Consider the following 72089-nt stretch of genomic DNA (forward strand, 5'->3'; position numbering starts at 1 on the left):
GTGCATACATCCAAAACATCAAATATTTTGGAACTGAGAAAGTATTATGTATGAGTTATTTCCACTCTAGAGCAGTTTTAAGTTTTTTATTACACTCTAGGGCAGTTATTGCCCCTTAGACACTTTCTTCTAACTTATTCTCTTATTTTCTAACTAAAGTATAATTTAGATATAATTAAGTGGACTCATTCAGTATTTCATCTTCTTCCTTATTTTTGTAACCATGTAAGCAATGGTGTAGCCATATAATGAAAACAACGGTGATGGGCTTCGCCAGAAGCTGTCAGAGAGCTTTCTCCTTCACGCCGTGCTCCACAACTCATCCACCTCGCGCTGTGAAAGTAATAAAAAAAAGAAGCAAGATGTTTTTTTTTTTGTAGAAATAGAATCAGTTAGAGCTTGAAATCGTGTCTTATACGATATTTCTACAGGTTTTAAGGTATAATAAGCAAGAAAAAAAAAAAACTGATGATTATTGTGAGAATAATGGTTGGTGGTCATAGAGAGAAATTGCAGAAAACCCTAATTGATTTTGGAAAAGATGAAGTTAAAATTACGAAAATGCCACTCATTAAAAAATGAAAAAAAAAATGATTCATATGTACATGATATGCTGTACGTACAATTACACTATCCACATGTACAATGATTCATATGTACATGAAATGATACATCCTTTGTTTCTGGTTCCACGATGATGATGGTTTTGAAGAGATGCTTATGGTACCCGGGAGGAGCATGACCAAATGGTTTTCCTGATGCATTTCATAAAGATATATAACATACATTTGTAAGTTATAAAATTTGCAAATTAAAATACGTTCAAATGTACACACACATCGTTGTCCACTTGTACAATGACTCACATGTACACCGGTGTATACTATTATGTTATCCATATATGTACATCGATGTGTGCATACAAAAACTGCTCATGTGTACATATATGATATCTTATGTTTACGAAAATGTCACTCATTAAAAAATGAAAAAAATAAATGATTCATATGTGCATGATATGTTGTACATACAGTTACACTATCCACATGTACAACGATTCATATGTACATAAAAGAGACATCTCTTGTTTCCGGTTCCACGATGATGATGGTTTTGAAGAGATGCTTATGGTACCCGAGAAGAGCAGGACCAAATGGTTTTCATGATGCATTCCATAAAGATATATAACATACATTTGTAAGTTATAACATTTGCAAATTTAAATAGCATTCAAATGTACACACATATCGTTGTCCACTTGTACAATGACTCACATGTACACCGGTGTATACTAGTATGTTATCCATATATGTACATCGATGTTGGGGTAAATTTGTGAAGCAATTTGATCAGAGTGGAAGTTTGAAGCATATTGTGAAAGAAAGAGGACTCTAGAGGACCAAAAGTGCAAAAAAGTGATACTTCTCCATTGATGTTGTAGATCACACTTCTTGTCCCATCTCGTTGACGACAACGGAGAGTGGGCTACGACGGAGCAGAGACACGACAAAGGCTGAGAACATGATTTGGAGATGGAGATGGCGTGGGCTTGAGACGTGGAGAAGCCGATGTTGACGAGACACGACGAAGAGCAATGACCACTGGTGGACGAGACCTCACATCGACGGCATCTCGGACGGAGGAGCTGCGCGCGGAGGAGCTGTGCACGGAGAAGAGACAAAGACACCATGGTTGAAGCTTCAATCGATCTCCGCCATTGACACCATTAGAAATATAGCTTGACATATCTCAAAAGGTAGATATAATAATATACATAATAATTGATTAAATTTTTTTTGAAAAAAAATCTGAAAAAACAGATTTAATTTTACAAAAAGTGGTTGAAAACTTAAGATGAAGAAGACGAAAAAAAAAGATGTGGATCCACTTTGTTTTGTTTGTTAGTCAAAGCTTATGTTAAATAAAATAAAAATATATATTAAATTTAGTTAAAGTAATAGACACTTAAATCTAGGCTAATTTAGTTTATTGGTAACAAGAAGATGAGATTGGTTAAACAAAACTACCATAGTAGTAACAACTGTCGTATTATGTTAGTAATAAAAACTTAAAACTGCTTTTAAACATAATATTTTCATTATGTATACCAAAAAAACCTTGGGCTACGAACATAGGGTATAATTGGTACACATCAGCGTAAATGAGAGGAAATAATATAGAGTAATTGGGTGGAAAAGTTCTAGAATAAAAACAATAACAATAACAAAATAAAAATCAAACTCAGCGTAACTGATTTCCTCTCTACAAACCTGGAGGAAGAAAAAATAGACAGAATTAAACAGTACACAAAATAAAGAATAAAAAAATAATAATTACTTTTTCACCTGATTGGTGAATTTACCAGTAGAAATGAGCGTAACTGAAATGTGGATGAAATATTATCGCCACTCGTGTCATCCAATCACACTCATAGAGTATGATTTGGATGGTATCGATAGAGTAACACAAAGTAGAGTAAAACTTTTTTATTCTGAGTTCCACCTAGTTACATCCGATCATGAGAAAAAATATTAAATAGTCTTCCTCTCAGTTACGCTAGAAAAAATGACATGTACTTTACTTTTTTAACTTTTTGTTACTCTGTGTGAATATGTGGAGTAAACTACAGTAACATAATAAATAACTTATTCTTCCCACTTAATTTTTCTTCCTATTTACTCTGTTTTACTCCATTAATGTTTCCAATCACACTCATAGAGTAACCAGGAATAGTTAGGTTTAATGACAGATCATATTCTTGGAGTGCTCTCTGTTGACCAAAATCATGTGGCAAAGAAAGCGAGTAGCTTATGAAACATACACGAGGGTGGTTGCCAAAAGAAGGATATTTCAATTTCAGTAGCCGTCAACTTCATAAACAAATTGATAATAAATAAAATAGATATTTTATGTGAAGGACAAAATTGTTTAAATATCTAGTTTAAAATAACTATTTATCCATTTAGACTTTTTCTTGTACAACTGTCTCAAACTAAAGGGAGAAAAGAACAACTTTGGTTGCACTTTTTCGCCGAGTCAGCAAAAGTGTCTTATTGGATGCTCGAAAGGTCGGCCACGTGGCAGAGTGTTTAGGGAAGAAAGAGAAGATAGGCATATGAATGGTTTGCAATTGTACGCCACTCGATTATTATTTAATTACCGAAAATCGTAGCCCACTCGTTCGGTGTTCTAAGCTTCTAGGTTTATGTTTTCCTTTTATTTTCTCATTGTTTATGAAAGTTTGCATTTAGAACATCTGGACAATCTACTTTAAAATTTGCAAAATTCATATTTAAAGTATGAAAATATTTTTCTCCGAAACTAAAACTTCAAACTTAATTTCAAAAATATTTATATGTTATATTATGGTCTTTATATTTATCATAATTAAGTTTAAATACATAAAACTTTTATAAATAATTAGCGCATATATAAAATATTGCAATAATATTAATTAATAAAATTTAAAAATAATATACAAAATTTAAATAGAAATATTAAATTGCAAACAAAATACAACATTATTACAGAAAATTATTTCCAAAATCCCACATTATTCCATAACATTTGAATCTTATTTTAAAGTTTTTATTCAATTTCATGTGTAAAATTTAAAATTTTAAAAATAAGTTTAAAATATTTATGAGCTATAAATTTTTAAAAAATTAAAATAATAAATAATAAAACATTTTAGAATTACAAATGTGATGTATAATTGTAAAGAAATGCAAATAAAAATATAAAATTTCATATTTAAAGTTTTGAAATTCTTTTTTGATGATTTTTTTTTTTCACATTTGAAGTTATATTATGTTTTTCGGATATATCCTTATAGATCTTACGAATCTACACTATTGTATATAATAATATAATATTACTACCGGCAATACTGGTGTAGTACTGATAATCTGAGATGTTATTAGGTCATGTTTTCATGTATTTTTGTGCATTTTGTGATAATTTGTTTTTCTGAATTCGGTTAAAACTTATTTTGGTCATTATATACCATTAGCTAAAAAGCTTGCTAAGACTATCTCCAATGATTCATTTTATTTTTTACTTCACCAATAAATTGATTCTATAACTAAGTTAAGTTTTATTCAAATTATGTTCTATATTAGAAAATAGAATGATGTACAAAAATAAATAAAAAAAATTACCCTATTTATAGAATAAACTCATTTCTAGTCTATTTAAAATGAAAAATAAAGTACCATTAAAATATTTTTACTCTAAACTCTTTTTAAAAATGAAAAATAAAGTGGGATTGGAGATGCTCTAGGAGCATCTTCAAAAGAAACTCTATAACTTCAAATATAGAGTTTTTTTGTTCTCCAAAATGAAACTTCAAAACTTCAAATTTAGAGTTTTAAGAAGTGAAACTTCAATATGAAGTTTCACTTCTTAAAACTCTAAATTTGAAGTTTCATCTTTTTATTTCCATCCTGGTCCTTATAATTAATTATACATCATATTTATAATTTTTAAGTATTTTCTCTTTCGCCTTTTTAGTCTCTAAAACTTTTTCCTATTTTTAATATTTCAAAATAATTTTCATAAAATTAAATTTTACGCATAAAATTAAAAAATGTTAAAATAATATTTATAATATTTTAAAAATAGAATTTGATAACAAAAATATTACAAAAGAAACTTAATTAAAAAAAAATTAAGAAGATACATGAAGACATAATTATCACACAAATTTAAATATTACAAACAACACTAATAGTCTAGTAAATTTGCTCCGGAACTTCTAAAATATTTTTCAAACAAATTTTGTGTAACCGAAAATGGAGCATTAAGAAAATAATTTTATGCAATAATATGGTATTTTGCTTGTAGTTTAATATTTAATTATGTATTTCTATTTATAATTTTATATTTTAGTGTAAGATTTTATTAATTAATATTACTATAATATTTTTTTATATATGCTAGTTATTTTATAAAATTTATATAGATTTATATTAATTATGAAAAATATAAGGACCATATTGTAAATTACAAATAATTTTGAAGTTTAATTTAAAGTTTTTATTTTGGAGAAGAACACCTTGAAACTTCAAATATAGAGTTTTGCAAACTCTATAATAGAGAATCCTTTTGGAGATGCTCTATTACTACCTTAACTACATGACAATCCGTGTTCTGCGCGGGGTGATTTTTTATAAAATATAGTGTACTTAAATATTATAAACAATATACATTTTGTTATCAATAATTTTTTTTACATTTGATTAGAGGTGGACATTCGAGCACCGTTTGATTTGATTCGGATCCTTGGGGGTTTAGTTCGGTTCAGATCTTTGTGGGTTTGGTTCGAGTTTGGGTTCAGATAACCTATTTAAATTATTTTCAAAAATTAGAGTTAATATATACTTTAAATTTTTCAAAAAAAAACAAATAAATTTGAATAATGTATGCCAAAATACTGAAATTTAACATAAAAATTGGTTAGCTTAAATATTTGGATAGGAAATCAATATATATTTTAGGTATTATAAGAATCTTTTAGTTATTTTTAAAATATACTTATAACTATTTGTATATATTTCCAAGTATTTTGGAAAACTTAAAAACATCTTATATATTTAGTATATTTTTTTAGATATTAAATTTAAAAATAATTAATATATTTAAGTATATAAATCTTGTTCGGATATATTCGGATACCTAAAATATTTCGGTTTAGATCTGGCTCGGTTTCGGTTCTCCAGATACCAAAATTTTGAACCCATTCAGATATCTTAAAAATTTTGGTTAAAGTTCAGTACTATTATTGTGACAAATTTTAAATGAAAATGATGATGGTTCATATTGATTTTGGGTATGCAATAATTTTTAAACCAAAACACATTTTAATATGTACGTGGTCCATTTAGTTAATCATTAAAAACTGTTCTAGACCATTTTTAAAAAAATAATAGGATGAACTTACAAAAATGTTAACATTTCATATTGTCAATCGATATTTCCAAATATTCTCTGTCGGTTTTGTGATGAATAGAAAGGGGGTTAGGGTTAGGAAAGCAAATTTGTTGTGCAATCCATGTTCTTGCTAGGTAATTTCAATAACTTCTAAATAAATCTTAGTTGTATCGATTTCTTGTAAGATTTTTGAACAATATTAATTAATAAAATCTTCCACTTGCTATAGTTAACAATTTTTTTCTCAATTAATATATAGGAGATTATAGTAATCACATAAATCAAAAGAATACCTCTTGTTTATTTACAATATATTTATGGTAAATAAATTAAAATAATCATTTTATTTATTTTATATGTTATATAAGTATATTTCAAAGATATTGATATAGTATATTTTAATACAAATATTTATTATTGATACTTCCTACTCATATGGTATTATTAACATTTGTATATTTGATGTAACAAAAATTTAAACCATTAATCTCAAAATTTTTGATGTGGTATTTTCGATGCAAATTCCAAAATTAAAATATTAAGGTCTCAATATTTTTTCAATGAAAATTTCAAAATTAACATATATATATATATGTATTTTTAAATGGTACATAGTTTAATTTAAACGATATTAATGGTTATATAAATATTATTTAATATGAATATCTATTAAATAAAAATTCATATTAATAGGATTGTATGATCATTTGTATCTTGTTATAACAAAAAAATAAGTCATTGATCACAAAAATTTTAGAGGAACTTTTAACATTTTTGTAATGTATATTCGTTTAAAAAAAATAAAAGTATAACATATACGAAAAACCTAATTTTTATTAGTTGGTTAATTCTTTTAATAATATAAAATTAAACAAAAATGAGAAAATATGCAAAAATTGTTATCAAATCTTTATTATTCATAATCATTAATTGTCATATATATGCTAATCATATTAGGTATCTCCGTAGCTTTTTTTTTTGTCATCAGCATAAACAGACTCATACAGACTCTGTGAACCAAACTGGGAGATGTTGATTCATGTGAACGACGAAAGACGGCTGCTTCCTGGCACTACTTGCTAGGCTATCCGCCTTTGTATTTTGCGTTCTTGGCACATGGACAATCTCTGATCGGGAAAAGCTTTCTTTCAGGACTTTAATATCTTCTAAATAACTTGCAAAAGCTGGTCATTCTTCTGGTTCCGAAACCATCTTCACCAATTGAGAAAAATCCATTGCAAACTTAACCTGAAATTGACGTAAGTTCCTCCTACATTCCATTGCCCAAAGTAATGCTTCCATCTCCGCATGGAGGGGAGATAGACTGGCCCGAACATTCTTCGCCCCCATCAGCCCATCAAAACCTTCTAAAGTACTGAACCACCCTTGTCCGGAGAAAACACCATTCTCTTTCCAGGAACCATCTGTGAAACACCATCTACCTTGGATTAACGGTAATGCCGGAACCTCTGCATGTGGCCCTGTCCTCTATTCTTTTGCTGTCTGCGCTTCAGTCCGTAGTGTGGACTCTGTTTCTGCCACTTTGAGCGTACCTCTGGGATCCATATCAAGATTACTAAAAACTTTATTATTCCTTCATTTCCAGATATACCATAGAATCTATGCGTCAATTGTAGGTCCAAACATCACTGGTGGTCGTTCTCTATCTGGGTAAACCTGCTCTACCTGATATCCTGATTTGACCGTATATTTTCCTTTGTTTGTGAAATGCCAACCATATCTATCAACCCTATGAAATCTACTCAGAGGTATACTTTCTATAATTTTCACATCGTGTGGGTCCACTAAAACCCGAATTGCCTGCATATTCCAATTTCGCGAAGTAGGATCAATGAGAGAGTCCACTGTGAGGTCAGGGTAATGATTGTGTTGGTTTTTATTTGCTGGTCTGCGTAGCTTTTGTTTAAGGAAATAATAGACGATTCTTATATTTTGGGTTAATATAATGTTTCCCATTAATTGGATTTTGGACCAACATTTTTTTCAATTGATTTTTAAGCTACCACGTAAGATTAATTGATATTTTAATAAAGTGACAACTCAGCAAAACTCTTTTGTAATTATTATAAACTACATGTTACAAATTTTTAATGTTTCTCTATTAACATATAGGGGATGTTATAGATTTGATTTTACTTGGAATTGTGGTGTAACATTAACTCACATTTGATTTAGTTATCTTTCTTGCATAAGTTAAATAGATGATAATCCGTGCTCTGCGCGGGTGAATTTTTTTAAAATATATTGTATTTAAATATTATAAACAATATGCATTTTGTTATCAACAAACTTTTTACATTTATTTAGAGGTGGGCATTCGAGTACCATTTGGTTCGGTTCGGATCTTTGCGGGTTTGGTTTGGTTCAGATATTTGTGGGTTTGGTTTGAGTTTAGGTTCAGATAAACTATTTATTTATTTTTTCAAAAATTAAAGTTCATATATACTTTACATTTTTTAAAATATAAAATAAAAATAATATATAACATATAAATTTGAATAATGTATGCCAAAAAACATAAACTTAACATAAAAATTGGTTTAGCTTAAATATTTGGTTAGGAAATCAATAGATATTTTAAGTAGTTTAGGTATTTTAAGTATCATTTAGCTATTTTAATATTTTTTATAACTATTTGTATATTTTTAGAGTATTTTGGACAACTTAAAAACATCTTATATATTTTGTATATTCTCTTAGATATTAAATTTAAAAATAATTAATAAATTTAAGTATATAAATATGGTTCAGATATATTCGGATACCCGAAATATTTCGGTTCGGATCAGGTTTGGTTTCGGTTCTCTAGATACCAATATTTTGAACCCATTCGGATATCTAACCAATTTTGGTTAAAGTTCAGTATTATTTTTTGGATCGGGTTTGGTTTGATTTTTTGGATTTGAATTTTTTGCCCAACACTATATTTTTATTGTAAGAAAATTTAAACAAAAATGATTATGGTTCATATTGATTTTGGGTATGCAACAATTTTTAAACCAAAACATATTTTACTATGTAAGTGGCTCATTTAATTAATCATTAAAAACTGTTCTAGGCCAATTTAAAGAAAACAATGAGCTGAACTTAAAACAAGTTACAATTTCAGATTGTCAATCAACAGCTCCATATAGTCTCTGTCGGTGTTGTGACAAATAGAAAGATGTTAGGGTTAGGAAAGAAAATTTGTTGTGCAATCCATGTTCTCGCTAGGTGATTTCAATAGGTTCTAAATAAATCTTCGTTGTATCGATCTCTTGTGAGATTTTCGAACAATATTAATTATTAAAATCTTACACTTGCGAGAGTAATCAATTGTTTCTTAATTAATATATAGGAGATTAGATTAATCACATAAATAAAAATAATACATCTTGTTTATTTATAATATTTTTATGGTAAATAAATCAAAATAATAAATTTATTTATTTTATATGGTATATAATTAAATTTCAATGATATTAACATAAATATATAGTATATTTTATCAACATTTGTATATTTGATGTAAGAAAAAATTTAAACCATTAATCCCAAAATTTTCGATGAGATATTTTTTCGATGCAAATATTAAAACTAATATCTTAAGGTCTCAATACTTTTTCAATGAAAATTTCAAAATTAAAATATTTATGTATTTTAAAGGGTAAATAGTTTAATTAAAGATATTAAAATAGATATATATATATATATATATATATATATATATTATTTAATATGAATATCTATTAAATAAAAATTCATATTAATATGATTTTATGATCATTTTTATCTTGTTATAATAAAAAACATTAAGCCATTAATCACAAAATTTTCAAAGTGAGATTTTTAACTTTTTTTTGTAATTTATAGTCGTTTAAACAAAAAATTCAAAATATAACATATAAGAAAAAAATGTAATTTTTTATTATATGGTTAATGTGATTGTTTAATTTCTTTTAATAATATAAAATTAAACAAAAATGAAGAATGATACAAAAATTGTTATCAAATCTTTAATATTCATAATCATTAATTGTGTCATATATATGTTAATCATATTAGGTCATACCGTAGCTTTTATTTAAGGAAAGAATACACGCTTCTTATATTTTGGGTTGATAAAATGTTCCCTAGCAATTGAATTTTGGACCTACAAATTATTCAATTGATTTTTATGTTGCCATGTAAGCCAAATTAATATCTTAATTAAATGACACATCATTAGATTTTTTTTGTAATTAGTATAAAATATATGTTACAACTTTTTTAATAATTCTCAATTAATATATAGGAGACGGTTCCGATGTCGTTTTCATGGCTAGTCAGCTTATCTAATTCATCTTATTTTTCACTTTCGTTTTAATATTATACCCAACTGACAAAATAATGATATTTAGTGAAATAAAGAAAAGGTTCAATATTGGCATCAAAAAGAAATAAAAAAAGTATAGTATTATCTTTGTGCATGGAGAAATAGAGCAGTTTAGTATATAATTCTGTATAATCTGTGACTTGGACCAATATTTCAATGGTCTAAGATTGGGCTCAAGGTTTTACAATAGGAATATTCTTTGCTAGGCATAAGAGCATGATTAACGGAAGTTCTTAGGACAAGGTTCTTAGCGGAATATAAGAACCTGTCTCTTAACTTTTAACTAAAAAAAATAAGAACCGGCTCTTAAATAAGAGATGTAAGAACCGGTTCTTAACTTTTTTAGTTAAAAGTTAAGAGACGGGTTCTTATATTCCGATAAGAACCCTAGCTTAAGAACTCCCCATTAATCATGGTCTGTTTTTTTTTTATCAAACAAACTTGCATTACTAAATAGAAGTTCACCCTCCACGAATGGAGGTGGTTACATAACTAGCAAGGGCTGATTTTGCCACCAAATCAGCCTCCACATTAAGGTTTCTCGAAATGAAATTAAAGGAGATTACATCAAAAAAAGATAAAGTGATAGATATCAAACATGATACCGAACAATTCAGTTTGGGTCCCCCCCTTCTTCAGGAGATTGATCAGGGAGAGGGAATCAGAACGAACTATCAGGGATCGAACGTTTGAATAAACAGCAAGGGCGACCGCCCGATGAATAGCGATGGCTTCCGCCATTAACGCTGAAGAGACATGGCTGCGAGCTTCCGAAACCTCGGGAAGGTTTCGAGCGTTATAGCCTGAAAAGACTCCTCCAATGCCACAAGCTCCCGACACTGGATTCCAAGCTGCATCAACATTGCAGACCAGACTGTCCGTCGGGATTGCTGGAGGAGGATCAGTAGCGCGAGGTGGGAGGCGGTGAGAAGAGGAGCTCGAGGATGATGCTTGCGCGTCACTCCATTCTTTTGCATCCTGTATACTCTCTATCTCCTTAGCTGGGAAGGTTCTGTTGTCAAAGATGCTCTTGTTTCGTGCTTTCCATAAATTCCAAACAATCCATGGCCATAACGGATCGCTTAGCCCAGTTGGTGGAAGGGGAGTGTACGACTTCACGAGTTTAATAAACTCAGCCATTGAAGGTGTAGAAGCTATAGGTCTGCAGACAATCGGACTGAGGCTCCGCACTTCCTCTGCTAGTGGGCATGTGAGAAATACGTGTAAGTCATCTTCGGGAGCTCCACACTTGCAATTAAAGCTCGGGAATCCTCTTCTCTCCAGATTAGAGCTCACGGGTATGACTTTCCTAACAACTCTCCATAAGAAGTCCTTCAGCTTGGGACTCGTTTTAATATTCCAAATGTCACTTAGCCAATTGACGGGATAAGTGATCTCTTCCTGTGGCCTGCATGATGTCATACCGACTCCATACCCAGTCTTTGTGGAATATTCTCCTGATTTTTCTTTCAGCCAGATCATAGTATCCGGAGATTGAGTAGAACTGGTTTTTATGTGCAAAATAAGATCCTCATACTGAGGTAGCGTGCCTCTGATTTTCTCTATACTCCTTCTGTTAGTGAGCGGGCACATGAGGTCTTTAACCTTCAAAGATTGCTCGGTTTGGGTAGGAGGTCCCATCGGTTGGAGGGGGGACTCAAAGGAGATCCATGGATCACCCCACACTCTGATTGACTCTCCATCACCAACTACCCAACTCAGCCCTTTCCTAAGTATTTCCCTTCCGGCAAGGATACTTCTCCATCCATGAGACGGTGCAGCTGGTATTAAACATTCCATAAATGACTAGTCCCGACAGTACTTACCCAATAGTACTTGAGCCAGCAGTGACCAAGGATGTTTTATTAATCTCCATCCGATTTTTGCAAGCAAGGCGTCATTAAAGGTTTCAATATCTCTAAATCCAAGACCTCCAGCATACTTCGGTTGTGTCATTGTTTCCCAAGAGACCCAACACATCTTTCTCTTTTCCGGAATAGAATCCCACCAGAAGCGTGTGAGAAGTGACTGAATTTGCTTGCATAATGAAACCGGCAGTTTGAAACAGGACATCGCATAGCAAGGCATAGCTGCTAAGACCGCTTTGAGCATCACCTGTTTACCAGCTCCGGAAAGAAACCTTGCGGTCCAGCTCTGCGCTTTCTGCCTAATCCGGTCGAGAATGGAGGCAAAGATGTCTCTTTTTCAACGTCCAAACTGCTCTGGTAGCCCAAGATATTTACCAATACCTCCCTCCAAAACAATCCCCATTGTTTCTTTGACTCGATCCCTCACAGTTACCGGTGTTTTAGCCGAGAAAGTAATGGCTGACTTTTGCGGGTTGATTTTCTGTCCTGATACCGCTTCATAGATCGATAATATCTTCATCAAGGCTGAAACACAAGATGTTTTTGACTGGCAAAAAAACATCGTGTCATCAGCAAAAAGGAGGTGGTTAATTGCTGGACATCCTCGAGCAACTCTCACCCCCGGTATCGACCCATCCTCTTGACCCTTAGCACACAAAGCAGAGAGAACTTCCGTGCATAATATAAAAATATACGGTGAGAGCGGGTCACCTTGTCGCAGCCCGCGAGATGGCTTGACTGATCCCTGAGGTGCTCCATTTATTAAAAAGGAGTATGAGACAGACTCGATACAGATCATGATCCAAGATATCCATATTGCATCAAACCCTAGCATTTCCAATACTTCCTTCACAAAGCTCCACTCAATCCTATCATAAGCTTTTCTCATGTCCGTTTTCACAGCCACCGAGCATCGCTTCTTAGCTTCAGACGTTCGCAAATAGTGGAGAGTTTCATGAGTAATGAGAACGTTATCTTGGATTGCTCTTCCCGCTACAAAAGCTGATTGCGTGTTCGAGATTAGGACGGGTAGCAGTGGTTTTAGTCTGAGGATATTTGCAATAATCTTGTAATGGGTGTTGCATAAAGCTATAGGTCGGTACTCAGCAACCGTCCGAGCTCCTGTCACCTTCGGTATAAGCCTAATGTGGGTCTCATTTTGCTGCGGATTCAGGTGACTCGAGATGAAGAAGTTCCTTACGTCTCTTATCACATCAGGTCCCACAATATGCCAATAAGATTGGTAGAAGGTAGCTGAAAACCCATCTGGTCCCGGGGCCTTATTCCCGTTAATAGATTTCACAGCATCATGAATTTCCGAATCACTCGGTATGACAGTCAACGCGGCATTCATCTCAGGAGTAACTTTCCGCGAAAGGAGTCCTTGAATTTGTGTAAAGGAGTTGTTGCCATTTGATGTAAAAATGCGAGTGAAGTAGTCAGAGATCACTCGAGCAATATCTGTTTCTTCATAGTATCAAGTAGAGAAGAGTTCCATGATGCTTCAACTAGGCGAGTGACTTCTTCCTGTTCCGTTAGAGCTCTATTGAACCGGAACATGCCTTTCTTCTTTGTTCTTTCGGAGTTGAAGTAAGACATTAAGGGCCTGTGATCAGACCCCTCAAAGCGTAAGTATCGGCATCTACCCATGGGAAAGGCTTCAGACCATGCACAATTCCCCATGGAGCGATCCAGTCTCGAGCGGATGAAATGAGTGTGACGGCTTCCACGCTAAGAGAGCTGCTCTCCTGTATGTTTGAGATCCCATAGACCGTTTGTTGCCACAAATGATCTGAAGGCGGTGAAGGACCCTTCAGGTTGAGTTGGTCATCCGTTCTTTTCCGTGTTGTTAAGGATGTCATTGAAATCCTCGGTGATAAGCCAAGGGTCCTGCCTTCCCTGTCCTATCCCGTCTAGCTTGCTCCAGAAAGATGCCTTGTTTTCATGAGCAGGGTCCATATATGAATGAGACAAAGGAAGTGACTCCTTTATACACAATTCTTGTGTCGATAACGTTGGGAGAAGATTCAAGAACCGCGATATCAGTGTCATCATTCCATAATAGAGCAAGACCGCCACTAAGGCCTATTGGTGGAACTGAAAAGTAGTGGGAGAAACGGAGACTTTGAAGTTTTTTATTAATGAACTCATCATAATTTTTTGTCTCCATGAAAAACATAACATTAGGAGCCATATTCTTATGGATCTCCTTTATACGCCGGATTGTCTGGACGCTCCCAAGTCCCTGACAATTCCAGCTTAGAATAGCTAAGGAAGAGAGCTTTGATGGGGCCGAAAATCCACCCCACCTCTAGTAATTCCCGGTATAAACACCGTAGTTGGTTGTCCATTCTTCTTCCTCAGTCTACTGGACACTGCATTGCTAGTTCCTGCCTTATTACAAGGTAGAGTGGGATCTTTATCGACCACCAGCCGCCTTTTGGTTACTGTAGTTGAGCGTGCTTCAGTTGGTTTTCTTGTGCTTTGTATCAAGCGCGGGCTTCTAACAACCCTCCTTGGAGTCTTAGATACCTTTCTCTTGCCCGCTGCCTTGCTCTGGGGGGCAATTGGGATTACTCCTCTTCGCGTAGGTGGGGCCGTGATACTTGATCCCAGACGAAGAGTAGCAGGCAACCTTTCCTCAGAGAGCGGTTCCATGTTACCTTGATCAGTGGTTGCCTCAGTTGCTCTGTTATCATTGTGTTGTAAGCGACCAGATTCAAAACTCGGAGTTCTCCTCGCTGGTTGCTCTGTTGTGGCAGGTGGTTCTGATATGCGAGCCAAAGCAGATCTTTGCTCTTTGGAACCTGAAGTAGTACCAGCTGATGTGGGGCCTAAGCGTTCTCTCAAGGTACGCGTAGGTGTGATCTCACCACTTTGGACATTCTGTGGATATGTTCCAGGGTTGTTTGGGGTATCGCCTCGTGTTTCAGGTGCAACAGGCTGCGGCATAGGAATCTGGCGAGAGGCAGAAGAACCAGAGCTGGTTCAATTCCGTTCCACAGCCTGATACTGAAATGATGGAGCATTATTACTGTAGTAGGCTGAATTTGATCTTGCAGTTCTAGATAATATAGAGTGCTCTCTAGTCTGATTTTCCTTTCGAGCGTAGTATCTTCCACTATCAACTCTGCTTACTTCTCTCCTTGAGTAAGAGCGGCTATCAGAACTTGGTTTAAAGGTGGTCCGAGGAACATCACTTCTACTGTATCCTCGTCTGTCATCATGCCATTTTTTCTCCGCCTCGATCCTTTGAAGAGCAATACACTGCGTAATACCCAGTTTCCTTTCTTTCGGGGGTAGAGCATGACTGGGCATGTGGGGGCAATCAGATTCCTCATGGAAGAGGGAAAAGCACGAGAAGCAGTGCTTCTCCAGTTTGATATATTCAAATTCCACTTCGGTTACATCTTCAGTGGGGAGCTCTATCTCTATTTTCATGATCAAAGGTTCCAACCCATTAACCTCCACTCAGATCTTTGCTTCCTTTTCATCTCTAATGGTACAGCTACCAAGCTCTTTTCCAATAGTGAGAATGGTGCCTTCATGCCAGTAGTGCAGTGGTATGCCATGAATCCTAACATTAAAGGAGATTTTTGAGGGGAACTGATCTGACACAGTGGGTTCCCATTGTTGTAGTAGTAGCATCCATCTTTTGTAGTGGTATGAGCCCTTCTCAAGAACCTGGAAGAGTTCTGATTCTGTTTTAAATTTGATCTGAAATTTATCAAATCCTAAGACCCTTCCTTCTATTCTTCCTTCGAGATTCCATATTTGAGTCATGAAATAAGTAACAGCTCTAGGTCTCTGAATCTGAGGATTTGTAACTCTTCCAATAATTAGCCTGTTGGCTTCAACCAAATCTTCATTTTCATTTGCCGGTATTCGCACCGGAAGTCTTTTAGGAGGCTGGTCAGCGGGCGCCTGCCCCTTTCATGGTCTGTAACACATGAAACCCAAAGTATAAATTGCTTAAGTGAAAGATGTGCAAGGGTTTTCATAATAAAAAGCCCATATGTAAAATTTAATCTGAAGGGCATTTCTATGGATAGACAATATCTGATAATTTGGAAATGTCAAATTGATAGTTCCTAGAAAGATTCATACCACTTAACCCGGTCATGCTTATCGTACAGAAGATTTATTATCCAAGTTCTTTTCGCCCAAGAAATCTTTCACCTAGCTATCACGAACGGGTTGTTTTTACAAGAAGAATATTTGGATTTGGTTTATAACCGACCAAAGTGTTATGCATGATTAGTAAAAAAATGTAATATTTTCCTTTTAAAAAATAGCTCAAAAAAATCAGTACCAGTAGCTAACACCGTCTGGAAAATCCTAAATTCTAAAAATCTAAATCTAAACCCTAAATCTTAAACCCTAAATTCTAGACCATAAATCCTAAACTATAAACCATAAAATTTAAAGTTCAAATTCTAAACCTTAAACCCAAAACTCTAAATTCTAAACTTTAAACCATAAATCCTAAACTCTAAGGCCAAAAACTCTAAACCATAAATCCTAAATCCTAAACTCTAAACCCTAAATCCTATAACCCTAAACCCTAAACACTAAATTCTAAATCATAAACTCTAAACCATCAATCCTAAACCCTAAACCCGTACTTGTTTAGGATTCAAGTTTATGATTTAGAATTTTGAATTTAGGATTTAGGGTTTAGAGTTTAGGATTTAGGGTTTATGGTTTAGGATTTATTTTTTAAAATTTAGTATTTAGGGTTTATGGTTTAGAGTTTAAGATTTAGAGTTTTTAGTTTATAGTTTTGGGTTTAAGATTTAGGGTTTAGAGTGGAGTTTAGGGTTTAGATTTACGATTTGGGGTTTATAGTTTAAAGTTTAGGATTTAGGGTTTAGTCTTTAGATTCTTTAACATTTAAGGTTTTGCGGACGGCGTTAATGTGATATTATTCTTTTCCAGCTATTTTTTTTTTAAAAATCATTTTTTTTTTACTAATCCTATCTAACACTTTGGTTGATTATAAAAAGTGAGGTGAATTTAACAATTTACCACATAAAGTGAACCCAAGTATTGTTCTTTTTACAGTGTTTGGAATTGCACTATGCGCAACACATTCGGTTGAGTAGGGCCTAACACCAAATCAACTAATCAGAAATATATTTTAGTGCTTTAATGGTTATTTTAGTATATATATATAAAGTAAAACTTCTATAAATTAATAAAGTTCGGACTTTAAAAATTTATTAATTTATAGAGATATTAATTTTAAAAAGTTTCCTTATTTAGATTTCTTATTTTAAGATATATTTATTTTAAGATAAAAAAATATTTGATTTTAGTGTATAGACATTAATTTTTTTTTAATTTGACATTTATATTAATTTTATTATATTATTAGGTGTATATAATATATATTGCATAGAACTTAAATATGGTTTTGGATATAATATTACCAAAACTCATCAAAAATATATTAAGTGTTAAGAAAATATAAAGATAATTCCATTGTGAATATAAACAAACAATATTATAATAAGTTCTTACTTATATAAAATATGTATGCATATAAATTATTAATTTATAATTTTAATGGGACTATACATTTGCATAGAATTATCTAAAAAAATATTATCTTATTATTTTATCAATTTACATCAAATTTTGAACCGGTCCAAGTTGGGACCAGCGAAATTTATTAATTTATAGATATTATTAATTTATCGAGTATTAATTTATAGAGGTTCTATTGTATATTTATAGTTTTAAGGAAATGTGTAAAAGAAAAGTTGGCCTAATTAAGGTTTTACTAATTCTGTTATGCCTACCCTTGTTACTCGTCGTGTGAAGAGTTTGGTTCTCTTTTCGGAGAACTAGGTTTTCAGCTTCGAGCTAAGAAAAAATCTCCACACTTTGCTCCAATAGCTTGAAGTGTTCGTTCAGCACGGTCTTTAAGGATTTGAACTTCCGAGAGAAGCTCATGATTATTTGCAGCGCCGTTTCGAGCTTTATGCAGCTCGGTTACTTGGCTTTGCAAGGCTTTGATTCGAGCTTACAATTCAATTTTGACCGTGGTGGCCGGAGGCTTGTCGATATGCTCACTTTCTGTCATCGTCATATAGCTTAGATTACCCCATCCTTCTAGCGCTAAACTGTTAGGGTATTGTTAGGTGGGATCTTTGTAGGTACTATGTGATATACCATGAATTTTACCAGTTTTTAGCCATAGTATATTATAAGTTTTTTAGAATCTATTTATTATGTTTTTGAGTCTTTTTAGAGTATTTACAAGTTCAGGAGTATTTTAGAGATATGTGGTGATTTAGAGCATTTTGGAGATAAAGCTCGAGTTGTCCGTCGAACCAGTCCAGGGTCGACATTCAGAGTTAAACATCGATCGAAGAACATCTCTTTTCGTTGATCAGCAGCGAAGCACGTAAGGCCTGACTTGGTTCCAGCCAACTTATAGCCCAAGTTCCACATCAATTACAGAAATACCCCTGGCCGACTTTAACCTAATATTTATATGCTATGCAATTGTTTTGGGCAAGAGACGCTTTCATACTTTTATATTTTCACAGCAAACATATTTAGAGTTTTTAGTAGTTTGGAGAAAAGATCCAAGACTCCTTCGGAGATTTATATTGGAACTCTATTTTTTCTACCTTATTTTATTTATGCATTCTATTCAGATATTTGCTATGTTCTGCTTTGTTATGTCTGAGTATTTATATTGTTAGATTTAGGTTTCAAGTAAGGTTATGAGGGATTATCCCAAACTATAGAACTGCTAAGATGATATACATCCTTCAAGGAATTTCTTGTAATGTTTGTGTTCTAGAGTAGCTAACTAGAACCCTGAACTTAGTGTAACTAGGCGCACGCGACGGCATGGTCTATTACCTGAATTAATTCCCTTGAGCTAGGAAAGCTAGAAACAAGAGACTGCTGATTTAGTTAAGACTAGTGAACCTATCGATCAACCCGCTAAAGCTTGCCTAAGGAAACATCGATCGACGCTAATCTCATAGCATCGATCGACGTTCGGTCCGTATCAACAAGTGACAACTGAGATATTGGACTTAGTCAATAGAATTGATTCGCACGCGGAAGCTGGAATACTTTCTCATTAGAATTCGAGTTCTAGGATTGACAACCTAAGCATCTATATAATTATAATCCTGATTACCTGAAACCCTAGATCAAGCTCCTTTCTCATAATTGTTTACAACTTGAACCAATCATTCAACTGAACAACTACCTTGTTCACCTCTGCTTTTTATTAATTTACTTTGTTTGTCTAGCTTAATCATAAACTGATTAGGATCTATTGTGTGCCCTAGCTCCTTGTAGATTCAATCCCTAAGTACTATGACTAAACCTTTTATTTGAGAGAGTAAAAGTCACTCATTGGAGTAATTTGAGTGATATCACTATAGAACAACAAATAAGCAATAAAGAATCAAAATTTCAAACTAAAAGAAATGTATTATTGATTCTTTGAGCAGCAACTACAACATTTGATGTATAAATCTTAGTTTTAGTCGCCTAGTTCTATTCTCCTAGTCTCTGATTGTCGATCCCTTGTTCTAGGTTTTGGGCTCCCCTTATATAGTTGAGTCACAGTCGGTTGTTAGTTCAGCGACTTCCATATTCAAAATTATGGAAGAATCCCCTTTAGTAGGAATCTTCCATTTTTACCTGGAGAAAGGGAGAGAAGAGTTTGAGCCAGGATTTATCCAGGCGGGAATCTGAAGGTCGGCGTCCTGCTCGGAAGCTGAAGTAATATCTTCCTGGATTATTTTTTTTCCCATCACCTTCCATGGTTCCACACCTATAAACCAAAATACCGCCCTTGGTAGCCAGAACCATCACCCTGGAGCAGGAAGACCGTGCAGTCATCATTATAGAAAGACCACTTCTGCCTTACGATCCATCTCTCCTGCGTCTACCAAGACATTGACAACATATACTGGCCTAGGCATAGGCGTTCGAGTACCCGTTCAAGTTTGGATCGAATATTTCGAATTTTTTGGTTTTCAGATTCACCTTCCTAGGTCCCATTCTAATATTTTATGAGTATGGATCGGGTTCGGATAATAACACTTAGGGTTCAGTTTTAATTTATAATACATCCTAAAACCCATAAAGTAATCATATATCGTTCGAATTCGAGACATTTCGGTTCGGTTCGGATATATCCTAAGTCAAAGACAAAATTTAAAAGGAAAACATAAAAAAAACACTTAGATTGAATAGAAATTAATCCAACAGACATTAAACTGATTAAATAACAATAAATTGTTAAATCAAACATAAAAATAAACAACTTTTGTAAACAATATGCATTACCTTATAAATAGAATAGACTTGTTATTAAAACAAGTAAATTTATAAAGTACTTATTTATAACTAATTAAGTATTTAAGGTATTAAAGTTTAATATTTATTTTTCTATATCATATCAACATAAATATTGAATTGAGTATTTTAAATGCTTATATATATATTTCAAATATTTATATTAAATATTAATTTTGGATTTTTCGGTTTACCTGTTCGGGTTCGGTTGATAACACTTTGGGTTCTAATATGTTTTGTACCACCCTACAAGACCTATTCAGGTATTTTTACATTTTGGATCAGATAACGGATAGGGTTTTTCGGTTCGGGTTCGAATTTCGGGTTCCAGATTTTATGCCCAGACCTATACTGGTCCATACACATACCACTTTTAGACCATGGTATTAGTCCTTTATAGAGTCCTTATTATGTATTCCGAGTCATTTTAGAGTCTTTTCAGGTCAAGGTACCGTTTGGGAAACTTTGAAGATTCTAGAGCAATTTGAGGTGTTGAACTGTGTAGATATGTCTGAAATATAGCAATGGATGAAAGACTTCCCAGAATCTGGTGAATCCACTATTTTGATACAAGATATAGAATTTAGCTATCTTAACATTTCCACCGGGTTGAGGTCGATCAGACAGTTGCACCAAAAGTTATGCTCGTTTTACTGAAGAGTGGTCCGTCTAAAGCACGAGGAGAAGCTGCCGGGGGTGTGATATAGTGTTGATCAACACTCCTTCTGATTTTCTCCTGACGATTTTTTATCAGGTTTCCAGGACTTCAGTTTGGCCCCGAAGTTTCTTTTATTTTCAAAAGGGCCTAGAACGTGTTTTTAACCTATATTATTTGTTTCTAAGCCATTCTTGACGGCTAAAATTTATTTTAGATTGGAGAGAAAAGAAGAACTCCCTTAGAGTTTTCTTGGAACTCCCGTTGGTTATTATTTTTGCAATCTATTCAGTCTATAATTATGTGTACTTTGATCATGCCTCAGTAAATAATGTGTTATATTACAGTTCTTTTATAGGCTATTGAATGAATTGTTACGCTTGATAGGATTGTTCGGGTAATCCATTAGTTTTTTCATCTAAGTTGTCTATAACGCTTGTTTCTCGATTAATCACCTTGAATCTAGATCTTAGGATAATCGTGAGACACAACAGTGTAATCGATTTCCGAAACTGAACTTTAGATGAGCTAAATGTTTATTTGCAGTGAGAGTTGGTTTAAGGATTTAGTGAACTGATCAAACCTTAGTTTATTGCTTGTCTGACATAATTGAATTTGCAACGAGAGTTGGGATTCTAGAATTTAGGCATCAGATAGTCTCTGCAATGAGAGTTGATTGATTGTTGTTTTGAGTTTGAGTTCGAGAATGAATCTTAATTAAGCCCCTGATAATTTATCTTATCTGCAGGTGTGAAATACCTGCGAGTTTCATTGGGTCTAACTCCTCTCATCTTTGATAACTTACAGCCTTCTTGTTTTAATTGTTATTCACTGCATTTCATTATCTATTGTTTAACTTGACTTGAAAATGAAAGTCTATTGTGCAATTTTAGAGCCAAGGTGGATTCAACCTTTAAATGCTACAGTGAAACCTCTTATCTGAGAGAGTAGCTTAAATGATAATTTGAGTATATTAGCCTGTATACAAAGAAGCAAAACAGCTAGGGAAAACAAAGTTAGGGTTAACAAAACTCAAAATCACCTTTTCGAAAAACAGCCGTCCAAAGACCGATTGAAAAACACTCCAATCTTGTCCTCACTGGTAATTTCAAAGGAATCAGTGTGTTTTCCTACGAGATCATTCATGGCTTGCCCTTCCTGCCTTTGTATCATTGGAAATGGAATTTCGGTTTCGGTTTCTTAACCAGCAATGACCGGAATCACTTCAGAAACTTGGTTCTTTTTCTGTTTTCTCCACCATGGAATGGTTTTTTTCTCAACAAGTGAACCAGACATACATCAGGCGTTGATACTCTTTTTCTGAGTTGTGGCTCAACTGAAATGATCTGGATAACTCTTTCTTTGAATTCCTCAAACTGTTTGTCAAATGCCAATCTCCTTTGTTCTCGTTTGTCTAGGACATGCACATGATGTCTCTTCCTCTCCTCTTTCACTCACGATTTGTTTTTTTCTCAAATTTTTGGACAGATTTTCAGAGACTCTCAAGTTTCCAAAAGGAACAAAACAATCAAGCCGGTGGTCGATCCACCAAATCAAACAACAAAAAAGAGAAGTAAGATAGGTAGTTGAAATATTTTTGTGGCTGAACTTATTGACCTAAACATGATTCGATTTCTCCGGGGTCTTTTCTTTCTTTTTATTTATTTTCTATTGATCTTTCTTTCCTTTTTGTTTTCTCTTTTATTATATACTCTTTTCGGTTAGCAAACATATAGATAGATAAGAGTCTAAGATGAATAGTTCAAGAGATGATAAGACGTTGATAACGATCTAGGAAATTGTGCTTTGATACCACGTAATACGATCTAGACCATTGGTCGATGGGTTACTAACACCAACGACTGAATGAAAATGGATCGAAAGATTGCACAAAAGTTGTGGAATTGCCTCTGATTTAACCTATAACAGTCGTTGTTGGATATGACAAAAAGTTTGATTGAGTTTGACTGCATGATATGACGCACCAACAATCGATTGTTCAAGAAAAATGATATACTATGGTTTTTACCGGTTTTAGCCATAGTATAAGTCCTACTTAAAGTCTTTATATTATGTTTCGAGTCTAATTTAATGTCTTTCCAGGTCTAGGAATGTTTCAGAGCATTATGGAGATCATGAAGCCATTTGGAGCTTAAAAATGAAGAAACATGTATTTGTTCAGGAAAATAGAAGTGAGAGCCGAGAATTGGAAAGAGTGTTGATCGACACCGATGCGAGTACGCGACTCTATTTCTTGAATCAAGTTTGTTCTAGAAGTTTCCACAAATTACAAGATTCCCCGGGCGCAACTTTTAACATATTTATATAGTTTATAAAGCCATTGTTTCGGTAGAACATATTGAATTAAGCTTTATATTATTCTTAGAAGTTTTTGAAGAGAAGACTAGAAGACTCCTTTACAGATCTGATTGGAACTCCAGTATTTATATCTTGATTTTTTAATGCAATTCATTCAGTTTATCTTTATGTCTTGCTTAATTATGTACGAGTAGTTTACTTGTTAAATTTTAGGGTTTTTCTAAAGTTTTGATGAACTTATAAAATATAGAACTGTTAGGGTTATTATCTTGGATCCTTCACAAGATTGATCTTATTGCTTGTATTCTAGGTTAGCTAACAAGAAACATGATCACATGATAATCGAAAACCGCGAGTGTGTGTTTTCGAATCCTGAATCTAATCCTGGTGAGCTAGGTTAATAAATACAAAGAGAGTTTTTTTTATAGAAAACTAGTTAACATATCGAACTGATCATTAATGCTTGTTTGAACAATTGAATTCACATACGAGAGTTGGAATTCTAGGATTTAGACATCTGATTAGACTCGCAGCAAGAGTTGGATATGTTACTTATTGAACTCGAGTTCCAAAACTGATCTTATTAAACCCTTAACATCTGTAAATTTGAGTTCCGATTGCCTATATGAAACCCTAAGTTTGACGCTTTTCCCATTTATCTCACAACCAATTTTATTGTTTATTTACCGCTTTTAATAGTGTTGCCTAGCTTAATCTTAATATATTTAGTCTATTATGTGATTCACGCTCTATGTGGATTTGATCTCTAAGTGATGCAATCAATCTCTTATTTGAGATGTTTCTCTACGGTAATTTGAGCTAGATCAAAGAACAAAAGAGATAAAGTCTCAAGAAGTTGATAAAACTGGTTCATTTTTTTCATTTTGGTTGTTCCTCCTTTTATAGAGTTCCATATTTTGGTAAACAAGAAGAATTGATGAGAATAAGAAACCTAGGAAATAGAAATGAAGACAAAGAATTTTTGACTAAAATAAATGTGTTTGTTGAATGACTCTTTGGCTGGTCAAGACCCTTGACTTGATGCATGACTTTGAACCTTTTAGAGTGAAGAATATGTTCCTTTGGCCTGTCTGGATTGGTCGTTGGTCAATCAGAATGAAGGTTAGCCATTTTTAGCTTTTTGGGTGGTCGAACAAGCTTTCTCAGCTCTCCCATGCGTCCAACTTGTCCTAGCCCGACTTGATGAGCTTGTCCAAAGTGTTCACCTTTTCCTAGCCCGACCTGATGAGCTCGTCTAAAGTGTTCAGCTCGTCCTACAAGACCTGATGGGCTTGTCCTAGCCGACCTGATGAGCTCGTCCTAGATGAGTCCTAGATGACCTGATGAGCTCGTCCTAGACGACCTGATGAGCTCGTCCTAGCTGACCTGATGAGCTCGTCCTAACCGACCTGGTGAGCTCGTCCAATGTTTTGGTTCCTCTGGTGATTGAATTAGCTCGATATGGCTGAGAATGTGGCTAATTCAACTATCTCTCAAAATATCATGACCCAAACTGACTTTGGCTTGACTGAAGTGTTTCTCATGCTTTAAATCCCAATACAAGCTTTCTTGGGTTTTCCAGAACATCGTGCAGGTCGTCCTGATCAATAGGGTCGATGGTCGATGGTCGATGGTCGATGGTCGAGCCATCCACTTACGTATCAAATGTATGACGCCTCTATATAGTTTTGCATCTTCAATTTCATTTTTTCGTCCAGTTCGACCATGTTCCAAGTAGACCTAAACCGTGTAAAAACACTATATAACACCAAAAGGCTCCAAAACACTTATTTTCACTCGATAAAAAGCCTCAAAACATATATTATAAACTAGTTAAACACTAATATATCATTTATCTCTTCGAATTTACTCAAGCAATATTGGTAAATTAACATGATTATTGTCTTGCACCTGGAGAAAGAAAAGAGAGAATCGTCGCAAACTTGGGAAATTTTACGTATGATCCATACAACTACATTATTCTACACCAATTAGCGTATGTTTTTTGCCATTCAAAACCTAACTATTCTCTACTTTGTTTCTGTAGCTCTACAAGAAAGCACGAGAACTTCCAACGAAATTCAGACAAAACACATATGTCTGAAATTTATCAATGAATTCCCGAATATGTAGTTGTAACTTCAAACGGATTGCTGATGGAATTAATAACCATTATGTAGTTGTTTTGAAAGTTTTAAAATTTCTGACGAGTTTCTGATGGATTTTTTTAATAGAAAATTAATTGAAAAACTAGGAGAAATTTATCCATATTTATCTATAAAAATCACCTTCCTCATTCACAATAACCCACATAAAATATGTCTTTTATCATAATTTTAGTAATTGTTTATGGCCCAAAATCTTAAATCTGGTCCTGCAAAATAGTGCAGGCCGGAGAAGATCTATCGTATCGTGAAAAATAGCCATCAGATCTCATTAGCCGTTCTCGATATCTCGGTTGTTCATCTTCCTTGTTTGTCTAATGGTGAAGCCGACTGTTTTGCTAAAACCATATTAAGCAACTATATTGTATCGGACCCAACACAGACTGAACTTTGGTTTTGAGGCCTTTTTAAGTGTTTTAATGAATTTGTGCACAAACAAATAATCGTCTCTAGAGTTTATAAGAAAAAATCATACGTTTGTGAATTTTGTGCGTGTCAATCTTCGATCTTTCATTATAGAATATTTTTTGAAAATAACTTACATTTACATAAAAGAAGAATAAACATGTAAAACAACTTATATACTTAAAAAGTAATATTGTAATTCGACTAAGCATTACAAATTTACAATCTTTAATGATTAAACCTTATAAAGATTCATAACAAGTCGTGAGCGTTTTTTTGTAAGTCGTGCACGTTCACCCTGTGTAATTCCATCAATATCTAAAATCAAATTCATAACAATTTGAGTTACTTATTACAACAATATATATTTTGTATCCGATTTAAATATGGTGGGTAGGTAGGTACATCATACAACAACTACCAATATAAAGTTGTTCATAAATTTTGCTGAACACGCGTACCATTTTTCATCTATCGAAAGCCCCCGTGACATTTAATTAGTTAAATTGTGTCGTCGTTTGAGTTGTACCATTGAAGTCCTTTGTTGGACACGTCGTTCTCTGTCTCTCTCACATTTATTTTATATCAACATTATTAATTTATTTAACTAACATAATCCAGCTAATAATAAAATAGAGCTGCAAAATACTACTCTCTCTCTTTATCACTTTAAATAGTATTTAAAGATTTTTAATTTTGTTTTATAATCAGTCAAATTCTCGTTATTCTAAAAAAAATTAATGTAATTTAAACTTTGTATCTCAATAAAAGACTCCCAACATTTTTGCTCTCACCGATTTTTACTTACAGATGATTTTTGTTTTTTTGGGCAAAGCTTACAGATGATTAAAGTATATACATGCATATGACGTACCTTTTTTGGTAAAACTAATAATATATACTAGGTGATAACCCGCGCGTATGAATTTTTATAATAATGTTTATTTATTAAATAGTTTTAACATTTTGCAATACTACAAATTTTATCGATTATATAATGACGGATACAAATGTTGGTCAATTAAATATATCATCGTTGTTGAATAGTTAACGTATTTTATCTCATTTTAATTATTTTTAAGACTTCATATGCACAAAAAACATTAAGTTTTGCGGGTGACACAAATCCCCAAAACCAAATAGGTAACATCTATTATATAATGATGAAAGAGGATTAGGTTTTCTGCTCTCGATTTGTTTACTATTGACTCTCCATGAGTGATTTCATTTTCTACCTCTAAAAAATTGTGCTTTCGTTCCCGTCTTTGTTTCATTGATATGAGTTAAGTTTTTTTTAACTTTTTCTATGAATTTGGTGAATTAAATAAGTGTCAATTTAAAAAAATAGACATCTGTAAAAATTAGTTTCACTCTAGATACATATCTAAGAATCAAAATTTTGAAAAAAAAAATCACCGAAAAACTATATTAACATATTAGTGTTCAAATCTAATATATCAAGCTGTTATAGAATATAAGTGCAGGTTCGAAATATAAATGTCTGTCAAGTATATATTCATCAGCTCGGTCTAAAAATCATCTAATTCAAGAACAACAAAACAAATTACTTATTTGACGAGTTCATGTAATATTTGAATCCAAACGGGTAATATCCGAACTCGAATAAATATCCGAAGATAACCAAACATAAGTATACATAACCATGTATTTCTACTTTACTTCTCTCATTTTATTCAAAATATTTATATTAATAATGATAATTGCTCAAAATTAGATAATATATATATAATTATGGACAAAATCATTTGCTACTCGCTTAAAATACATATCAAGCTCTTGTTTCTTTCATTAACAAAAGTTGCATCTAAATTTTCAAAACAACAACTAAATTTGTGTCTTTCTAATCTATTAATAGTTTAGTCTTTTAAAATTTTGAAAACCAGTTAAGTTAAAATATCGTTTAAATATAAAAAACTTAAACAATGAATAATTTTTTTTTTCAAAATTTAAATATCTGAACCCAACCCAAAATATCAAAACCCGAAAATACCCTAACCCGACTCGAAATATAAAAATACCCGAATGAGTTCTATAACTTTATACTGAAATACCAGATACGAATCCGAACTTGTATCCGAACGCCTACCCCTACGATATATGATCATTTGTATTTTACTTGACAAAAAAACTTAAACCATTGATCACAAAATTTTCAAAGTATAACTTTTACCATTTTTAGTAATTTATAGTCATTTTAAAAAATTCAAAATATAACATATAAGAAAAAATCTAATTTTTTTAATTATATGATTAATGTGATTGTTTAATTTTTTTAATAGTATAAAATTAAACAAAAAAGAGAGATGTTAGAAAAATTGTTATCAAATATGTATTATTCATAATCATTAATTGTCATATATATGTTAACCATATTAGGTAATTCAGTAGCTTTTATTAAATATTTTTTTGTACACTACTAATTAATTTGATAGTTAGTTTAATAAAAATCATAGTATATGTTTATATGGACCAACTTATTTTTCTAACAATTTTAAGAATCATTCTCGTGATGACACGTAGCTATGAAAATATGTTGTAATGCTCTGAGATTAATATATAGGGGATATGTGACGTACGGACCTGAACCCTTTTTTTCGTTTGTATTAGGGCCGTTCAATATGGTAAACCGAACCGTACCGAACCGAACCGAAATAGACAATATGGTTTGGTTTTTGTTTATACCATAGAAACCGAATGAATATAATTTTATAAAACCGTAGGATTTGGATATGGTTTGGTTGATAACCGATTAAACCGAATAAACCGAATAAAACTGATCAATAGTAGAAACATGTAAATATGTATATATTTTATAACGACGCATGAGAATCTATTTGTTATATATATTAATTTTTTTTTGCTAATAACTATTACCATATTTTTTACAGTAATAAAAAAACCCTAATTTGTAAAACACTTGAACTATAATTAAGTAACAATTCATCGCAACCGAGACTTCTTATTTTCTTAGTCTGTTTTTTGATCTTTTTGCTTTATTTTAGCATTGAGTAAATGGAAATGAAAATTGTAAATTTGATGGACAACAATTAGTGGAAATTCTTCGCAATTTTTTCTTGTCTATAAACGAACAAACTTTCGTGTTCAATCGAAGAAGCATGACTTTGATGAACACTAAATATGGAAGAGTAGAAAAACTTTTCTTTCATGCTTTTGTTTTGTTTTTATTTATATTTTCAAAATTTCAAGCTTTGATTTTAATTTTAGTTTTGATTATGATACTAGATGATAGAAGAGTTTTTATTTTTGTTCTTTTATTTAAACATATATTTTTTTAATAAATGACTGCGTTGACAACTTGACTGTAAAATTCATATAATATGATCTCAAATTAAATAATTATGTTTTTTTGGTATAAAACCGAATAAACCGAAAACCGACGGTATATAAACCGAACCGAACCGGTGTAAATATGGATTTAGAATGGTAGTTATATTTTACTAACCGAAATACCGATAAAATTTGGTATATTATCATTTCAATTAGAAAATTAAACAACTACTTTTGAGTTTAGAAAGTTATATCGCTTTTGATTTTTTTTGGTCACAAACTAAAGAATTATTTTATTAACAAAGCTGAAATTTTTGGCAAGATTTTTATAATTTTCTCAGCATATTTTGTTATAACTCAAAATAAAAATTAAATTTATAGTTAAAATTGATTTATTATTAGTATCTTTAATGAATTATTTGTATTTAAAAGTTTTCAAATAGCATATTTTCTAAATAACACTTAAACTAAAGGTTAGTTATATACTATTATATTTTGTATATAATTAATTTTTGCTGATATATTGTTGTGATTTTCAATATAAATAAACAGAAAATATATTGGTGTAGATATAAATTTTATTGTCGCAGTTCAATCGTTTTTCCTCTTTGGACTCATGCCTCGCAGTATTAACGCCACTCTTCTATCGCTGGTTCCCAAAACCACGGAGGCAGAGAGAATGCAGGATTTCAGACCTATTGCTTGCTGCAATGTGCTCTATAAAGTCATTTCAAAGATTTTAGCAAAGTGGCTTAAGGCTACCCTTCCTCTCGCCATCGATCAAAATCATTGTGCTTTTGTTAAAGACAAGCTCTTACTTGAGAACGTGTTGCTTGCTACGGAGTTAGTCAAAGACTATCACAAGCTTTCGGTTACCTCCAGATCAGCGGTAAAATTGGATATTTCTAAAGCTTTTGACACTGTAAAATGGTCATTTGTGGAGGCTACACTTCGGGCAATGAACTATCCTGACCTATTTGTAACATGGATCATGCGATGTATTGAGACTGCTATGTTTTCGGTCTCAGTCAACGGAGAGTTAGAAGGTTTCTTCCCTAGCTCAAGAGGGTTAAGGCAAGGCTGTTCCCTATCACCCTACTTGTATGTGATTGTCAGTAATGTTCTGTCAAAGCTTATCAATAGGGCAGTTTCAGCGGGGACCATTGGATATCACCCGGCCTGTAAGGAGCTCAACCTCACCCACCTGAGCTTTGCAGATGATATTGTTGTGTTCACCGATGGGAAACCACAGTCTCTGACGGGTACCTTAGAGGTCTTCAATGAGTTTGCTACATTATCTGGTCTATGTATCAACGTGTCGAAGTCTACAGTTTTTGCAGCTGGGAGAGGGAAGCAAGTACTTGAAGAAGAGGCTGCAGCAGTAGGGTTATCGGTATCTGCTCTGTCAATAAAATATTTGGGGCTACCTCTCACTACGAAGATCATGTCAAGGTTGGACTATCAACCGTTGTTGCCTAAGATCCGGAACAGAATGCTAAGTTGGACAAGTAAGGCTCTATCTTTCGCGGGGCGTTTACAGTTGATTCAATCAGTTATAGCGAGTATAACAAATTTCTGGTGCTCAGCTTTTTCCTTGCCTCAAGGATGTATTGATGACATCGAGAGTATGTGTTCAGATTTTTTGTGGAGTGGATCTCCCAATATTACCCATAAAGCAAAGGTAGCTTGGGATGTTGTTTGCACACCAAAGACGGAGGGTGGTTTGGGGATCCGGAAAATAAAGGAGATGGATACTGTTTTCTCTCTAAAACTGATCTGGCGTATTTTTGCAAAGTCTGATTTGCTATGGGTAGCTTGGGTGAGACAATACTTAATAAGGTATGAGTCTTTTTGGGATGTCAAAGTCCGGTCAAGAGGATCGTGGGTTTGGAATAAATTGCTGCAGTTAAGGCCTCTTGCTCGTTCGTTTCTGCGTATGGAGATACATGATGGGAATTCAGTTCGTTTTTGGTCAAACCTCTGGCATCCTTTGGGTAGATTGATCGAGATCATTGGCGAAGGGGGCATCATGAAACTTGGAATTCCTCGTAACGCCAGAATCAAGGATGTGATTCAAGGTGGAGAGTGGCGTGTGCGGCGTTGCAGGGACCGAAATATTCGAGAGCTTGTGGAGGAGCTCAAGCAGTTTCCAGTGATACTAGAGCAACATGTGACTGACTCTGTTTTATGGAGAGACAGATCGCAGGACTATCGAAATAGTTTCTCTTCTAAGGCTACTTGGGAGATTATCACAACGCAAAGAGAAGTTACTGATTGGTGGAGAGTGGTGTGGTTCCAGCAGAGTGTTCCCCAGTTCTGTTTTATCACTTGGCTTGCATTGAGGGATAGGCTCTCTACGGAGGTCCGTATGAGAGTATGGGGCCAGTCTCAAAGTTGCTTACTGTGTGGTGAACCTGAAGAAACTAGGAATCATCTTTTCTTCGCTTGTCCATACACTTTCACCCTCTGGTTAGAAGTCACGGGAAATTTGTTGCTATCAGACGCTAGCCCGGACTGGGATACTACGTTGGATCAACTCAGGAACAGTTCTCAGGACTTGCTCTCGTCTATACTCCTGCGTTTAGCGCTCCAGGTCTCAGTGTACTACATTTGGAGGGAGCCTAATGAGCGTAGACACAGCCACAAGTATAGGGCTGTTGGGCAGTTAGTTCGAATTATTGATAAAACCGTACGGAATCGCATCATGCCTACAAGGTACTTTGAGAAGCCAAAGCTCTATGGCCTTATGCAGCGTTGGTTTGGATCGCGTATAATTCATACATAGGAGGATTTTTTTTACAGATTTATTCTTGTAGCTTGTAGCTTGTACATAAACTTTCTAAGATGATCAATAAATTTAACATTTCATCAAAAAAAAAAAAAAATTGACATTTGTTAAAATTTTTATTTTTTGTATAAAAATATTATAATTTACGAATTTTAATTCTTTAAACGGTGAATCATATTTTAATAGTTTTAATCACTTAAATGGTGAATGATATTTTATTTAATTATTTAAATGAAATTAATATTTAAAAATATGTTAATTTATCAGATTAATATATTTTCATATTTGACTCATATATTTATTTTATTTTGATATAATATATTACAATTATAAAGTTTATATAAAAATAGCATATATTTTATATGATTCTTTTTATTTGTAATTAATTATAATAATATATATTACTGATTACAAAATTAATAAATTAATTAATTTAAAAGAAAAAAAAAATTCGTAAAATTTTGTTAGATATTTATCTCTAATAGATTTTGTTATAACTAAAAGTAAAATTTATATTTACAGTTAAAAATGATTTATTATCAATATCTTTATAATTATTAATTTTTTAGAAATGTTATTTATTTAATAGATTAATGTAAATAATCAAATGGATGTAATTGATGAAATTGACGTATTACAACTTTTTATGGTAGATAAAATCGTACTTCCCTTTTTAATAAAAAGGATAAAAATAAATAACAGGACAAAATATTGCTAGAAAACTGAAGTATCTAAATCAAATTTAAGTAATACTTTCATATTTTGCTATTTTATACTTATCAACAAAATAATTGAATATATATATACACACTTTAATAAAACATATATTTAATAAAAAAAAATTAATTTATACAAAATATGTAAAATAGTAGTTTCAAATTTTATTTGAAACATAAAAAATCATATAATTTCCTTCCTCTAAGATAAAATAAAAATAATATCATTTTTGTGATAAAATGAAAGAAGTCATTCTTAGCTACATAAAAGGTCACAAGAATAACAACCACAAAACCCTAATCTAATACCAACCTTCATTAAATAGGACAAAGAAACATTGCTATAAATGGATCGTATCTAATGCAAAGGTTATCGAATCATCAAACTAACTATGGAAAAGAAAAATTTTCTGGAGAGAGACGACCTCGAGACAATGTCCATGGAGCCGCTTAGCCCAATGTCACAGATGCTAAGTTCGCCAAATTTGTTCATTGTGATAACTTTTGGGTTTAAAACTAAATGCAACCCATCGACCTTTGTTGAAGGCTTCAAGACCACACTGATCAATGCTCCCAGATTTTCTAGCAAAATGGTAAAACGTATTACATTCAGGCATGCACATATGTGCACACACAAACTGGGAATGTGTGATAAGTATAATATTATTATGTATAATAACCAAAAGTCTTCAATAAACGATAGGAATTTTATATGATCCTCTTAGTTTGGTTAGGTAGAAACTGATTAATTATTTCTATAGTTATTAGTTTCTACTTTCAATCTGATGAAATCTGGGTTCAGATCCTCGCTGCGGAAAATTATTTTTTATGCTTTATGTCAATTCTACCCTACCGGTTTAACTCTCTGAACAGGGTGGTTTAGCTACTTAGTTAGTTATTGTTGTCAAAAAAAAAGTTTCTACTTTGGATTCTGTTTTATTTTCTTAAGTACTATTTACTTCATGATTATATAAACCGCGTAAATACAAAAGTAAGTATATCTTTTAAAAAAACAAAAATAAGTTTATATATTTTTCAATAACAAAATACACTCTTCAGAAAAAACCCAAAAATAATATAAGCATTGATAGTATTTTTATTTTTATTTAAAATCCAACAAAATCAATCACTATATATATTCTTCTTTTGGCAATAATCATTACATATTCAAATCCATACAAAATATGAAAAGATATTATACAAACATAAATGAAAAAAACATACACCTTATGTCTTTTTTTTAAATATCTTAGATCAACGCCCAAAAACTATATTAAGGTCTTCGATACTATAATCACATGTTACCTGTTTATGTATTCTTAAATTCGCTTGAATTCCATTGTTAATGTCTAGTTATATCTTCTTCTCAATCATGATGATTTATATAATTCCTTTGGTTCACTCAATACGTATAAACATAAAATATAAATTTGTTTGTTTGTCGTTACTTACAAGTTACTTAATTTGATCTGTGTTCATAAATTAAAATTTTCAGGTTATTAACTATAAGAAAAATGGAGAACCGGTCTGGATTCCTGTAAGCATCCGAGTAGAAGATCATGTAACTGTTCCGGATCTTGATTACCCCAATATCGAAAATCCTGATCAGTTCCTAGAAGACTATACTTCAAGAATTGCTAATATTCCAATGGACATGTCTAAACCCCTTTGGGAACTCCATTTACTCAACATAAAGACATCAAATGCAGAATCTGTTCTTCTAGCAAAAATACATCATTCAGTTGGTGATGGAATGTCTCTTATGTCTCTTTTGCTTGCTTGTTCAAGAAAAACATCAGACCCTAGCGCACTAATTTCTAATTCCCCGGCCACAAAAAAACCCGTTAAATCCATGATTTCAGCATGGTGGTTGATTGCTGGACTTTGGTTTATGATAAGAGTCACCTTCACCACCCTTGTTGAGTTTTTCAAGTTAATGCTTACAACATGTTTCTTGCGGGATACCGAAAATCCTCTAATGGGAAACCCCGAGGATGGAACTCAATCTTGGAAGGTTATCCATCGGATAATAAGTTTTGATGATGTCAAATTAGTGAAGAACACAATGAACATGGTATATATTTATTGTTGTATTGATTTTATATTAATAGTTGACATCGTCTTATCTTAAAACTTCATTATGTGAATATTATCATGCAGAAGGTGAATGATGTCCTTCTTGGAATGACCCAAGCAGGTCTTTCAAGATATTTGACTACAAAATATGGTAAATTCAAAGTTCTCTTACCATATTATTGTTATCAAACTCACCATTTACTTGATACCAAGTTTTGCAATAGTCTATGTTTGAATATAGATGAAGATGTAACAAACAAAACATAAAAAGTTCAATATAATCGCCTACTGAATATGATTTATACTATAAAATTTTAAGATATTTTTAATTTTTGAGATATACTCTATCTTATTATGTTTAAAAGATAATAATTTGCAAACAAAAGAAAATAGTAATAATGGCAATTTTATAATAATTTTAATTTGTTAATGATATTTATATAATTACTAGAAAAAATAAATATGATCGACATATAAAATATGAACAAATTAAAATTATTATCAAAGTTTTCATAACCCACTTAATATGTTATCTTTATAATATTATTTGAAAACTCAGTTTTCTATGTGTCTCTCTTACCTTAATTATAACATAGATCAATTACAAAGTTATCCTTAATAATTATATTTTTAAACTTTTCATCAAATTATATTTTTAACATAATAGTTACCATTATTAAAGAATATATTTTCTTTCTTTTTCTTAATTAATTTTAGTTACGTTTTTGTTAATTTTAATTTCCTTTTTAACTTTTATTAAAATCACATAAATAATAAAAAACGAAATATTTATAAAATATAAATTTTACATATAAAGAGTTTAAATTTTATTTTTCTTCATATTTGCATAAAGCAACATAAATAAGAAAACAAAAATATCTATTTTTTTTAAATACATATATTTGTATCTATTAACCAAATTTTACAAAATAGTTTAGATATTTATTTTTAAACGATAAAATAATATTATTACCATATATATAAATTTGGTCAATAAAAATATTCTAAATAGAATTATCATATTATGAAATTGTAGAAAATTTAAAACATACTGCCTCTATGTCGGAAAATAGTATTTTCTTATCAAAATTTAATATGTGTAAAACACATAAATATGCATCTTTTGAAAATAGATGCACGGAGTATATATTTTAAAATATAAAATGAGAACCAAAATATATACAAGAAAGATAATCTGTTTGTAGTTAAACTAGAACAAAAATAGTGGTGTAACTCGATGGATCCAAATTCTTATACTAAAAACAGAGGCCTAATTAGGACATTAAGATATTATTATTTAGAATAGTTCTATTTAATATTTATGCATATGAATTACAAATGACTCAAAATTAATGAATGCGTGAAAACAGTATATTAAAAGATATTATGATTTAGGTTTTGTAAATATTTATATGCATTCCTGAAATTTAAAAATATTTTTAGTTATATTCACTTATCCAAATTCAGACCGACAATATTTTCCTATTTGTTTTTCAAACTAAAGTATATCAAATTATACACGATCTAACCAAAATATATTATAAATCCAAGATACTGAAAAAACTAAATACAAGAAAAAAGGTTAATATAATTTCAGCTCATTTAGAACAATGAAACAAGTCTGGTCTAACTTTAAGGAATAAATGCAATCCAATATTAACAAAAGAATAACCGAACCGATAAGATTTTTTTACAAGGAAAGTCACATATATATTTAAAATATTGTATTTATTTTATACATATAAATTGCATTACAAAACACTTAAAAACTTATAAAACTGAAAACAAAATATTAATCATTTGTAATAATTTATATATTTTGTATATATATATATATATGTATATATATATATCCCTGAGCACAGAAGAGTTACCTTTTACACTAGGAGATTTTAATCCCAGTTTCAAATATCAACAGAAATTTATATACTTTATATTTTCCATAATGTTAGGTTTCCCACGAGATAAGAGAGTCTTGTTAAAATATTTTTCTACAACAGTTCTAAAATCTGATAATCATTGACAGATGGATATACAATGGCCCAGAAGAAAAAAATCTTGGAAAAAATCCGTTTTCGTGGAGCTGTAGCTATAAACCTAAGACCAGCAACGAATATAGAGGTGATAATCAATATATATAATTATACAATCAAACGAAATTGTATCTTTAAACTAATTAACTAGAGTGTAAATTTCTAATAAAATGTGAACATGTAGGATTTGGCTAATATGATGACGAAGGGATCAAAGTGTAGGTGGGGAAACTTCATAGGAACTATTATATTTCCATTATGGATAAAATCAGAGAACGATCCTTTGGAGTACGTACGAAGAGCCAAAGCTACTATGGATAGGAAGAAAATATCACTAGAAGCATTCCTTTTCTATGGAATCATTAAATTCACCTTGAATTTTTTGGGGGGAAAGGTGAGATACCAAACGTATATGATCTATTCAATCCAAAATATTAATTATTGAGCATATTACATTATTACTAATTTTGATTGTGATAAAATAATAGTCAGTAGAAGCTTTTGGAAAGAGGATTTTTGGTAACACATCATTGGCATTTTCAAATGTGAAAGGTCCCGACGAAGAAATAAGTTTATTTGGCCATCCAATCTCTTATGTCGCAGGAAGTGCATTAGTTGGATCACAAGTGAGTGTATTTTTCTGAAGAATATAGTTATCATGTCTTCTCAAAAATATAAGTTTATTTTTCAGAAAAAATTCTCAGTTTTTATAAGATTAATTAATCTATTGTCGTTTTTGGGTGTTACTTGATGTTCAACAAGGCTCTCAATATCCATTTCATAAGCTACGTAAACAAGATTATCATCAATCTAGCTGTGGATACAACGACAATTCCAGATCCTCATCAGTTATGTGATGAAATTGTAGAAGCGCTTAAGATCATCAAATCAGCAGTACAGGAGAAAAGATCTCATAACATGGAGGTGTGAAGCATGTTATCGGATGTTTAGCCCCTGCAGTTCTCCAATATATAATTATGAAGTCTTTTATTTTCGAATAAATTCGTTAATGTTATGAATATTGTGGTGATGCCCATTATGGAAAGTCTTTAATATATTTGTTTCCCAAATTTTACTTATTTTTCAAATTAAACTTTGTCTCAAAGTTATTGTACTCTAACTATATAAATAATTCATTATTCACTGAATAATACACACCAATTCATTCTTTTATCTTCTTTACTTATAACACGTTATCAACACAAATTTACGAGTTTCTAATCATTTGAGTTAAGCTTTCGTTGATGATATCCATTTATCCTCATCATTTCGATGAGATCAGGTCAACGTTACTAAGCTAGAGTTTAATCTCGTAATTTTTCCATTTTGAATCATTGTTTCATTCCTCAAACTTTATTCATTGTTTGCATGTAATATTAGGACTGTTCTTTAGTAACATTGTTATATCATAGAATATTGTTTACGTATGACTACTGTTTTCAGAAAAGCATATAGCTCATAAATCAACGTTCACAGTTGCATATAGTTATGAAATTTGTTGGAGATGGATTGCATCATTCATTCTTTCAACAAGGCTCATCAAATGAAAACTCGCTTTACAAAGTCTGTTCAGCTCAATGCTGCTCGGCGTCATGAGCTCGGCTCGATAACCTCGACTTAACTCGGCGCCATGAGCTCGGTATGATAGCCCGAAGACTCAGCCCAGTTGCTCAGCCCGTTAAGCTTGACCCAACACATTAGATTAAGCCAACTTAGGGAAAAGAGAAGAAGAGGTATATGTATAAAAGGAGGACAAGACCAGAGGGAGGATCCAGAGTAGGACGCCGACTTGTATTTTTCCGGTATACTCTACCGAGTGCCGGCTTATTTCTATCTTGTTCATACACATTGTAACACCTCTCTCATAAGATCAATAAAAACGTCTTTGAAATAATCCATAATCAAATTTTGTTTTTCTTATTCAAGACGACCAAACTCAAATTAAACTGTTGGCACCCATCGTTGAGCTATACAAAGTAGCGTTAACAAGATCAGCATGAATCCTGACTTTTCGATGCTGGGACTGAACCTGGACAGGTAGAAGAGGCACCAACCATGACAGAAATGATGCATCTCATCATGTAACACCTCGCTCAGCAGGAAGAGGCTTACAAGGAGACAAACAAGTGTCTCTCCGTGCTAGCCGCCATCTTAACACCACTAGCTAGCAAAGCCAGTGGTCCAGCAACGACAAGAAAACAAGTCTTCGCCACCACAAATCTTCTGACGGCATCGAGTAAACAAAAGACGACATGAACCCTACTACTGGCGGTGTAGAGAAGATAACCGTAGGCTTAGAGTCAACAACAAGCCACCAAATCTCTGACCTCCAGCTCTCTATGCAAGACACCAAAGATTAACTCGTTAACCTTATGGACTAAATCATCCTTCACTATATCCTATAACTCCTTGTAGATTAGAGCAGTCATTCCATCTGGTCCAAAAGCTTTTTCAGGATGCATCGAAAACATGGCTAGTTTGAATTCTAATTCTTGAACATGAGATGTAAATTATCGTTAATTGAATCTGTGATAGTCGTAGTAATATATTCTAATGCGCTCTATGCGTCTTCTGGAACTATTAGCAATCGCTACCAGTCCTCTTAATCCTTAGTTATATTGCTTGACGCATCAATTAGTCGTGTGATTTGATTTTTCGCCATTCTTTGTTTTGTCGGAAAACTTTTAAGTTTCTATTTCCCTCTCTCAACCAGAGAACTCTACTCTTTTTCTTTCAAAACATTTCCTCAGCCTTAAGAGCTTTAGATAGTTTCTTTAACGCCTCCGCTATTTCTTCTGTTGGTGCATCATCATTTGAATACATAGCCTCCACATTTTTAAAGTTCCTCTACTTGCCTCTCTGAATTTACATCATTGTCTCCTCCACTGGCTAAAATCTCTGCGGCAACTCGAGATATTGGAAATTATATTTGCATGACGAAAGCTCTGGTGAATTCCATCCCTCTGAAAATACATGTTTGATCTCCTCGCTATCTAACCAGAGCTTATGGAATTTGAACTTTTTTTCTTTTAATTGGTTTCACTAGGAAGTTGGCTAGGTCCAGACGATGATCATATCCCTACATGTGTAAATACTAAACTGAAGAATGTAGAAACTTTTCATGCAAGGCTTCGCTTCCTACAGCCTGATCAAGACAACATCTAACTGGCAGTCGTCATCTTTTTCCAATCCAAGACATAACGTTTCAGGAAAATAAAAATTCTAAAATTCCACAATCATTCAGCATCTGCTTCAAAAAAAAAAAGAGCTATCTAATTGGTGCATGTCTCCTTCCTTTTCATTATGTCACGTAATCTCATTAAAATCGCTGATCATGAACCAAGATCCATTTCTCAAAGTGGTAAAACGTGTAAGATGTTCCCTCACTTGTTCTTGTCTCTCTAAAAGAGGGTCCCCATAAATAAACTTCATAAATATTTTTATTGATCAATGACTACTTCAATGTCAATCATTCCATTATTTGAAAATAAGACATTTCTTTGAAAATCATCCGTAAAACTAGTATTAAACTTTCTATTTAGACAAATTGGCTCAACAGTAAAAAACTTATCAAATCATATGTCAGCCTGAATGTACTGCAACATATGTTTCCTAGTATTCATCTTTAGAAGATTGATGATCTTGGGGCTATAATCAATGAATCAGAGGCAGCTGGTAATGATACTGCAAATGGAGAAAAATATCGCAGCTGATGACAATGCTGTAATTATTCGAACCAGAACGTTGGATGATTACAACAGACCAGATCAGTACTATCATAGGATCTGTGTTGTTTAACAATATCATTATAAAATATTCAGAGCTTTCAATAAACCAAGATAACCAAAGCACTAAGAAACCCAAAATTTAAAAATTCTGTGAACACAAAGCTAAACATGAAGGAAGAAGATGCAATTAAAATAGTACCCAGAAACGATGTGAAATGGTTTCAGCTGAACTTGGGGAAGTCGTAGACTCGTCCAACACGAGATTCAGAGAGTTTGGATCTTCGACGCAAGTAGGCATAAGTAGCCTCAGTCCAAAATAGCAACGCTAGCGCAAGCTGCAACTGGTAACTCTCCTCCATCTGCTGCGCTCAAGTCTTCACAGATGACAACCCCCAACTGAGTGATGTCATCTGAATCCTCAAATCTCCTCCCACGACAAATTAAAAAAAATGGTAAACATATAAGATTCTCTGGGGCAAAACTGGTTTCATATAGAGTTACAAGGTCTCTCAAGATCAAAGTTTAGGCAAGAACTATAAATTTAACCAAAAAAGTTGAGAACTTTACCTTGCATGTCGGCAACTGATGATCTTGGGAACAAGGATGTGTGGATGCGGTGGATAAGAGACAATGGCCGCGAAACATATACCAGTGATTAGGTCGAAATGAATCAAAAACAGTGGATATTGGGATTCAATTGAGATAAAGGTTTAGCAAACTCCATCTTCTTCTTCTCCATAGCTTGGAACTCTAAACAGAGACCAAACCAGATTCAAGAAAGATCAAACCTTTAGAATCCAGTCAAGAGCTTGGTTTCTAACATGTGGCTCCCAGCCAGAACACAATCTCTTGAGGTAATCAGCTCTTTACAAAAACTCAACCTCTAGCTCCAACATCTCTCTGACTCTTTCTCCTCTCAACGATGATGGTGGAGAACCCATCATCGGTGGTTGTGGCTGACGGAGACGAGGCGGAATGGCGACATGAAAACCCGGTGAAAAAGCGAGAAAGATTAGTGAAAGAACGAGAAAGATTAAGAAAGGATCCAGTTCTTCGTTGTCTTCAACAGGACCAGAAGAAAAAAATCAGAAAAATTAGAGTTCATGTATTTAGGAAAATAGTTTAGATCTAAGCCGGCCCCTCTCAGACATAAATTGGACTGTGCTACAAAAAAATTTAGACCCATTTTTTCATACAAATTTTTATTTTTTTAAAAAGGGCTCTAAGCCTAGCTGAAAAAAGACAAAAAATGAAATGGACTCTGTACAAATGCACCTCCAGGCCTGGATCTAAGATAGAAGAGAGAGCAAAGAATTTAGAGAATGAATAGTTTATATATCTTCGTTTAGTTTGAAAATATGTAAGTGTATAGTTAGCTTAGTCTAGGGGTATAAAAGACAAACCATATCGAATATGTGTCACATGTTAGACGTGTCTCTAGGTGTAAACTCATAATGAGTATGGTTTTGAAGGAGATGCAGTTTATAATGCATATTTAATGCAAAACACTTATTTTGATATGTATTTGTTGTCCATTCATCTTTTTAAATGAAGATCATTTATATGCAGTACAATCTGCATGCAGATATTGTAACAAAGAGATTTATTGATCTGCAAAAAGTAAGGAAAATGGGTGGGAGAAATACATATGGCCAATCATGTAGGTTTTATTTTTTTTTCTCTCTATTAATTTTTTATAAATAGTTTATTTATCTCATTTCATTTATTTTCAAACCAAACACCAAATCTTTCATAATTATTGTTAATATTTTATACCATTTTATTTTGAGAAAAAGACAAAAATAGCATTAAATCAAGTTTTTGTTTCCAAACTAGCACTCAAGGTCAAAAGTCACAAAAATAGCACTTAATGTTTTATCAAAATTCACAAATTTAAGGTTTAAAGTTAAAGGGTGGGGTTTACGATTTAGGGTTTAGGGTTTAGGGTTTAGGGTTTAGAGTTTAGGGTTTAGGGTTTAGATTTTAGGGTTTAGGGTTTAGGGTTTAGGGTTTAGAGTTTAGGGTTTAGGGTTTAGAGTTTAGGGTTTAGAGTTTAGGGTTTAGGGTTTAGAGTTGAGAAATGGGGTTTTGGGGATAAGATTTCAAATTTTGAAGAATAAAAAAATTAAAATTTTCGAAGGATAAATTTAGAAAGGTGCTATTTTGGTCATTTTAGTTTTTGATTGCTATTTTTGTGATATAAACTTAGAAATGTGCTATTTTGGAGATTTGCCATTTTTATTTTTATATAATAAATTTTTTAAACAATTTTAGTTATAAAATAGTAATATACATATGTATTCTATTATTTATATCTTGTTTCTTATAAAATGGTTTAGAAAATACTTATATTTTTGGTTTACATTTTATAATTTTATATAATTTATTTGCAATAAGTAGTAATGCATGGCTTGTATAATCTAAAATATATATTCTTTAACTACATAATCATATAATATTTATCTCATTTACAAAACTCTTCAAAAGTATGATTTAATTCATTTCTTATTTTTACATAATATTTATTTTAGATGGATTTATTTATAATTAGTGATATACATATATATAATTGTATATATATAACGGTATCCTCTAAAAATTATTATTAGTAAAAATCATGAATAATATTTTAAATTTTTGAATATTTTTATTTAAATTATTTTAGTGAATTTATGCGTATACTTTCGTATTATTACTTATACTTATATATTTAACGGTTATTTATAATAATGTTATATTTTTGCACAATGAAATATCAAACATAATTTGTTTGTCTTTACATATATTAAATATATATGTACGTATTGTTACATTTTAAAAAATTATATGAAGATTATGCTGATATAATAACATATATAAAATTGACAATATCTCCCCATATATTAATTAAGAAGTCACTTAAGTGATTTCTGCTAACGTGTCGTTCATATGAGAGTTTTCCAATTAATTGTTATAATTTGATTGGTTGATGATTTTTTATTTTAATTTATTTAATTAAAGTTTTTTTAAAAAAACTAACCCTAGAATTACCTAATCTAATACAGCATATGTTTCCAAACATACAATTAAACATCTTAAATATATATAAATTAATATATTTTATTTATAAATACAATTAAATATCATAGATTACATTATATAAATTGATAATATACATTTAAATACACAGGATACTATAGAAACAATTATAAAGCGATTTTTAATATATTTATATTAGTAGTGAATAAAATAAATCATATATTCCATAAAACTAATTAATGTAAACCTAATAATATTAATTAAACTCACTCATTCACTAAATATATATATATATATATATATATTTATTTATTTTAAAATATTTCAAATGAATGCAAAACAGTCAAATATATAGTTGGGAGAATTGCCAAATGTGACTCAAAACTTGGAGTCAAACCCAAAACAATACCCCAACTTGGGTCAAAGGCAAAAGTAACCTAAAAGGCTATTGAAATTACAACTATCCCCTTGTGACCAAACAAGAAAACGGAATTTTTTTTACGTTTCTACCCCTCGCAAGTCGTCTGTTTAGACGACTTGAAAATAAGTCGTCCAGACGACTTAACTGAAAGTCGTCTGGACAGTTAGTCTTAAACATAATTTAAAAATTTTGTAAAAAATATTTTGATAAGTGAAAAATGGGAATTATGTAATTAACATATGTCTTAGGAGGTATAAATTAAGATATAACAAATTTCAATTGTTTTCAGCATAGATGAGTGAAAGTAGTGAGTCATGATATTCTTAAGTTTATGTTTCATCAACATATGTTGTAGTATTGTATGTGTTCTTAGGGTTAGATTTTGGAAAGCATTAAAACCGTTTTTGAAAATTTTTAAAATTACTTATGCGTGTTCATTTCTGTGTATAGTAAACACTATTTAAGTATAATTTGATTTTATAACGTGGTTAGTTAGTTAATCTAGTCATTTTAGTTTAGGGGTTCATTTTAGGGTCTAGGACGACTTAATATTTTGTCGTCTGAAAACAGACGACTAAATATTAAGTCGTCTGTTGTACATTATCAGCCAGAATAAGTCGTCTAAACCGGACCAAACCTTAAAGTTTACCAATGTACTTTTAAAGCTAACCGGATTATTTACCCAATATATAAGGTGATTTTTATTTTTTTTGTTTCATTTTTCGCGAAATTCAGAAACCCTAACAGTTCTCTCTCAAAGGCGATTTCGAATTCCCACGATTTCCGAACAAACCATCGTTCTCAACATCGGCTATCTATCTCACTTCATTCTCACTGTTGTCGCCGCAGCTTCTTCTAACCCTAGCGCCGCCGATTCCTCTAAACCCTAGCGCCGCCGATTCCTCTAAACCCTAGCGCCGCCGCTTCCACTATTTCCGAACAAACCGTCGCCCTCGCCACCGTGGTCACCAACGTTCTCACCGCCGCTTCCTCTAAACACTAGCGCCGCCGCTTCTTCTAAACCCTAGCGCCGCCGCTTCTTCTCTGTAAACCTTAGCGCCATTTTTCTGTAAACCCTAACGCCGCTAAGTCATCAATCTCGAGTAAAAGATGAACATAAAACGTTGTCTCTATCAATTTACTCATTCTCACCGTTTCACGTTTATTTTTTCAGATCTATAACCGCAATGACGAGTACTCCAACTCCTTCTGCGACTGGAAGACTTGTAAGTAATTTAAGTCGTCTGGAAAGTCTTCCAACTGGACGACTTAGTAGATGACTTAAATATAAGTCGTCCATTTGGAAGACTTTCCAGACGACTTAATTATAAGTCGTCTACTAAGTCGTCTGGACTTATATTGTTGTCTTTGATTATTTTGCAGACAAAAAGGATGGATATTCCAGAACTCCCCCGTAGGTTATACACATCAGGGAAAGAGCCAGAAGCCCACAATAGCATTTCGTATCATACGGATAACAGCAAGTTGCATACTGCTCTTAGGAAAGCTCTTACTGATGACGAATTTGAAGAGCTCAAGGAGTCGAGTTTGGGAGTTTTCATCAAGTTCAAGGAGCAGGGATTTGGTTGGGCTTCAAGGCTGGTTCACTACATGCTCAGTTTCAAGCTGGACATTAAGAAGAAGTATGAGATGTGGTCTCTCGTTGGTCCAGAACCTTTGAGGTTTTCACTGTTAGAGTTTGAAAACCTCACTGGTCTAAACTGCGAGTACATCGAGGACCTTGAGACACCAAAATGTGACGTTACCCCAGAGATGGTTTCTTTCTGGGGGATGCTGGGAGTTCATCTGGAAGCTGGGCCAACTACTGATCAGATAATAGCAGCACTGAAGAGATGCGGGGATTGGTCCAGGGAAGATCGCAAGCGGCTCGCGTACCTCTCCATCTTCACTGGATTCATTGAAGGGAGAAAGTTTTCAACCGCTACACGATCTACTCTGGCAAGGCTAGTGATGGATTTAGAACGGTTTGAGAATTATCCATGGGGGAGAGTCGCGTTTAAGGTGCTGATGGACTCTTTGTGGAACAAAGAAATTGCTGGCTGTTACACCGTGGATGGGTTTATACAAGTTCTTCAGGTCTGGACGTACACAGCTATGCCGGAATTGGGTGCTAGTATTGGTGGTCCCAGAGCAGACAGTCCGTCTCCACCGATACTGGCTTACGAGGGCAGCAGAGGCCGCAGATCAATGAAAGCTGCTATCTTGAGTCAGGTATTTACTTCAATCCAAAAGACTGCGCAGACGACTTATTATAAGTCGTCTGGAAGGTCGTCCAGCTGGACGACTTATCGGACGACTTATAATAAGTCGTCTGGAAAGTCTTCCCAGCTGGACGACTTATCGGACGACTTAATTAAGTCGTCTGGAAAGTCTTCCATCTGGACGACTTATTAGACGACTTATTATAAGTCGTCTGGAAGGTCTTCCAGCTGGACGACTTAGTAGACGACTTATAATTAAGTCGTCTATTTAGTATTTTTTTTCAAATATCTAACTCGATTCTTCTATTTACTGCAGACCGCGTGATCAACTTTGTTGAGAAGGACATTAGTGAAATGTGGCCAAAATGGGACTCTGAGGTTGAGGACCTGCCCGCGGAGAACATCATTAAAGTCATGTATGAGCGGAGACCGTGGAAGTGGACCATGGATTGCTGGGAAGTCACTGGTACTAAGGTCAATACAAAACCTAAGGTTGTGACTCCATCGAAGAAGGCCAAAGAGATGGTTGTGTTGGAGGAGGAGGAGGAGGAGGAAGACAATCCAAGACCTCGGAAGAAAGCTCGTAAAGAGGCTCCTAAAGTGGCTAGTGAAGAGGCTAGAGAAGAGGCTAGAGGGGTGACCAGAGAGGAGTTGGAAATTATGTTCAAGGGCGTAGCTGACTGCATGAAAAAAGGGTTTAATAAGTGCATGAGGGAGTTTAGGAAGTTGTCCGATAGATTGGAAGCTGTGGAGAAGAAGGTTGGTGTCACCAATCAGGCTACCCCTCCACCTCTAACCAATCAGGCTACCCCTCAAGATAAACAGCCTACCCCTCTTGCCAAAGAAACCGGGGGTAGAAACAAACAGGCTACCCCTCATGCCAATGAAACCGTGGTTAGTAACCAGCCTCCTCCTCATCAAACCAAACAGCAGCCTCCTCCTCCTCAAAAGAAACAGCAGCAGCCTCCTCCTCCTCAAAAGAAAGCTCTTTTATTGCAGAGATGGTTGCCGGAGGATACAGCAACCGAGGCGAACTCGGTAAATAAGATCTTGCCGGAGGATAAAGCAGATGGTGTCACCTCCAAAGAGATTGTTGCTGTCACTTCCACCGATCACCAACCGAGCCTCGCTTCCACCGATCAACAACCGAGCCTCGCTTCCACCGAGCCAAGCGATCCAGTTTCAGAACCGAGCCTGGTTGTATTGGACAAGCGTGCAAAGAGTAAACGAGCGAAGAAACCTGCTCCCACTGTGAGATCTCCTTATACGGCAGAGAAAAAAAAAGATAAAGTGGCAGCCTATAATCCATTTCCTCCAGTAAACAAAGATAAGTTGAAGGAACTCGCTGATTGGTTGAAAACTGATCCGTAAGTGATTGCTTTACCCATAATAGCTTGATTTAGTCATCCAAAACTGATTGCTTTTTTGTTTGCAGTCATTATTTAACTAAGACCAACGACAAACCACGTACATCACCAACAAGGTGGTACCACTTCCTCCGGACAGCCAGAGGATGGCTGGAAGACTGCGTCAGTCTTCTGCACACGATTTAAGTTGTCTACAAAGTCGTCCAAGTAGACTACTTTCCAGACGACTTAAAGATAAATCGTCTGGAAAGTCGTCTACTTAAAGATAAGTCGTCTGGTAACTTCTAACTTGTTATATTTAATATGCAGCATATAGATGCTTGGATTAATGTGCTAAGGCAGAGGTATCAGGAGAACCCACAAGCTTTCAGGAGTGAGCGAATGTGCTTCCTGGATCACAACTTTTCCCAGTCTTGGAGAGAGCAGTATCAGCTCTTCAAAACATCGGAACCTGATCACAAAGGTTTAGGAAGAGTTCTACCTGGTGGGGCGTCGAATTTTTATGACGGATCAATACCTTCATTTTGCCAATCAAACAAGAAGTGGGGGGAGGACATTGATGATATCTATGCGCCAGTGAACTTGGACGACAAGCATTGGGTTGCTATTTGGATATCGATCCCTAAGAGGCACATAGTCGTCTGGGACAGCATACCTTCATCTAGTGTACCAGACGCCTGGGATGCGATAATGGAGCCTTTTCTCCAGATGGTCCCTTATCTGCTTGTTGAGTCCGCAGCCACCGACGAAATACGGGTCAAATACGGGTTGGAGCCATACACATATGAGAGACCGCTGAAAGGTGTACCCACGGCCAACAATGGTGATTGTGGCGTGTACGCTGTAAAGTACATTGAATGTCATGCTCTTGGGGTCTCCTTTGACCCTAAAGACTTTGCTAGGTGCAACGCGAAGAAAATGAGGGATAATATGGTGGTGGATATATGGAAGGAGCTTGTTGATCGGCATCTGAAAGAAAATGTGGATGGTGATAAGTTCGTGGGCATGTATGATTAGATTTGTGTTTGTATTTGAACTTGTCTTTGTATTTGAACATGATTTTTTAACAAGCGAAGTATTTGTATTTCAGCTTGTCTTTGTATAGATTTGTAAATATATAAGTTGTCTGGAAGAAATAAGTCGTCTGGAAGGTTTTCCAACTGGACGACTTACAAATAAGTCGTCTAGAAGGTTTGGACGACTTATTATAAGTCGTCTGGAAGGTTTTCCAACTGGACGACTTACAAATAAGTCGTCTAGAAGGTTTGGACGACTTGAAGGGATAGTAGAAGGTAGTCTAAAAATAAAATACACTTGAAGGGATAGTAGAAGGTCGTCTAAAAATAAAATACACTGGACGACTTAGTAGAAGGTCGTCTAAAAATAAAATACACTGGACGACTAAAAATTTAGTCGTCTGGACGGGTAATCAAGACTGGACGACTTAAATTTAGGTCGTCTGGACAACTAGTCAACTGGTTGTGTACATTGTGGTTTCGTATGGCCAGTTTCCTTGTAGTTTGAGCATCTTTGTGCCCTGTGTTTCTTCCTGGGTTTGTGTCCTCTCATCCTAGATAGCTCCAACCAAGATTGCCATCTTGATTTCTTCGGTCTCCCCCGACCACGCTTTAGTTCTGGAGGAAAGCATTCTCGTTCCTCAATATGTTGTGACACGATAGGATATATATTCTCTGAGTATCCTGCATACAGATAATTCTTTGAGTACAGTGGACATACAAGTGTGGAGATATGCAAACCAGCATGTATTCCAGCAGCTATAGCATGAGAGCAAGGTATTTTCTCCACTCCATAGACACCACAATCACACTTTGCATGTTCCAAATCAACCACACAGTCCATTTTGCCACCTTTGACAAAGAAATGCCATCCATCAATTGGTTCGACCGTCATCGTACCCGCTATCTCTTCTCGAACAGCAAACAAGTATTCAACACCCCCGCTATGTTCAGTTGTGAGACTCAAAGCATCTTGTCTCCTTTTCCAATACCATTTTCCTAACTTCTGCCTTATGAACTCCAGCAGGAACGTAATCGGAAATCCTCTTGCTCGCTTCAGTGCGGAATTAATAGATTCAGCAATGTTGCTTGTTTTTATGTTGAACCTGTTCCCCTTACAATAAACCCTTGACCATAGCCTGACGTCGGCTTTCTCCAAATACGTTGCAAGTTCCGGGTTTGCACTCCGTATCTCAGCCATGTACCGGTCAAAATCGTAAACCGTGTGAGCATAAGCAGCCCCATTCACCAAGTACATGAGATGTTTCCCTTTAAACTTTTTGACAATGTTATCTTGAAGGTGATAATAACATATTCCTCGGGTTGCCCAAGGAAACACCTTATCACACGCACTTTTAATGACCTTGTGCCGGTCGGAGACTATCACCAGAGGCTTGTCATGAGATATACAACTAGCCAATTTTGTGAAAAACCATTCCCAAGAAGGTATATCTTCCTCATCCACGATCCCAAAAGCCAATGGGAATATCTGAAAATTGCCATCTTGTGCGGCTGCAACTAACATAGTTCCTCCATACTTTCCACTTAGGTGAGTTCCATCCACCACAATGACCCTTCTCTGATACTTAAAACCTTTGATAGAAGCTCCAAAAGAGAGAAATAGATACTTAAATCTTTTCATAGAATCAAGTTCTATCGCCGTGATAGAATCAGGATTTGCAATGGAGATTTGCTCGAGATATGATGCCAGACGCGAATACCCTTCTTCTGCTGATCCTCTCACCAATCTTTGTGCATATAACAGTGCTCTGTATGAAGTGGTGTAATCAAGCGCCATGCCAAACATGTTCCTCATTGCATCAGTGATATGCTGCGGAGTTATCCCATCAATGATTCCAACACGATCAATGAAAAGACTACCTACATACTTCGGAGTACAGTGTCTCCGCTGAGCGATTCGGTCTCCCGCTGAGCATAAATGTTTTTCCACATACTTTGTTACCCAAAACGTGTTTGTCCCATGTTTGACACTCGCTCTGACCTTCCATCCACAATAGCTAACCGGACATGTTGCCACAACGAGAGTTTTCGTTGATTTGTATAATCTGAAAGAAAACTTACCCCTCACTGCTGCCAACTGCAGCTCTGAAAGCAGTGCACCCTTGCTAACAAAACTCTGGTTGACATAGATACTGGTACCATTCGATTTTCCTCCTTCAATAGCATTTTTCTTAGCATATGTCTTTTGGATTTCTCCATTTTCCTCCTCCCCATCTTGATTTTCATCTTCAACAAACTCATTATCACCAACATCTTCAAAACATTCATCAGCTTCATCATCATCACCAACATCTTCTTCCCATTCACCAGCTTCATCATCATCACCAACATCTTCTTCCCATTCACCAGCTTCATCATTATCACCAACATCTTTTTCTCATTCACCAGCTTCATCAATATCCCTTTTCTCTGAAACCGTTTCGACCTTGCTGCGGCTTGATACACAAAGACATACTCTATGGGTTTTGAGTATCTCCAGCAAGTTTCGAACTTGTCTATCACTTGTAACATGAATGGGAAGACTGCCTGGAGCCATCATCATTTCTGCTGGTAATGAGTAGCTAATCTCCACACTCACTTTTCTCATGTCCAGGTTATAATCTTCTTGAGTCATTGCAACAAGTTCAGCATGTGTTGAATCTTCATTCAATAAAAACAATCTTGCTCCTTTGAGATCATCAACCACAAAATCCCAACGGAAATCTCTCAACAACCATTCTCCATACACTGCATGTAACTGAAAAATCATCTGCAAATATTCAAAATAAAACACATTAGTAAACATAGAGAAAATGAAGAAGTTCAATAAACATTGCCGCAGACGACTTAGCATTAAGTCGTCCAGAAGACTTAAAGGTAAGTCGTCTAAAGAGGTCACTTTTGCAATTGAAAATTAAAAGGGACGACTTAATTCTAAGTCGTCCGGCTTTGTTTGTTAAAAAAAAACTTCAGACGACTTATATATAAGTCGTCTACGAGAAACGGGCTAGTTTTGCATTTGACCGAATCGTGTCAGATCTTTGACTATTTCTGGACGACTTATAATTCAGTCGTCTCTGGGAAAGTTAAAATTTCAATATTTTATGAAAACTTGACGACTTACGTGTAAGTCGTCCTAGGTTAGTTTTGTAATTGAAAAATAAAACTTGGAATTTAACTTTCTCCAGACGACTTAGATGAAAGTCGTCCAGCTAAACGACTTAATTTAAGGTCGTCCGGGATAAGCAAGGTTTGACCAGAAAATTGGGAAAAATTCTGGACGACTTTGCTTTCCCCGGACGACTTTAAATTAAGTCTTCTGGAGGGACGACTTTATATTAAGTCGTCTGGTTAAAGTTAAATTATGAAGTTTTATTTTTCAATTACAAAACTAACCTAGGACGACTTACACGTAAGTCGTCAAGTTTTCATAAAATATTGAAATTTTAACTTTCCCAGAGACGACTGAATTATAAGTCGTCCAGAAATAGTCAAAGATCTGACACGATTCGGTCAAATGCAAAACTAGCCCGTTTCTCGTAGACGACGTATATATAAGTCGTCTGGAGTGTTTTTTTTTAACAAACAAAGCTGGACGACTTAATTTAAGTCGTCCGTTTGACCAGAAGACTCATCAGTAAGTCTTCTACATACAGATGACTTACTAGTATGTCTTCTACGCGAACAGATCTTGAAAAAAAATTCAAATTCGTACCTTAAACTAGGTGAGATGACTTCGTTTGCACACAGGGTCTTCTCCAACCACCCAGAACCTCAAACGAAAGCAACCGTAAGTCAAAACGAAAGAAATATGGCTCTGTCAACCATAGCCCATATTTTGAATCAAAAGCTTGAGTTTTTTGGATGAATATAGAGAGAAAGTGAAAGAAATGTTGTTTTTAGTTCATAACAATTGAAACAGAGAGAGTGTAAAGAGATTTACGTGCATTAAAGGGCATTAAAAGCTCTAAACAGTTCGTACAAGGTTGTTGCCACTATTCATTGTAGTGGCAATATTGTAAATACTTGAAGAAGATGAGGTTGAGACAGTAAAGAAGCCATTTTCGAAAAAAAAAAAAAAATGTTAATGGCATTTTCGTAGATAAAATGCAGGTGTGGGGTTAAAATCTCAAAAAAAAAAAGAGTCAAAAGAAAAGGTTAGTTTTCTGTTTGACTCCAAGTTTTGAGTCACTTTTGCAAAAAGCCCTATATAGTTTTAAAAAAATTTCATCATTTTTCAATGACATTGTGATATCATAGATAAGTTATCACTTTTAAAAATGATTAAAATATATATATTAAAACATAAAAATTATATGATAAGTCATTTAAAATTATATTAATCAAGAAATGTTATTTAGTTCATCTATTAATATAAACAGATGAATTAAAGTTATTATATGGTAAGTCACTTAAAATTATATTATACGGTAATTCATTTAAAATTATTATATAGTAAGTCATTTATAATTAAATTAATCACATGCTTTTCCTAGAGTTAATACTCTATTAATATAATTCATATAGTTTTGATTATAATAAAATTAGCATGCTTGTTTTGAATAGTAAAAAATAAAAGAGACATAAATAAAAAACAGAAGGGAAGAATAATAAAATATTTTTTTTGTGTTCTTTGTTCTTTTATATTCTTAAGTATTTAATTTTATTTATTTGTCGAGATGCATGTATTTTATGTGTTACTATAAACGTGAACTAATTAGTTTTATGTGTTTTTAAACATTGTGATAAGTGGAGTAAGAAAAGTCAATAAAAATGACATGTTCTACAATTGTTAAAGTCAAAGATAGAAAATATAATGTAAATTGCAAGTAGGATAAATTATTTTAAAAAAATGAGATGTATATTTTGCGGTATAATAAACTTCTTAAATGTACAGTAATAAAATTTAACAACTTTTATACAAATAAAAATATTTTATTTTGATATAATATTAGATCTCACATTAATATTAAGTATATATGCATAAAATAACAATATTTCGTTATTTAAAAATTCACTTTTTCTTATTAATTAATCAGATTTAATTGAAATGGGTATGTTTAAGCCGTTTAAGTTTTATGTTAAACACTAAATAAAAAATGAGTGAAAAAGTGTAATTTGTGATTTGACAAAATTACGAGAGAAATTACTTAAACTATCATTTTCCTAATGCATGTTTTCATGTTTACATTAACCAAATTTATCCTTGGTTTTAAAGAGAGAAATCATACAATATATTAATTAACAAGTCACTTAAGTGATTTTTTCTCATGCATTGTTCATAGGTTAAGTTTTAAAAATTAGTTATAATTTGATTGGTTGTTGACGTTTATTAGTTATTTATTTTAGTCAAATCTAAAAATAAAAAGTAACTATAGAACTAATTAATATAAATTAAATAACACAAGTAATATTACAAATAATGATTTATGGTAATTTATTGTAGAATTGGAGAAATAATATATATGTTTTATCAATTTATTTTTCTTTATCACTTATTTATATATGGTTAAATAAAATACTTTAATTTTGTATTAAAAAACATGAATGGTTATATATTCTTATATAAAAGAATTAGATTTGTAGGTAAAGAATTATTAGATTTTTTTTTATGTTTTCTAAAGTCCACACAAAAAAGTTTAGAAAATATTTTAATGATAAAAACATCTAATCATTGTAATGGTACTATACAAAAAAAACTCTCTTTTTTATTTCTTGAAAGCTAGAATATTCCTGGTTTTTCACATAATAAAATAAAATATAAAGTAATTTTACAACCAATTTTCTGAATTAATTATAATATTGGTTTTCTGTAAGAGAAATATTTGTAATGACTAAAGTTTACGTTGTTGAACTATTTCAAATATCACGGATCATCTAAAAATATATACTAAAATTTTTGATTATCCAGCTATTTGAAATTTTTTAACTATTATTCAAAAATTATAACAATGTAAACATAATATATATTTTTTTCATATAATTTAATTACCCGTAAAATTGCGGGCAAACACCAAGTGAGTTTTATATTTGAACCAAAAGATATGAAATAAGTAAAAATCAAATAAGAAAATCTATGACAAAATCAAGAAAATTATTACAAAAGAGCAAAAATACTCTTTATAATTTTTTAATTGTAATGAATTATTACGAGATGTTTATTTTAAATTTTAAATTTGTTTAAAAAAAAATTATTTTGCAACATTTAGTTAAATACGATAATTTAATAAATTAGTTTGATATGCATCTATTCTGCATAAATTACATGTTCTGAGTTTATTTTGCTTGATCTTCATTTTCTTTTTCTTTTTGGGCGAATCTTCATTTTCTTTAAATCTGCAGCATTTTGTGTTCTAAATCAGCCCCATATACGTGGATGTAAGAAATTCCAAACAGAACCGGAAAAAATATCTATCTAAACCGTACCAAAAAGATATTCAGGATTGTAAATCCAACCTACCTGGACAGAACCGAACCACGTGTTCAGACCTGCCCGTTCTTTCAACTTCAAAGTTCATAGACTCACCAGATAAACATATAACTGATAAACCCTAATCCTAAGAAGATGGCGATGGATGGCTCAGATTTCTTTCAGGATGATTGCGATTCGATAGCTGCCGAGATGAAAGACCAAGAGGAGCGAATTCAACTCAAGAGAAGGTTATATGATTCTCCAATGATTAGATCTTGAACCAATCTCCCTATTTATTAATCCTGTCTTTATAAAATATAGGTGGCTTTTGGGTCTTTATACCCCTAAACCTGAGAATCCTACTACTGAGTTTCTCGAATCTGAGGATCACACTCCAGAAAAGACTGAGTTTCTCGAATCCGAGTGAGTTAGTTACTCAATTTTTTTATGTCTGTTTTACTGCTTGGATTATACAGCTATGATGAGCTTCTTGTGTTTTTTTTTTTTTTTTTTTTCTGACAGATACCTCCCTGAATCTTTGCTCAGGGAAGATGATGTAAAGTCTTGCTCACACCCCTCTCTCTCTCTTGATATTTTTCATTACAACATTTTGACTAATCTTATTTTTCAGTTATTCTACGAGACAGCAAAGTCGCGTGTAGAAGAAGCATTTGGGTTTTGCAAGAACCAAGAGGCTCAACGAAAGGAGTCCATGTTCTGCACTAAAGACGTTGTTAGAAGGCTTAGCATGTATCTTGACTCTTTAACGAATGAAGGTCTATCTCTCGTTGTAAAGATCATCACTGGAGGCTCTTCTTCGTTTGACAAGACTCGGCCCAAAATGAAACAGATTATCAGAGAATCTGTCCGCACAGATTTGAGAGAGAGAGGAAGAGACGACATTGTTGAGCAGTTGCATCAAGCTCTGAGTGATTCTGAAAACTTCAGGAAAGATTCTGCAAAACCCATGTTTCCGTCTCATCGTGATGCTGCATTGAAGGCACTTGCTGAGCTAGATAAGTTGTCTACTCAGACTCTACTTGCAATGAAAAGGAAACTTGAAGGTTCAGTTACGATACCTCGGTTAAAACCAAGTAAAATGGGTGGAAATAAAATGGATCTGATAGACCAAGTGAAGCAAGCTAGCGAGAAGATGCTCTCAGAACTTTCTTCAGGGGATAAACTGCAGGAGCCATTGGCTAAGGCAATGTCATTAGTAGATTTATCACTTAAGTTAAGTCCTGGCTACAACAAAACTAGACCTCCCACAGATTTTTTCCATTTCTCACCAGAAACAAAGAAGCTGCAGATGGAGATAGTGAAGGCAGTTTGGTCACTCCGTACGGCCAGGATTGATGCTGCGTTTGAAAGAGTGGGTCTTATCTTGGACCCAGAAGCCCAAATATCGAAAAACAGATTAAGATCAGCGGTCGAGAGAATGCTGTTCGAATATCTGTTTGAGTGCTGTGATATGGATGTCATCCCAAAGTCTTTGACAAACGCTCTTTCATTGGTCAACAAGAGTACGCGGACTGTCGACCATAGAGTATTTCCAGGGGAAGCAGTTGAGGAAGAGACCGAGTGTATATTAAATGTGAGTGCTCAAGTGAAGCAAATAGCTTGGCAATGTATACCAGATTATGAGCTTGATCAGGACTTTGGCGATGCTTATATGGAGGAGCTAGAAGACAGTGATGATGATTATAGTCAAGACGATGCTATCGATACCTCTGATCCGGTTCAAGACGAAGTTGGTGCAGAATGCTCAGTTTTGAATTCGAATGTTTCTTCAGACGAAACCAGCCCGCATCATATCAGCTCTTCTCTTGTTATAAGGGACCTGACAGAGAGTATTACAAGAGCTCGTCCTATGTCTCTCTTTGCCACTCCCACGTCCAGTAAATTTACACCTGTCAGAGATAATCAGATTAGCCCTCGTTCATTGTATTCTGTTGAAAACATAAAGAGTGATGATCGTGGTGCGCAGAATCCAATCAAAAGAAAGAAGAACCAGTACCTCGCAGTCCAAGAAATTTGTGACGACACAAGCTTAGTTACCTATAACCTAATAGGACGTTTACTAGAGAAATTTGCAGACCAAAAAGGCCTCGACTTAAAAGTGGATCAACGTTCTTATCTTAGAGGAGAATCCAGGCTTCAAGAAGATGTAGAAGGGGAAGGTAAAAGCAAACACCTTTTCTCCTCGTACACGTTCATTCTATTTGTTTTAATGTCTGCATATGTTTCATTGAGTGAAGAAAAGCAAGCTTTAGAGATTCAAGGGAAGTTAGATGAGTCCATCACACTTTCTGCTGTCCAAGAGATAATACCCTCCCTTGATAAGAGGTATACACATTATTTCCATGTGTTTTTCATTTTTGCAGTGATAGTTTCATCTTGCCTGACAAGCGCGCTGAGTATCTCTGTTTTCAACAGTGTCTTATTGAAATTGAAAGAGTTGTTGGAGTAGCCGCAGTGGAATGCAGAAAGAAAGAACGGAAGTATATTGACCAGACTGATTCTGTTTTTGTGTATGATAAATATGACCAGAGTACAACGTATGGTTACACTCAATAACAAACTAATTGGTTTTGAAATTTAAGCAAAAAAAAAAACTCAGGCCAATTCTCTTAAATAAACCATTTTCAAGTTTTGATTACAAAAATAGACTACAAATAGAAAAATGACCAAAATGTTTCATTTAATAGGTAAAAAAATCATAATATCCTAGATATATAAAAAGATAAATAAATTAAAAAAAAAAAAAAAAATTTATAGTTTTAAATTACATGTTTTCAAATTTGAACTCTTTTAAAAAAAAAATTTTAATTTTATTTTTTTTTATTTTTTTTTTGTAATTCGAAAATACTTTTTGAAACTATTTCTAAAATTTTTATTCTTAAATTTTTAATGTTTATTTTTTATTTTATAAAATTTTAAATCTCAATCTCAAATCTCTTACCTTTAATTCTAAACTATAAGGTTTGGATTAGTTAATTCTAAGGGTATAAGTGTATATTTACCTCTTTAATGAAACATTTTGGTCATTTTGATCTTTACCGTCTATATTTGTTACATAATTTTTTTTTAGTGCTATCTTAAATATATTTCCCAAAAACTTATGTAGGTTATGGTCATATACATTTAGGTATGTACTTTCTCTCCTCTTCTCTGTTCTCTCGCTTCGATCCTTCATGGAGAAGGAGATGAGACTTTTAATGTTTTGTTTTTGTTGTAAAAATTTCGATCAAGTGATCGATTTCCTTTTCGCTAGGCGATTGTAATTTTCGTTTAGAAGGATTTTTGTAGTGATTTTTAAATCAAATCAGTCTGTTCTTCAAGTTCTTATGTTTATGATTTGGTTTGATTAAATAAAAATTCAGTTTACTCCGAATCAGAATTGCTTCTCTTCTCTTTGCTTTCTGATATTCCGAACAATCCTGGAAGTTATTTTTCCATTTGCTAGATAAGCTCTGGCTCTTTTCGGTGAAGGAATCAACCTTCGTTTCTCTGTTATAGGCGAAGTATCCTGAAGCGGTTAAAAACGGAGATGATTGATGAAGCGATGATGAGTTTCAGCGCGGATTCAGATAAGTCGGAGTCTTATGGCGTTCCGGCAAGGTCCTGTCGCTGTCTCTTTCAAGCTTCTCGTGGGATTTCACATCAAGCAAATTGAAGAAGAGACGGCGATTAAGAGATGGAGGAGCAAGCAAGCGATATCAAGCAAAACGGGATCGGATGTATGAATATGACAAACACACCATTTTCGGTACGAAGAATTTAAGAAATCAACATAGAAATCAAATGGAAAAAGAACATCAAAAAGAATTTATAGATCAAAGATTGTATTACAAAAGTGATCAAGTAAATCTAAATCTATAAATTCTTTGTAAGAAGTGTTTAATGTGTAAAATAGAAGAAGAGATATCTCCCCTTTCTAAGAAGGAGGTAGTTCCTTATTTATAAAAAGATATGTCTAGGGTTTCCTAGCAATATGGACCTAGTTCAATGTCTAATGGGCCTTGAGAGGGTGTAAATCCATCCCCAACAGTAAGTCCCCCCCAAGTTCGTTGAGAGAGATGAAATCGATCTCTGCGAAGTTCACGAATAGGGTTTATTAGACAATGAACTAGACACATTCATGCCTATGACAGTTTAGGCGAGTTTATTTCGAACTTGTGCCTAGTAAGAAGCGAGTTTGCTTTAAACTCGTGCTTAGCGAAAGACGAGTTTACTTGACTCGTGCTAAGACAGAGGCGAGTTTACTGAGAGCTCGTGCCTAGTGGAAGGAGAGCTTCTGTAAACTCATGCCTAGCCAAAGACGGGTTTTGTAAACTCGTGTCTAACAATAAGCGAGTCAACTGCAAACTCGTGCCTAAAAAAAAGCAAGTTCAATTTAAACTCGTGCCTAAAATGCATGTTTACCGAACTATTGCCGGCCCGAAGTCTCGTGTTGAGGTCGTGTTTGCCGAGCAAGTTGTTGGCGTGTATGCTTGCCAGGCTATATGATAACGTTGATGAACGCGCAGTTTGCTGTCAAGAGAAACGCGTCGTGTCCGAGAACACAGTCACCGGCAAGAGCAGCGTCTCGTCGAGCATAGTCTCCGGCAAGAGTGGCGGTTAACACGAGCAGCAATACTGTCTTTCAAAAAAACTGGTGATCAGATCAAGATAAGCCACAAGAAAAGAAATTATCAATTTTTGTGTAATTGATAATTAAGTGACCGAACTTGTTTTACTTAGTGTTCACGAGTTACACATGATAGCAATAATAGATTAATTATTACGCAATATGCAAAGGTTATAAGTAATAAATCAATCAACGCTAGTTATCTCATAAAGGTTATAGAATGCTTATCTTCGAGGTGGAGAGGAGACAAACGTCTGCTGAGATCGAACTGTTATTGAGATGATCTCATGATGAGCTCGTTGCCAGTGATGGAGCGTGAAAGACTGAGCTTTCTTGTGGACAAGCCTAACATGGCGGTACTTCAGAGAAGCTCGTACCGTTTGCGGCAGGCTTGTCTTGGCGAAACGTGGAGAACAAGGTGAGGTCATGTCGGCCTCAAGACGTATCGTGATGAGATTGTTATGTCATCTTCCGTGCTTGTCTTCTCCAATTGAAACAGATATCTGGGCTTCTCTTCCTCTTTCTCCTCTGTCATGTACCCTCTGATAAGCAAGTTTCAGCGAGTTGCAGAAATGGCAGAACAAACGACCAGGTGATGAGGCGATTGATTCAAGATCCCTCTTTTCTTGTGCTCTCTTTCTGTTAGGAGTCTTTGCAAACAAAAGGATTAGAGGACGAGCTCTTGTGACGAGATGGTTCTTGCCTGTGTCAAGTCTTGAGCTTTGATGAGAAGGAGCCGCATAGACTGACCTGCGGAGATCATTTCAAAACCAGGTGGTGATTGTCGACAAGACAAACCACAAGTTTAGCTCAAGATCCCTCTTTGTTTCTCTTCTCCCTTTATCTTGTGTCCTTAAGATGCAGAGATGGCTTGTGACGACAGCGAAGAGATTCTTCACCGGAATCCTCCACAAAAGCTAAACCAAGAACACGTCTTCCTTCATCAAAGGATCTTCCATTACTGAGCATGAGCTTCCTCTAACGCAATTAATCCATCAATCATCAGCTTACCAAAATCCTAAGCTCCCTCGTCAAGTTAAAGAGACACAACGTCTCATATCTCCTAGCAAAAAGATAGAAACTTTCAGAGGTTGGAAACGATCTCTACACGTTCAATGCCTTGATCAAGTGTTTCTGTAGCTCCTCTCAACTCTCTCTCTCGCTCTGTCTCTTCTTTGGAAGATGCTGAAGCTGTTTCCTTTGTGGAGAAAATGGTGGAGTTAGGGTACGAGCTCGTCGTCTTGTGGATCCTCTTCGCACACGATCTTCTTAGTTACGCAAAGAACTGTGGCGATGCTGAACTAGTGTTTGACGAGATCAGAGCTGCATTCGTGATGTTAAGCTCGGGATCCTTAGTGCTGATGGAGCTTGAGCCGGCGAATTTAACTACCGGACAAAATCAGAGTACGAAAAGCCGAGAAGCCGAGATGCGGAGATGCCGACCACTCCTGAGTAAATTTAACTAGTAAAGCTTGATCCTTTACTAGTTTTCGTGACCCATGAAGACGAGATACCGAGATCGAATCACAATGACAAGCTCTCACCGAGATAAAGTCACGAGCTTTTCCAAAATCAAACTCTTGTCGAAGATTGCCTTCTTCGTACCTTAAGCGACTCTCAGCCCAACGGTGACGGAGTCAGAGCCCAACGGTGACGGAGTCAGAGCCCATCTCGAGAGGTTGAGGCTTTTCTAGAGAGACTCGCCGCGATGTCACCAAGCCTGGAGAGCTTGAGGTAAAACATCCTGTTCCTCTCGATGCACTGACCAGACTCATGAGCTGTTTCGAGAATGGGAGACGAAAGAGTCGATCTTGATTTTTTTTTTTTTTTTTTTTTTTACCCTTCCAAGTTTGATATCCTATGAAGATTGTTCTTTTTGCCCCCTCCTTCTAGCGCCAACTGTTTGAACCGAAAATGGTGTGTTTGTCGGATTCATACAATGAAGAATTTAAAAAATAGATTTCTTAAATTCTTGAGGCTAAAGAGAAATCAACATAGAAATCAAATGGAAAAAGAACATCAAAAAGAATTTATAGATCAAAGATTGTATTACAAGAGTGATCAAGTAAATCTAAATCTATAAATTCTTTTTAAGAAGTGTTTAATGTGTAAAATGGAAGAAGAGATATCTCCCTTTTCTAAGAAGGAGGTAGTTCCTTATTTATAGAAAGATATGTCTAGGGTTTCCTAGCAATATGGGCCTAGTTCAATGTTTAATGGGCCTTGAGAGGGTGTAAATTCATCCCCAACATCGGAGATGACAGTCTTTTGGCCGACATAGTTTCCTTGTTTCAGAAGATGATGAAGCCACGTTGCATACACGTGTTCCTCATGCGTTAATGTTTATCTAGTGTTATGGGCTTCATTTGGGCTTAATGTATTTTGTAATAGACTAAAGCTTAATATTTTGCTTGTAATCTTTATGGCTCTAAAGCCCATAAATGAAAAGGTTGACCCAAAAAAAGGTATGTACTTGATATGGGCCCACGAATTGTATATGTGTGGATAGTTTTGGAAATATGTTTAGGGTAGAATACATTTATTTTTTTTTTGGAATATTTCCTTATTTATATATTAAAGAAAAAGTCGAAGGTATGGTTCCTTAATTTTCTCCAAAAACAAAGGTTAGAATCCCTTCTGAAATTTTGTTTTAAATAGACTAGATTTTAAAAGAAAATAACTTTTGGGAAAAAAGATTAGAAACCCTAGCCGTTAAGAGAGACACAGAGTTTATTTATAGATTAAAGCGGATGGCTAAAAGCTTCTATAGCTCTGACATCGGCTTGTTTGATTCATTTTGCTTCTTCTATTTGATTTGTTTTATCCGAGACACTTGGTTTGTTTGATTGTCAATTTATTTTAAATCTGATATAGTTTTTTATTGTTTTTGTATATTTTTTTCAGTTAATTTGGTAAAACAAAATCTTCGGTTCAATTGAACCATTTAAAAAGGGCAATTGACAGATCTACTGTGGATGGTGGCGACGGGTCTTAACGGCTTCAATCGTTTATGGTTCTTCATTTGATGGTGATGTTGTTCAAAGTGGCAATCGTTCTCAATTCAGTTTGAAACGTAATGTTTTTGGATTAATAAAAAGATTATCTCCTTTGAGATTCAAGTATTCTAGGAACAAATATGGAGTTTTTATATGAAAAATCTTTAGTCATATAGATATGTGTTATCATTTTCTATTTTTGTTTTGCTAGTTCTCATTGTTTAGAACTATTTGCCTAAAAAACTTACTAATACAATCCAGTGTCAAAAAAGTACTAGATTTTATTCTGCGTTTAAAAAAGCGTGATTAATATTCGGTGGAAAATTTATTTTATGCAATGAAAGTTACAAACTTTCATAGTTTATATATTTTAAACTTTTAAAATGATTTATTTTAAATTTACTTATGATTTAGTTTTGTTATTTTAAGTGGGACTAAATTTCTGAGGATTGCAGATAATTTTGAGCCAAGTTATGATTTTGTTTATTTAACCTCGTTTGTTTAACCTATTTCACCCTTGTTTTATTTTAATGGTCTAGCTATAGATATAATATTTTATCTTCTTAACATGTTTTCTATTGATAAAAATTGTGTTAGTGTTTTTAAACTTTTTATATAAATTGTTAAAACAATATAATTAAAATTTCAAAAGTTTAGATATGATATCAGTTTTGTTTTAAAATATAGAAATTAGTGACCATTTCTATGTATGGATCAACTCCTAATTAAATTTGTTACGTTTTTGTTAAGTTTTGATAATCATATATTCCAAATGTGTAATCTAATTAGGTAAGTTCAAATATTTGGAGAAGCCAAGTCTTAAATATATTAGTAACCCTATTTTTATTAATAAAATTTGTATATTCAAATTTTCTATTGTTTCCCAAAATCAGTAAACGGATAATGAAATTTATCATAAATAATGGCTTTATGAATCAACATTTTTAATAAATAATACATGTTTAGGAAAATAGAATAATATCTAAATTATTGGTGTAAATCCGTTTATAAATCTGTATTCTAAACTGATATAAGATACTATACTTTACAATATATATCTTTGAAATTTATAAAAGTTTCAAATTAAGTTTTGGGCAAATCTCCAAAATAGCACATTTCTAAGTTTATATCACAAAAATAGCACTCAAAAACTAAAATGACCAAAATAGCATTTTATATTTTGAAAAATTTAAATTTTTTTATTTTTCAAAATTTGAAATCTTATCCCCAAAACCTCACTTCTCAACTCTAAACCCTAAAAACTAAACTCTAAATCCTAAACCCTAAACTCTAAACCCTAAACTCCACCCCTTGAATGTTAATTTTGTGACTTTTGGCCTTGAGTACTAGTTTGGGAACAAAAACTTGATTTAGTGCTATTTTGGTATTTTTCTCTTAAGTTTTGCTATGATATCAGTTTGGTTAGAAAATCCTAAAAAATATTTTATTTTTTATGTATATTGGAATTAATTTATCATATGAATTGGTAGTACAATGTAAAATGATGAGTTGGTAGTTAAATATAAAGTTGTTGATGTTGTGCATCACAATGAGTTGGTATTTTGTAGAATTCGGTTAATGTTATTGTTTGTAGAATAATAATCCGGCTGTAAAACCTTATATGTTAGGGCTTAGGGTTTGATTTTTAACATTAACTAGATCTTGACTTGCGCTTTGCAAGCGCATAATGATTTATGATGAAAAAATTCACTAATAACTTTACAAATATTTTATAAATTTGTAAGAATTTTGAGTATTTAAAATATTTTTACATTTAAATCATTGCTTTTAAATTTGACTCGAACCCACTGTAAAACCAGTTAATTCGGTGATCCGATAATTTGATTTAGATTTTTAAAACATCCATATTTAAAAAATCACTGAAACCCCAGACTAACCGATTGAACCGATAGATGACCGTATGTAATCCAATTTGATTTAAATTTTATTATAGTTTCATAATTTGTCACCATTCAATGAAATTTTAAACTTCATTGTTTGCAATTTTATGAAATTAAGTCGTTTCTACAAGATTTGGTAAAGAAAATAATCGATATAAAATATTTAAGAACTATAAATATGTCTTGATCATATTACTCCTTTTATATAGCTTAATTAATTTTATTATATTTTTTTGTTTAATTTATCTTGTTAATAATATTTTGTGTAATTTAGATAACATATATTTTGAACATTTTTCATAATGAATTTTGTTATTATATTTATTGTAATATGTAAAACATTTATATATATATATATAAGTTTCATGTAATAGCTATTATTGAATTATTATGTTACTTAAATACATGATATAACGATTATTAGGAAATATAAATAAAAATAAGGGTTTCTGCAAATATGACTCAAAACTTGAAGTCAAACACAAAACTAATCCATGTTTTTTTTGGAACTTTGACTTGCCTCTTTCATCCCTAAAGTTCAGATTATTCAAGAAAATGCCATCACTTTTTTTTTCTTTTTTTTTTCTTCCGAAAATGCATATTTTACTCTATTACCTTCTTCTTCCTCTAGTATTCACAATATTGTCATTGCCATCAATACACCAACAACCATGAACAACCAATTTGAAGCTCTTAATGCACCTAAAAATCGATTTACACTCTTTCTTTCTCAATTCTTATGAACTAAAAACAACATCTCTTTCGCTTTTTCTCCATATTCATCCAAAAAAACCCAATATTTTGATAGAGCCATTGAAGCTTACGATTCTTGGTGGGTCACTTTTGTTTGAGATTCTGGGTGCTTGGAGAAGACTTATGTGTGCTATACAAGTTATCTCACTGGTTGAAACTATGAAATTGAGATTTTTTTCAGATCTGTTCGTCCAGACGACTTACAAGTAAGTCTTCTGGCTGTAGACAACTTACCTGGAAGTCGTCTTCTGGCTGTAGACAACTTACCTGGAAGTCATCTGATCAATGCAGAGGTTAGTTTTGCAATTGACTTTTAATTTATTTTTTCTAGACGACTTACAGGTTAGTCATCCATCATTGTTTGATAATAAAAAAAATCGAGACGACTTACATGTAAGTCATCTAGGGAAAACGGGTTAGTTTTTCATTTGACCGGAATGTGTCAGAAATTAATCTTTTCCTGACGACTTACAAGTTAATCGTCCAGTAGAAAATTAAAAATTTAATATTTTTTTTCTAGACGACTTACACGGGAGTCGTCCGTCCGACGACTTAAATGTAAGTCGTCCAGGATTTTATTCCGAGATTCTGGTCAAACCTTTCTTATCTTGGACGACTTACAGGTTATTCGTCTAGGAAAAAAACTCGAGATGACTAAAGTGTAAGTCCTGTAGAAAAAAAAATTGTTTAATAATTCAGTTGCAAAACTAACCTGAGACGACTTACAAGTTAGACGTCTAGAAAAAAAAATATTATTTTTTTAATTTTCTACTGGACGACTAACTTGTAAGTCGCCCCAGAAAAGTCAAATTTCTGATACATTCCTGTCAAATACAAAGCTAACCCGTTTTCCCTAGACGACTTACATGGACGACTAACATGTAAGTCGTCTCGATTTTTTTTTAACAAACAAAGGTGGACGACTAACCTGTAAGTCGTCTAGGTTAAAAATCAATTGCAAAACTAACCTAAATGGACGACCTCCGTACAAGTCGTCTGCATCAATGTTTAATAAACTTTCATTTTCTCTAAACCTATAAAGGTTTTTAATAATGTTTTTGTTAATTCATGTATATTAGTCAATATTAAGGCTACTGAATGAAATTTATAACTTAATTGGTGATATTTATGAGGTTACCAACATTCACGTTAATTAAAGTTTCTAACTGATCCGAGAAGTCTTCTACGCTAGTTTTTGAATAACTTGTATATTTAAGTGTGATAAGTAACTTCAAGATATGTAAAACTCATATTTTCAAAATACGTTTCTCCCTTAGTTTTACTAAATTTGACTAAGTTTTTCAACGCAAACTTGTAAAAAATGTGATATGCTTTGACTAGTAAACTATTGTTTGTTTTCATCTCTTAAGTATTATTGTTATAGACACCAATGATGATTATTGTTATGAGTTGGAAGAAGGGTCAAAATGCTTCTTAAAATGTTGTATCAATATGAGGCTACCAACATTCTTGTTTATTAAGATGAGAAGAAGGTCATTGGAGTTTATTATTGCATATGAGAGATCCAAAGATAAAAAAAAAAGCTATTGAAGTATATTATTTCATTGATTTGTAAATGTGTAAACACATTGTTAGCACATATATTACATCTTGGGAAACATTATTACTGATTTTTAAAAAAAATTCACAACTAAAAGAGTAGACATGCAAATAAAAAAACAGACCACAAACAAAACTATTATAGATCATTCCTCTACAAAGACAAGCTTGGACACCACTTGATATGGAAGAAGACTTACTAGAAGTCACCTGGAAGACTTCCCGGAAGTCGTCTAGCGCATTATATTTTAGACGACTAACATGTAAGTCGTCCCAGAAATCTTCCAGATCTGAAAAACCTGCAAATCAAATCCAGACCTGAAAAATCTGCATATAAAAAAACGTTCAAAAGGCTTAAAACAGCGAAAATGAGTAGAAGATTAAATAAATCTACCTTTATAGAACACACAAAATACATATCTAAAATTAATAGATCTACCTTTAAATGAGTGAAAGATGAGAACCATCTGATTAAAAACCTGCAAATAAAAGATAGATTAGTGAGAAAAGACATGAGACAAAACTGAAAAAATTCATATAAAGTTTGGTGTTTCCAAGTCAAAGAGATTAGAGTGGGTTTGGAGAGTTTTAGTTTGGGAAAAAAGTAAGAACTTTATACAACAAAAAGTTACCAAATGAAGAAAAATCAGACATAAAAACTTACCAAAACGCTCAGATCTGTTATGAAAGGGATATACATGGGAGAAGACTCCATCAGATCTGACAAAAACGCTCAGATCTGTTAGCGCATTATATTTTAGACGACTAACAGGTAAGTCGTCCCAGACGTCTTCTAGATCTGAAAAACCTGCATATCCAAATCCAGATCTGAAAAACCTGCATATCCAAAAACGTTCAAATGGCTTAAAAACAGAGAAAATGAGTGGAATATTAGATAAATCTACTTTTATAGAACACACAAAAATACATATCTAAAATTGATAGATCTACCTTAAATGAATGGAAGATGAGAACCATGTGATAAAAAACCTGCAAAAACAAGATGAATTAGTGAGAAAGACATGAGACAAAAACAAGAAATTGATATAAAGCTTAGTGTTTATAAGTTCAAAGATATTAGAGAGAGGTTGAAGAGTTTTAGAATGATGAACATTACATTTTTGTTGCAGCCATTTGAGAGTAGGAGAGAGAATGTGTAAATTTGTCTGTATATAGGGAGACAAAAAATCCAATTAGGTTAAATATTTTTGATTCAGACGACTTCCTAGACGACTTACTTGTATGTCACCCAGAAGACTTTAATATTTTTAGCGGGAAACTAAAATATTTTTAGCGGGAAACTAAAATAGAAGACTTTCTAGACGACTTACAAGTAAGTCGTCTTGTTTAAATTATTTAAGCGGGAAAATAATTTTTAAAAAAAATTTAGACTGGAATATTTGGACGACTTATTTAAATTATTCACCAGATGACTTACAACTTAGTCGTCTAGACCCTAAACATAGCCCCTAAACTTAATTAACTAACTAAACACTTCATAAAATCAAATTAAACTTGAAAACTGTTTACTATACACAAAAATAAACACTTATAGGTAAAAATTTAATTTTTAAAAAAACATTCAATCTTTCCAAAATCTAACCCTACGAATACATACAATACTACAACATATGTTGTTAAACCATAAAACCAAAGAACATCATGATTAACTACTTTCATTCATCTATGCTGAAAACTATTCAATTTTATTATATCTTAATTTATATTACTTAAAACTGTTTATAATTAGATGATTTTAATTTTTCATTTGTCAAAATATTTTTTTTAAAATTTATAAATTATTTTAAAGATCAACTACACCAGACAACTTACTTGTAGGTCGACTAGACGACTTCCTGCATCTCAGACGACTCAGAAGATTTACTGGGGATATATTCGTAAAAATGACTTATGTTTTTTTGTTTGGTAGAACTAAGGCAATGTCTAAGAGGAGAGTAGTACATTCACCATCAAATAGGTGGCCACCAAGGGTGGAAGTTGAGGAAAAAACTAGTGAGAAAGTTGTGGAAGAAGAGAAGAAAGAGATAGAGGCTGAGAAAGTTGTTGAGGAACAGACTAGGGAAGTTTTTGAGGAATATACTGCGGAAGAAAAGCAAAGGTGGGTTATGGTCGTTTACAAGGCGTGTGAGGAGAGGACAGATGAGACCAATTAGGAGAGGACGGATGGGACCAAGGAAGCAACGAGGCCTGGGATCAGGCATAGATGCAAAGAGAAGACAATGATGTATGGCAAACTGAGACCTAAGAGGAGGGGCAGACCAGGCAAGAGTGTTGCTGATGCTGCACCCAAGAGGAGGGGCAGACCAAGGAGGTGTGTTGCTGATGTTGCACCAAAGAAGAGTGATTACACACCACCACATGCATCTAAGGGAAGGGGGAAGAGGAAGTCTGAACCATCACAGTGGTTGCAAACTCCTTTCACGGAGGGGAAGAAGCCTAAAACAAAGGCTTAGGCTTATGAGAAGGCTTATGTATTTTGGATGTTAAGTATTTTGGATGTTTAAAACTTGGTTGAAGAATGCTTTGTGTTTGGATGTTTGAAACTTGGTAGAAGGAATGCTTTTGGATGTTTAAAACTTGGTAGAAGTATTGCGTTTGAATGTTGGTATGTTGCAAAAACAGGTTTGGAAAACTAAATTTAAAGTTGTTACTCTGCCCAAAAATGAGTTAGTTGTATAAGTGGATTTACTGGGTTTACTGCATCCAAAAAGCACTATAAAAAATATAGCAAAAATGGTAAACACATGTAAAACGTCAAAATATATATAATATTAAAAAAGTTTGTTAAAAAAAATGGTTTTCACATGTAAAACGTGCAGCCACCTTATAGAGATTTAGTATTATATTTAACACTTAGTAATACATGGTAATCTTCAAGGTAGTAGTAATACTACTATACACATAGTAATACTTTTGCAATTTTTACGTTTATCTAGTTAAACCATCACAAAATGGAAGGTTTCGTAGAAAAACCGATGATTTTACACTGTAAATATCGTTAAAGAAGATATTTACATAAACAATTTACCAGAAATACGTATTTTGTTTGATTCTTCTTACTATACTCGAACCATTCACACACTAACATAGAAAGTTAAAGAAGTTTTTTGAGAAACCGATAAGGTTTTCTTAAATTATTGAAAACAATCATCAAAAATGGTTTAAATCTACTTAGTTATCATATACATAGTCTACGCATTGAAAATAATCATCAAAAATAGTCTAAATTTACATCATAAACAATTTGCCTGTAATATATATAATGGTTTCAAATAACACATAATAGTACTAGTAAATCGTAGTAGTCCAAATAACACATAATAATACCAGTAAATCCTAGTAGTCTAAATAACACATAATAATACCAGTAGTCTTAGTACTCCGAATAACACACACAAATTTCAACAATCAAACACCTGAATCCGAACCACTTCCACAATCAAAATACGCTGCAAGTCCTTCTCCTCTGGCTCTGCCCGTGCCTCTGGCTCTCCCTCTGCCACCCTCTCTACCACTCCCTCTAGCATTCCCTCTGCCACTCCTTTTGCCTCTTTTTCCTCTTCCACGAGATTCTCCTACTGATGGAAACCTTGTTTGTTGTGGTTTTCCTTTCTTGACTTCAAAATCTGGAAGAAGTATTTTCATTGTGCTAACTTCTTCTGGTATAACCCAATCAGACATATGAGGAACAAGATATATTGTCCTGTGATAAGCCAATGCCCATTGCTCTACCAAATAGTACTTAGAACAATACTCAGATAGATGGAGTTTATTTCCTGCTTTATCAGTAATGAATGTGGCAGCCGCTACTGCATGCACACATGGGTATTTATCTTTATCAAATTGCTCACTGCTACAAGTGTAGCTAGCCATATCGATGGTACAATTTTTTCCGTCAGCACCATGCACATTGTACTCAAGATGGAAGCTGTTTAACTCGTCAACCGTGAGAAACCCTGCATCAACACAAGTTTTAGACATTTCCACTTCCACAATAGGTACTTCAGCTGCCATCTTCCTATACTTGTTAAACCATTCAGCCATTTTTCCAATGATTACATCAAACATTGGCAGTAAGGTGTACATTCTCGTTTCCTTAATAACACCATTAAAAGATTCTACTGAATTGGTGGTGTCGACATTGTACCTATCTCCCCTAAAATAATATTTCTTCTCTTCAACACTTTTGTCAAGATACACCGCTGCACTAGGATACTTCCTGCGAAAAGCATGATAAAGGTACTTGAACTCAACCACTGTATAAGCGTGTGCGCATTCTCTAAACTTGAACGCACAAGTATCTTTGTTGTTATGGACGTGGCTTTTAACATTCTGAGACAAATGCCATATACAATACCCATGTTCGGCCTTAGGGAACACTAGACGTACTGCCTTGATCAAGATTTTGTTTCTATCTGAAAGAAACACCAATCCCGGGACATCAGGTAGCACTAATTTCAACTGTTCCATAAACCATGTCTAGCTTTCATCATTCTCACTGTCTGCTACACCAAACGCAATTGGGTAGTGGTGATGATTAGGATCCTGAGCAGTCGCAACAAGGAGAAATCCCGGGACATCAGGTAGCACTAATTTCAACTGTTCCATAAACCATGTCTAGCTTTCATCATTCTCACTGTCTGCTACACCAAACGCAATTGGGTAGTGGTGATGATTAGGATCCTGAGCAGTCGCAACAAGGAGAAATCCACCATACATTCTTGAGGTGTGTTCCATCCACAATGAGGACTTTCCTCATCGCACGGAACCCTTCTATGCTAGCTCCCAAGTAAAAAAACATGTACTTGAATTTGTTGGCTTCATCCACTACCACACTAGTTCTTGTGCCAATATTCATCTCCTTTAGCATGTGCAGATAACAGTTCAATAAAGTAAAACTCTCTTATGGACTTCCTCGCACCTCATTAGCAACTTCTCTTTTTCCTCTCCATGCTGTTGTGTATGATACTTGCACACCAACCTGGCGATGAACCAAATCGATCAGAACTTTTGGAACTGGTGTGTCAAATGTACCAGGATAATCTCGAGCCAAAACAGATGCAACGA

The 72089-nt window shown here is 33.6% G+C and overlaps 3 protein-coding genes across 5 annotated transcripts in view; 2 read left to right on the forward strand and 1 right to left on the reverse strand.

Annotated features, from left to right (window-relative positions):
* Positions 1–33209: 33209 nt before the first annotated feature.
* Positions 33210–38145, forward strand: LOC106391377 (wax ester synthase/diacylglycerol acyltransferase 1). Of its 2 annotated transcripts, XM_013832002.3 has the most exons (7): positions 33211–33461; positions 34364–34942; positions 35029–35095; positions 36971–37065; positions 37162–37371; positions 37466–37603; positions 37740–38145. In XM_013832002.3, the coding sequence occupies exons 1-7, from the start codon at positions 33261–33263 to the stop codon at positions 37905–37907; spliced, it is 1458 nt and encodes a 485-aa protein (XP_013687456.1). In that variant the 5' UTR covers positions 33211–33260; the 3' UTR covers positions 37908–38145. The 2 variants fall into 2 exon arrangements, with proteins under 2 accessions (XP_048616534.1, XP_013687456.1); XM_048760577.1 differs by lacking the exon at positions 37740–38145 and having other exon boundaries at positions 33210–33461; positions 37530–37609.
* A 17016-nt stretch (positions 38146–55161) lies between these two features.
* BNAC06G12190D lies at positions 55162–57758 on the forward strand. Of its 2 annotated transcripts, XM_013832001.3 has the most exons (6): positions 55163–55409; positions 55483–55584; positions 55684–55717; positions 55793–57341; positions 57420–57507; positions 57598–57758. In XM_013832001.3, exons 1-6 carry the CDS (start codon positions 55315–55317, stop codon positions 57629–57631), a joined length of 1902 nt encoding a protein of 633 aa, XP_013687455.1. In that variant the 5' UTR covers positions 55163–55314; the 3' UTR covers positions 57632–57758. The 2 variants fall into 2 exon arrangements, with proteins under 2 accessions (XP_013687454.1, XP_013687455.1); XM_013832000.3 differs by having other exon boundaries at positions 55162–55409; positions 55793–57507.
* Positions 57759–70430: 12672 nt separating this feature from the next.
* LOC111206878 overlaps positions 70431–72089 on the reverse strand; it is a 2611-nt gene continuing 952 nt past the window's right edge. Inside the window, exons 2-5 of the mRNA XM_022704320.2 lie at positions 71944–72089; positions 71740–71883; positions 71522–71621; positions 70431–71437 (exon numbers count right to left, since the gene is read on the reverse strand). The exon at positions 71944–72089 is cut by the window's right edge and continues 93 nt beyond it. Of these exons, the coding sequence (XP_022560041.2) occupies positions 70431–71437; positions 71522–71621; positions 71740–71883; positions 71944–72089 (1397 nt within the window). The remainder of the gene's footprint in view (positions 71438–71521; positions 71622–71739; positions 71884–71943) is intronic.

This window comes from Brassica napus, chromosome C6, assembly GCF_020379485.1.
Source record: "Brassica napus cultivar Da-Ae chromosome C6, Da-Ae, whole genome shotgun sequence".
Taxonomy (NCBI): Eukaryota; Viridiplantae; Streptophyta; class Magnoliopsida; order Brassicales; family Brassicaceae; genus Brassica; species Brassica napus.

Excerpts from the sequence above, each read along its gene's own strand:
- LOC106391377 (XM_013832002.3), top strand. The coding sequence starts at position 33,261 with ATGGAAAAGAAAAATTTTCTGGAGAGAGACGACCTCGAGACAATGTCC. Across the intron at positions 37,372-37,465 it reads TGAATTTTTTGGGGGGAAAG|TCAGTAGAAGCTTTTGGAAA; the intron begins GTGAGATACCAA and ends ATAAAATAATAG. Across the intron at positions 37,604-37,739 it reads GTGCATTAGTTGGATCACAA|GCTCTCAATATCCATTTCAT; the intron begins GTGAGTGTATTT and ends ATGTTCAACAAG.
- BNAC06G12190D (XM_013832000.3), top strand. The coding sequence starts at position 55,315 with ATGGCGATGGATGGCTCAGATTTCTTTCAGGATGATTGCGATTCGATA. Across the intron at positions 55,585-55,683 it reads ACTGAGTTTCTCGAATCCGA|ATACCTCCCTGAATCTTTGC; the intron begins GTGAGTTAGTTA and ends TTTTTCTGACAG. Across the intron at positions 55,718-55,792 it reads CTTTGCTCAGGGAAGATGAT|TTATTCTACGAGACAGCAAA; the intron begins GTAAAGTCTTGC and ends CTTATTTTTCAG.